Source organism: Pyrus communis, chromosome 17 (genome assembly GCF_041283825.1).
Source record: "Pyrus communis isolate YQ-2024b chromosome 17, ASM4128382v1, whole genome shotgun sequence".
Classification (NCBI taxonomy): Eukaryota; Viridiplantae; Streptophyta; class Magnoliopsida; order Rosales; family Rosaceae; genus Pyrus; species Pyrus communis.
Genome location: NC_142581.1, coordinates 11945078 through 12012979, shown reverse-complemented (window position 1 = coordinate 12012979; position 67902 = coordinate 11945078). Strand labels below are relative to the sequence as shown.

General features: G+C 39.8%; 5 protein-coding genes across 7 annotated transcripts; 3 read left to right on the top strand and 2 right to left on the bottom strand.

Annotated features, from left to right (window-relative positions):
* Window positions 1-23241: 23241 nt before the first annotated feature.
* Window positions 23242-41184, top strand: LOC137708290 (pectinesterase 3-like). Its single transcript, XM_088689340.1, has 2 exons — window positions 23242-24558; window positions 40258-41184. The coding sequence occupies exons 1-2, from the start codon at window positions 23481-23483 to the stop codon at window positions 40938-40940; spliced, it is 1761 nt and encodes a 586-aa protein (XP_088545466.1). The 5' UTR covers window positions 23242-23480; the 3' UTR covers window positions 40941-41184.
* On the bottom strand, window positions 29850-32208 carry LOC148689476 (uncharacterized). The gene is made up of 3 exons (XM_088689385.1): window positions 32169-32208; window positions 31275-32095; window positions 29850-31202 (listed from the first exon to the last, which is right to left on the bottom strand). Exons 1-3 carry the CDS (start codon window positions 32206-32208, stop codon window positions 29850-29852), a joined length of 2214 nt encoding a protein of 737 aa, XP_088545511.1.
* A 2145-nt stretch (window positions 41185-43329) lies between the features above and the next one.
* LOC137708608 (alanine aminotransferase 2, mitochondrial-like) lies at window positions 43330-48861 on the top strand. 3 transcript variants are annotated; one of them, XM_088689860.1, is made up of 15 exons: window positions 43330-43719; window positions 45160-45210; window positions 45302-45352; window positions 45451-45516; window positions 45600-45661; window positions 45801-45879; window positions 45985-46089; window positions 46189-46299; window positions 46543-46679; window positions 46813-46887; window positions 47011-47131; window positions 47227-47381; window positions 47783-47857; window positions 47956-48159; window positions 48511-48861. In XM_088689860.1, exons 1-9 carry the CDS (start codon window positions 43525-43527, stop codon window positions 46636-46638), a joined length of 816 nt encoding a protein of 271 aa, XP_088545986.1. In that variant the 5' UTR covers window positions 43330-43524; the 3' UTR covers window positions 46639-46679; window positions 46813-46887; window positions 47011-47131; window positions 47227-47381; window positions 47783-47857; window positions 47956-48159; window positions 48511-48861. The 3 variants fall into 3 exon arrangements, with proteins under 3 accessions (XP_088545986.1, XP_088545987.1, XP_088545988.1); XM_088689861.1 differs by having other exon boundaries at window positions 43486-43719; XM_088689862.1 differs by having other exon boundaries at window positions 43543-43741.
* A 5272-nt stretch (window positions 48862-54133) lies between these two features.
* Window positions 54134-55100, top strand: LOC148689475 (uncharacterized; the record flags this gene model as incomplete). The annotated part of the gene is made up of 1 exon (XM_088688480.1): window positions 54134-55100. A coding segment is annotated over exon 1 (963 nt), but the record flags the coding sequence as incomplete, so codon positions are not given.
* Window positions 55101-59512: 4412 nt separating this feature from the next.
* On the bottom strand, window positions 59513-63319 carry LOC137709065 (uncharacterized). Its single transcript, XM_088688804.1, has 5 exons — window positions 63167-63319; window positions 62507-63038; window positions 61656-62154; window positions 61392-61473; window positions 59513-60039 (listed from the first exon to the last, which is right to left on the bottom strand). Exons 1-5 carry the CDS (start codon window positions 63221-63223, stop codon window positions 59815-59817), a joined length of 1395 nt encoding a protein of 464 aa, XP_088544930.1. The 5' UTR covers window positions 63224-63319; the 3' UTR covers window positions 59513-59814.
* Between the last annotated feature and the right edge of the window lie 4583 nt (window positions 63320-67902).

The window sequence follows — 67902 nt, the reverse complement described above, 5'->3', positions numbered from 1 at the left end:
TTACAACCTTCAATAATAAAGACTACAAGTTGATAAATAAAACCTAGCTGCTATAACAAATAAGAAAATAGTCATCGACTTCTGCCTTTGTCCGTAGAATCGTTAACAATCCTTCTTGATTTTTTCTATCTATTTTTTCATCGTTCTTTTATCTTCTAACCATTTTAATCTCTTCTTTGTAGTCAATCTTTCACTCTGTCGTGAAGAACTTTCATGGTTGTGGTGCTTTATTGTTATGCCGAGTAGAGCCTTTTGTAACGATTAGCTTAATGCTTAACCTCATATCTTAAAGCGGCAATTGTTGTTTAGAATTGAGATTGTAGTTTTGCGGCTCTTGTGCTATGTGCGTTTGGCCTGTGAAGTGAGTTTGACGTACGTTTGTTTTAGGCTACTCATTGCAAGATCAGAGGGTGGTGCGGTCTATTCCCCTGTACAAGGTACCTTCTCTTGTATGCATAAGAGAGATTACATAGTAAATAATGAAACCCATTTTGTGTAAAATGAGCCTTTTAAAATTTTCAAACGTTATTGAAATCTTGATAACACATACATGTCATTCCGAAGATGGAAACTGATGTAATAATGCTATATACAATCGAAAACATGAGACCCAATTGAACATTTTAAAACCTTCTCTTAGAATAACTTTAGATTGATGATCATATGCATGCAAGTATAGAATCAATATCAACAAAAGTGTACGATCGAATTGGTACCTTTAGAATGCAGTTGAAATCTGACTTCAACGTTGTTCCACACCTTCACCAATCTCCAACAAGAAATTGTATCCGCACTTGGTATTGATTCTCCTCTTAGAGTTCAATGAAGAGCCATCTAACTTCCGATACCTCCGGAAGCTAAGATGATCAATTGAAAGTGGATGAAGCTACAAGCTAGCAGTAAGCTTTGTAAGAATAGTGAAGTGAAGAAAACCAATATACATGTGGAAGATGAATCAATGGTTAGATTGAGTGACACTTGTCAAGAGATAACATAGGTTGTTATAAGGTAGTTAGTCTTTGGCTTAAGGGAAAAGCATTGTAAAAACTATATAACAATCTTTGTAATTCAGTTGCTGAACAGTCAAGAAATACAACAAACTGATAGGAGCATATTTATGCGACTTTATTAGCCTATTTCCTTGCATTTACTCAGTTAGTTTCTATTTATTAGAGTGTTTTAAGCTATTTTCGTGTGTTTGTAGGCCCAAATGGCAAAGTTGGCAAGAAAAGGCAATTTGGAGCAATTTTGAGCAGTTTTGGGCTTGGAATGGATATCACATGCATGGAACAAGGTGGATGGACGTTTTTTTAAGATCAAAAGAGGCTAGGAATATGCTTAACATCTGGAAGAATTAAATCAAGACTTGGAAGATAAGGAATCAGCGTAAGAAGAAGGAAAGATTATCCAAACTACCTCATCTTATCCAAACTTTATCCAACCTTATCTTATCTTATCCTAACCTAATCTTATCCTACCTTAATTCCAACTGCAAAGAGGGCTCAATTTCACATTAAATCACCTAAATATCAAGTTCTAGAAGCCCTATCCTCAATCCTAAATCTCTGCCGCACCACCCTTTCTAGAAGCCTAGAAATCTGCCGTGTATCCTATTCCCTTTCCTCCTAGGATTGTGCTATCCTTATTCTTTACAAATTATGTCATGCAATCCTTTTCCCTTCAGAAATTGTGCCGCATCTAGCCCTATAAATACCACTTAGTGCCGCATAATTCTACCACCACACACCAGAGAGCCTTAGAGAGAAAATCAGAAATCTTACTTTGTGCCGCAACAAGGAAGTAAGGAGAAGAAAAGCTTGGTGCCGTGACCTGCAATCCAAAGCCTTTGTGATTGCTGGAGTGTTTCTAGGTGTATTATATCCTTAGTTTTAGTCCAATGTTTGTATTAATTTGGTTTTCAATTATGATGAACATGTGGAACTAATTTCTTTATAGTTAGAGGTGAATTCAAAGCCATGAACATATAAGTGATATGAATTGATTTCCTCCAGTTATTGTTTCGTAGAACATGAATGCGATTTACTTATATGTTTCATCGATAACTTATTCTTGTATGTTGATTAAGGAGGCCTACTTAGTTTGCGTGCATGAATTTGATGCTAAAATATAAGAGAATTTCATCTAATCGTTATGAACTTATATTTATAAGTAGTGGAGGTTGTTAGTCACGATCGTGTTAAATAAATCCATGGCAGGAGTATCATGCAGTTCATAATTACAAATGTCTTGTCAATGCTTATGATTTTCATAGAACTTAATGATCTTTGATATATATATATATATATTATGCAGTTCATATAGGGAACTTGATAAGAATAATTTGATTGCGGCGCTGAGTCCAATTTAATGAAATTAGGAAAATCTGAGAGTTAATTTGTGCAGTTCATGGTTAACTTGGGGCATTGTCATTCATGGTTTATAGGAATAATAACTGGAAATCGATTTGTATACACATGTGTCATGTGTGGAGAATGATCCTCTAGCTAACCTTTCACCCCTTAATTCACCTCAATTTCGTACCAAATTTAATTTGTTTATGCAATTTACTTAGTTTTAGTTAAATTCGTCAAAACAACCCCTAATTAGTATATTGAGTCTTTTTAGTTACATTTTCGTCCAAATCACTCCTTAGTGCTTGTTTTGGGTTATTTGAGTCAGTTTTGTGTTATTTGAGTTAGTTTAGCTTGTTTTGAGTTGTTTAAGTTTAGTTTTCTGTTTTCGAGTCTAGTTTAGTGATTTAGAGTTTAATTTGTGTAGATTAGCAGCCTTCCTAATCCCCGGCCTAGAACGATTCCTACTTTCACATACTACAACTATCAAAAAGAGGGTTTAATTTATGTGTTAGTTTATATCACATCACAAACTTCTTCTCTATCTAAGCCTAAATTCTCTCTCTCTTTCTCTTTTTCTGCTTCGCTGCGAACACTTCTAAATTCTTTATGCTCAAAGCTTTTCTACAATCTTTACATGGTATCCTCGCCGAAGGTGGATTCAAACGCTTCCGCATAGTCTCAACAACATACATTTCTTTTCTCAACCTTCTAATTTGTTGATTCTTTGTGATTTTTTGGGTTCATCAATTTCCCAATCTTGAAGATACTTGTTCGATTGAATAGTGCACGTTACGTGTTTGATAAAAGTCCAAAGTGAAGATTTTTCTTGCTACTAGAACAATGGTCACTGTGGCTTAATTGCAAATTGTACAATCACCCATTACAAATCTCATCACTACTGTACCGTCTTCTGTTACAATGAAATTGGATGACTCTAACTATCTTGTATAGAGCTTTCAAATAAGTCTTTTGCTAGAGAGTCATGGCATTCTTGGTTTTGTTGACGGGTCCAAGAAATGTCCACAGAGGTTTCTTGATGAGGCAAATCTTGAAGTAGTAGAAACAGATGCCTATCAAGTCTGGAAGATGCATGATCGAGCTTTCATGCCACTTCTCATAGCTACTTTGTCATCAACTGCGATTTCTTACATTCTTGGCAGCACTAGTTCTCATGCAATGTGGACAAGTCTTAAAGAGCGATTCTTTACGATCACAAAAGCTACAATCTTTCAAATAAAGACAGAGCTGCAAAACATTCAGAAAGGGTCAGATTCCACATCGGTTTATCTATAGAAAATTAAGGATGCAAGAGATCATCTTGTTACAGCAGACGTCTTATTTGAAGATGAAGACATAATCATTCTTGCTCTTAAAGGGTTATCGGCTGATTACAATACGTTTCGATGTATGGTTTGAGCAAGAGAAAATATGATTTCATTGAAAGATTTTAGATCACAGCTTCTTGCTAAGGAAGCTATAATTGGACAATCTTGTGAATCTTCTATATATTTTGGGTTTGCAATGGTTGCCAATAATCAGTCAACAAAAGGAAAAGCTCTTAGTCTTGAATAGATTTCATCTCAATCTCAGGACTTTGATATAGGCTCCTTAAGCCAATGATACACAAACAATGAAGGGTCCAGTTCCAATGGGTATAATTTTGGTCAAGGGTCATCTTCTCAGTATGGCTTTGGAAATTTTAATGGCAATTCATTTCATTCTAATGGATATAATGGGTCTAACTACAAAGGAAAAGGAAGAGGTAGGTTTCAGTATAATAATGGCCCATGTAGCTGCATATTGTTTTCAAATGCACAATACCTTATTCACTGGGAAAAATGCAATTATATAGTGTCAAATCTATTGGAAGTTTGGGCATTCAGCTACTCAGTGCTATCACCGAAATAATTTTGCATATCAAGGGAGACCACCCTCAGTTAACCTCACTACAATGCAAGCAAGTTATAATCCTTCTGCACCACCTGAACAGTTTTGGGTTGCAGATACTAGTGCCATATCTCACATGACCTCAGAGCTTGCAAATCTAAATCTACCTACCCCATATCAAGGCACTGATACTATAACCACTGCTAATGGTGCAGGTTTGACTATTTCTAGCATTGGTACATCAAAACTGCAAATAGCTTGTCATACTTTTACATTGACAAATGTGCTACATGTTCCTAAACTCTCACAACATCATCTATCTATATATTAACTCTTCAAAGATAACAAATGCAGATTCATATGTGATGATATTCCTTTTGGGTTCAGGACAAAATCACAAGGAGAAAACTCCTCAAATGACTGTGTAAAGCTGGTTATTATCCCATTCCTTTTCATTCTCCACAAAAGACAGTACCTGCATCAAACTCACATGCATGCTATCTAGCCAAACCTATTAATACAAGCTTATGGCATCATAGATTAGGACATTCATCAAATGCAATGACTTCTGCAATGCTACAACATGCAAAGGCTTCTGCATTCATAGACACTTCTCAATCTATTTGTACACCTTGTTTGGAAGGTAAATTTACAAAATTGTCTTTCTCTTTTCCTACAAATAAATCTGTAAGTCCATTAGAAGTGATTCATAGTGATGTATGGGGACCTGCTCCTATATTGTCATTTGAAGAATCTAGGTACTATGTTAGCTTCATTGATGAATGTACCAGATACACATGGATTTTTCCAATGAGTAATAAAGCTGAAGACTATGCAATATTTGTGAAATTTCATACATTTCTTAGTATTCAGTTTTCTGCAAATGTTAAAACATTTCAAAGTGATGGTGGTGGTGAATATACAAGTCACCAGATTCAAAGTTTTTTAGCATCCAAAGGAATTTTTCATCAAAAATCTTGCCCATATACCCTAGAACAAAATGGCTTAGTAGAGAGGAAACATAGGCACACTTTAGAACTGCAATTACATTAATGCAAACAGCTAAACTTCCATCCAAATTTTGGTTCTTTGCTTGTTCTACAACCATATATTTGATTAATAGAATGCCCTGTGTAACCCTAAAGATGCAATCAGCTTACAAGTTGTAGTTTGGCAAACTTCCAGTTCTTACACATCTAAAAGTCTTTGGGTGTGCATGCTACCCTTTATTGAAACCATATATCAGTTCTAAGCTACAACAAAAAACAACAACTTGTGTCTTTTTAGGGTATGCAGAAAACTATAAAGGTTTTTTATGTCTAGATGGGATTACAAATAAGATTTATATCTCTAGACATGTTCTTTTTGATGAAATATAATTTCCATATTCAAAATTGTCATCTATTACACATCACATCTCAACACCAACATATGTGACATCACTGCATTTATCTACACCTACCATCCGTTTCTCTGCATAATCAGGTCACATTAACCCCATCTCATATGCATTCATCTTCATCTCGAGCTTCAGAGTTCTTGACTCAAACAACATCTAATGCCACAGAATCTTTGACTGCATCTACAGCCTCAGAGTTATTGGAAACACAATCATGTAGTGCCTCAGATTCTATTCAAACACCCATGTTATATACTTCAGACACATATTCAATTCCACCAATCACAGAATCTTACCAGTATGCAATTACACAGTTCCTTATCTCTGGTGATCCTGATTTCCAACAGAACAACTTAATGTTATTCTACTTATCCATATGAATCTGCATCCAATGCAAACAAGGTCAAAGAGTGGAATTATCAAAAGAAAGGCCTATTATGCTTCAGTAGCTGCAAATTCAACACCAACAGAACCAAGAACATTCAAAGCAGCTGCAAAATCACCAGAATGGCAATCTGAACACATGGTTTCTTGTTCCTCTACCCAAGCATAAAAATCTTGTTGGTTGTAAGTGGGTGTACAGAATAAAAAGAAATGCAGATGGATCAATATTCAGATACAAGGCAAGGCTTGGTTTCAAGGGGTATAGTTAGGAAGAAGGTATAGACTATGGAGAAGGTCTACTTCTGGTTTTATTGTTTTTCTTGGCTTAAATCCAATTTCGTGGGCTTCAAAGAAACAACACACTGTCTCCAGGTTTTCCATAGAAGCTGAGTATTGAGCTATCGCTATCACTGATGCTGAGCTTGCCTGGGTAAGGCAGTTGTTCTGTGATCTACATATTCCATTAACATTGCCACTTATGATTCATTGTGACAATGTCTCAGCAATAACATTATCTACAAATCCAGTATTTCATGCCAAGTCAAAACATATTGAAAAAGATTATCATTTTGTTAGAGAAAGGGTTACAAGGGGAAATCTCCAGATCCAACATGTATGTTCCTCAGATCAGTCAGCTGATATATTAACCAAATGATTGTATGCACCACTGTTTCAATTGCATTGTGGCAATCTCATGCTCAGCTCACTAAAGCATGAGATTGAGGGGGGATGTAAGAATAGTGAAGTAAAGAAAACCAATATACATGTGGAAGATGAATCAATGGTTAGATTGAGTAACACTTGTCAAGATATAACATAGGTTGTTATAAGGTAGTTAGTCTTTGGCTTAAGGGAAAAGCTTTGTAAAAACTATATAACAATCTTTGTAATTCAGTTGTTGAACAGTCAAGAAATACAACAAACTTCTTTTCTCTCTAGTCTTCTTCTTCTTCTTCTTCTTCTTCTTCTTCTTCGCTGCAAACACTTCTAAATTCTTTCTGCTTAAAGCTTACTTCTTTTCTCTCTTGTCTTCTTCTTCTTCTTCTTCTTCTTCTTCTTCTTCTTCTTCGCTGCAAACACTTCTAAATTCTTTCTGCTTAAAGCTTACTTCTTTTCTCTCTAGTCTTCTTCTTCTTCTTCTTCTTCTTCTTCTTCTTCTTCTTCTTCTTCTTCTTCTTCTTCTTCTTCTTCTTCTTCTTCTTCTTCTTCTTCTTCTTCGCTGCAAACACTTCTAAATTCTTTCTGCTTAAAGCTTTTCTGCAATCTTTACAAGCTTCACCCATGAAAGAAGGGATCGGATAGAGGGAAGAAGGTGTGTTTGGTTCGGATTATGATATACATGCATGGTGATTTCAAGGTCCTTCCAATTTAATTTGGCACTTGCATTAGGACTTGCACTCAATTGGATTGCATGCATGAATCGAAGATCGAGAAACGGAGAATTGATTTCATTCTTCCATGAATTTCGGCTAAGGAATTTTTGAGCTTGGTGTGGTTTTATCTTGTTAGGTTAATGTGTATGTGGTGCATGTGTGTGTGTGTGTTGCATAGAAAATCCACATGAAGAGGCTTCATTTTTTAAACTTTGCACTCATTTGTGGGCCGGAGTGTGCGTTCTTGAAAATTTTGAAATCCCTTAACAATGTGACTGCTAAAATTCAGTTTTCCCCTTGAGTTGAACTTCAACTTTCCCCTTTAGATGTGAAAAAGAACATTTCAAATTTCCCTTTTGGGTTGAACTTCTTGATCACATAATCGTTGTAACACTTCTGATACATATCCAATGTCTACCTAATGGACTCACCACAATGTGGGTTATTAAGGCACACGTTTAGGATTGCTCTTTTAAATAAGCAAAGCATTATGTCATGTTCTATCTGTTCTTGCAACAGTTCTTCCAAAAAAGGCTTTTAGTAACAAACTTTGCAAGAAACTCACCACATGACATGATGTAAATGATCGAAAATCTTAGCGGAGATTTTTAATGGATATTGACACGTGGACTAATGAGAGTGGTTATAAATCTCATTGAAAATTAAGGTTTTCTACTTTTCAGAGTAAATAATTCATGACATTATTCTCCCCCTTGCCTGAACAATGGCAAAAACAAAATATAAATTTTCATCTAGCCATTTTTCAGGGCGATTTATCTAATGCTTTTTCTAGCTTTAATTTGTAACAAATCTAACCTAAACTCTATCAAACATGATATCACAGGCACTTGCAAGCCTCGAATTCAAAATCTTTTTTTGTTACCTTAGATCACTTGCGGAATTTTTTTGTTTTCAATAATAATATCTCTTGAGGTTGAGTAGTCTTTCAATTTAATTTCGCACTTGAGACTCATGAAATATTCAATCTAGTCATCTCATTACTGAAATGCATTCCCAGACATATATGCAAGCAGGGCATTGGCAGGTTCCCATATAGCCAAATATTGTTGCCACTTAATACTACGGTCTAATGGTATTCCTCTTCACTTGTAAATGAGAAATCTTAGGTTCGATTCTCGCCAAAGACGAATTTTGAGCCGTGTTATTGCTAGCTCATTGTGAGGCTTAGTTCACCCCCTCTCCTTTAATGTAGATAATATCATTTATTCAAAAAATAAATAAAAAATAGAAAAAGAAAAAATAAACACCAACATCATGCATATATAATTTTTGGGGACCATGTAGCCAAATATTTTGCCTTATGAGGCCCAATAGTTTTTATCATAGGCTGGACTTTGATGAACTTTCAGTTGTTTTTTATGGGTCAGAGGCCCAGAAAGTCCACAGGGATCTATTTGACTTTTGGTTCTTTGGTTGATGCTGGAACAGCCGCAAAGGCCTCTTGGAAGGTATATTTAGAGACCTCTCATTGCCAAGGCTTATCCTGGCAGATAATATAAGGATTGTGAAATCTTTGGATGTTGTGGTAAGAAATAAGATCATTTGCAGATAGACTCTTACTGATATATAACAATGGATTGAACTGATGAGCTCAAAACATTGGCTCTGGTCAGCTTTTTGTCCAATTGATTGTCCAATTCACTACTTGATGAGATAATAATTTACAAGAATCTCATTTGTCATGTTACTAAAATTGGGAAACTAATGGAATTGTAGAGTATCTTTTATTTTTGTCAAGTAGGAAGATATGGTTGATCTGTTCCCCTTCCTTTGAATCTTATGTTATACTTTTGCTCCCATGCATGGCTTCTCTACAAGTCTGTCCACTGCTACATATCAGAAATCTGCAGCAAACTAAAGGATTATTAGTGTGAGGTGTGGAGGTCGACATATACTGTGTGAAGTGAAATACGTGAGATTGTTGAGCTTCATATATAGAAAACGCAGACAGCTTCTAAACTAATAATATATGAGGAGTAATCTAATTCTTTATGAAAACATTGTACATGTAAAATCCCTTAATTTTCTGATGAGGCGACATTCCACGTCCTCACTCTTATTAGTAGCTAGGTAGAGATACTAATCAGCATGTCAAGTTGAAATAAATAGGATGGCTCATATTGTTTAACAAATGGGGAAAGAGTGCAGCAACTAAGATTATATATGGTAAGAGATTAATGAGCTGACTACGGGATTAACTTTCCTGTATAGTTCACTTTGTATAGTTTTTTTTTTTTTGTCAAACAATAGATTTATTAGATTAGATATTAGATGAAGTAGCCGATAGGGGCGAATCCACGTTATGGTGTAAGAGCAACACTCATTTTCACCAAGGCCACTTGTCACTTTGTATAGTAGTTAGGTTTTACTATTTTCTTTCTTGTTGTACATGCAATTGTAACTCTGTAACCCTATTTAAACCCGCAAATAGTAAAAGTTGACATTCTAGCTTGTGGTAGTGCATGCAACTTTTACTTCATGGCTCCTCTTCAAGTTTAGGAGACAATCAACTGTTGGAAGATCTACTTGTACTTCTGTCCATTGCTCTAAATATCACACGATTCATACATACTTTTACCTCAGATTGACTAATAGGGTTGCTTCCTATATTTATTAGCTCTTAATTCTGACGGAATAAGTTACCTATCACATGTTGTATAATTTACTCTCTATTTCTCTTTCACATGAGTACTTATATGATAAAATAAATTGAAGAAAATGAGGCAAATATAACATATATTATACTGGTACAGTGGCGCTCATTTGTCATTAGTTTAGGATTGAGTCCAGGTTATATTCGATGTATGCTAGTGCATGCATATTGGAAAGCCTTCCTACATATATATATAAAGCTGCCTCCATCAGCAAACCGAGTCCCTTTCTATCAATTTAGCCTTCTTCGTGTAGTCCTTCTGGCTTTGTTTTGTTTTGGGCCTTTTGGCTTCATTTTGTTTCTCTTTTCTTGCCTGTATGGACGATTGAAAATACAACTATGATTGTGACTGTGAAAACATATGTAAAAGCCACTACTCTTAGCTAGTTAGACATGAGAATGATTTGCATGACACGTGTCATTATTACGTGGCATTCTGCGCCAATAATACAGGATATATGTTAGCATTTTTCCAAATATCTTTGTGTTATTAGTACAAGATACCACCATGATAGTGAACCCAACTAGTGCCATACAAGTTGTCAGTTAGACACACTAGCTAAATGCTATATAGTTGCTAATGGACTCTCTAAATGACATGAGCTTTACCGTCATATTTTGGAATGTGTCAACAAGTCTGTCAATTTTGAATATCGTTACATAATGAAATATTAGACATGAATATGGGCATTACGGGTGCAATTGGTGGCTTCCATCACGTATTTAGTAAGATCCACTATCCTATCTGATAGGATTTTTACCACCTGCAAAAGTAGGGATAAAAACACTTAAAAATACTTGCAAGAGTACAAGGTTGTCGTAGTATAGCAGCTCAAGCAAAGTCATTTTCCACAGGGATTGAATGAATAATTTGTATTTAAAACTAACTCTTAATTAATTACTTAAAACAAAGTTTGGAAAATATTGATTTGAGATTTAAAATAATAAAAACGAATTAAATTAAAAACAATTAAATAAATCAACTAGAAACCAATTTAAAGAAAATCAATTTGTAAAAGGCCTAGGGTTCAGCTATCACCTTAACAATCCTACGTAATTCTTCCAATTACTTATGAATTACCCATGCATATTTTGAAGGTTAGGTTTTCCTAATATATATCATACTTGGAACCTTCAACATAAAACGTATATCTAACATGCAACCCATCCGAACATTCGGATCAAATATAAACATGAAAGACTCATTAAGTTTTATGAAAACCCTTTGAAAAACCACGCAACCCTTAAGACGTGGTGTTCATCCTAAGTGAAATTACAATTATTAATCACAAGAAGCCATCGCCAATTTCGGGAACCTTCCAACCAAAATTGCATCAAATTACTTTTCTAAATATCCTAATGGTCGCGAATCACTAAGACACTTAGATAATTTAAAACGGTGATTAATAATTCAAAACATGCATGCATAATATCATAAGTAAATTGAAAAGAAACTACATATTCTTGCTAAGGCTCATGGCCTCGCCCTAGCAAACAATACTAGCTACGAACAATCATAAAACAAAATATTATTAAGAACATGAAAATAGAACACCTTGAAAATAATCTTTAAAAGCTTTCTAAAATAGTGCGCGTGTTTTTCTCCTCTCCTTCCTTAACCGTAATGGCTAAATATCTTTATTTATACTACTACAAAATAAAACCCTAAAAAGGTCTTAGAATAAAACTAGGAAACATAATAAAATAATAAAACAGAAAATAAAAGGTTTCTTATTTGAACTAACATTCAAACTTCTCAGAAAATCAGACTTTTGACCAATCAAATAAACTCTGATATGGTCCCAAAATGTCTCTTTTGAAAGCTGGAGACGTCCCCTACAAATCGTCAGAAGGAATATTCCTTAAAATATGTCATCTTGACCTCTAAAATACCCAAAATGCCCAGAAATGTCAATCTGGGAAAAGTGTGCGCTGGGTCTTTATTTCATTGCCACGGCTAAACGGCTCGGTAGAAAAAATCTGAAACTTTGATAAAATTATCTTGAAAGACTCACAAACATCTTTCAATTAGAATCGCTTCAAAATTCATCCGTTTGATTACTTTATGATCAAGAGGAAGTCGATTGTTTTACATTGAAAATACATAACAAAGTATTAAAATTCTACCAAAATAACCAATAAACTATAACTAAAATTAGGGTATAATATAAATATAAAATCAACTCATCACTATCCCCACGCAAAATATAAAGGGAAGGAAACTTAGCTTTCTGATAACCTGGTTATGAATCACATATCAGTCCAATTGAAAACGACCACCAAATTTGATGACTGTTTTTTTTTTCCTTAAAAAAAGAAGGGACAACTGGTGACAAGTCACGGTTATCCACTCCTTCCGAGACCGGAAATACTCACAGAGACATTTCAGTCTTTCCTTAGCCACAGTTAAGCAGACTCACCAGCTTGAAGCCTCAAATCCGAAACCACTCTGTTTTTTGTATTTTGGGAGCCGAAATCTGCCATCTTACTACTGCGACGTGGTTTAAATTTGGTGAGTGTTAATTTCACATGATAAGCTATCACTCTTTGTGGTTCCACTTGGCAAAACAAGGGAACATATGTTCACATTGTTGCTTCCAATTGTTCTCCTCAAAATTTTGGCATGTTTAAACTTTAAAAAACTCTCTGCCTCCGTTGCATGGAATGCCAGACACCAACACGTGGACGATATGGATGAAAATAATTTTTAACTTGATAGAAATGTTCACTACTGTTGAAAATAATAGTAGGTAATGAATGCCCACATAGAAACTGAAGACATTGGGTAGATTTTCAATGCCCATAAAAATTAATCTTGACTTGGGAGATGAAGGAAGAACATATTGTCAAAGATGTGTGCTTGTAGTTGCTCTATAAATAGAGCACTCTGTATGCTTTCAAGGTAGAGAGAAACAGAGATGAAGGAAGAGAAAGAAAGAGAAGAAGAGGAGAGGAGAGAATAAATAGAGTTATCTTTGTACTCCTATTATTACAAATTATAATGAAAGCACCACTCCTGCCCGAGGACATACTCCAGTCACACTGACTGTAGAGGAACCTCGTAAATTTTGTGTCTTATTTTATTTATTCCACTGCACACACACCGTCGATTTTACAACACGTTATCAGCACGAGATGTCAGTGGAAAGCACAACGCCATAAATCTGGTGAAGCACTATCTACCTCTCACCTCCGTCATCTAAAAACTCACAGAATAAAAGGTATGTCCATTTTTCGTCTCTCCCACTGCGCCAGAAGCGCCCTACCGAATTCCGGTGATAATTGAAATTTACGACCTAAAGTCGTCACGAGATGAGAAAACTCGTACCTGACAACTGGTTTCCAGAGATCCAAAAGAATCTCATCAGACTTGGAAACCCAGATCACGTTGTTTTCGACGGATCTCGAGAACTCCTATGAATATTCGGTTGTCTGAGATGGTGATGGCAATAATGAATCCACACAAGCCTCCCTCTCTTGTGCCTCCGTCAACCCCACTGTCAACTATGTCTCTGTAGGGAGGTTCTTACTTAATGATGCCATGTTCCCTGGGTCATGCAAGAACAACGCCAGTCTCTAGTAGCCTTTTGGATTGAATTGAATTTGGGCAACCTCCACAACTACCCAACTGGCCTTGTGTTTCGAGAATGGCAGAGACAGAAAAGGAAGAAAAATAATAGAAAAGGGGGATTTATGGAATGGTAAGGCACATGTGAAGAAGAAACAAAAAAAAAAGGTGTTGATTGCACCCTAAGAAAAAAAAAATATAAAGGGATTTGAATGGTGCACGACACCATTTGGTCAAAATAATATAAAGGTTTCTGTTGGTGCATGGCACCATGCTGCAGAAAAATAATAAGGTTTGAATAAGTGCTGACAAAAGAAAGAAAAATAATAAATAAAAGGAGGTATGATACTTCTTGTTATTTATGTGAATTGGTGTTGGTTTAAAACCCTTTCACAAGTTCTATTTACTTTAAAGCAATTTATTTATCATGGACGGTTTTACCGCATACTGCTTTAAGTTTTGATTTATGTGAATGGTGCTGAATTAAAGCCCTTGTCACAAGCTGTATTTACTTAAATGCAATTTATTCATTATGGCTGGAATTACCACCTATTGCTTTAATTTATTTATTGTACTTCTTTTTGTTACGATGAGTACATACTGGACCTAAAGTTCCTTGATCAGATAAGAACCTGCAGTTTCTTGATCCTCATCATGTAAAAATGATTGGACCTGAAGTTCCATCATGCAAAAAGATCAGGCATGAAGTCCCTAGATCCTCAAGATCAGGACATGAAGTTCCTTCATGAGTACCTTAAGTTTGAAAAGCCAAAGTGCCTCAACTTAATTGCAATAAAAGTCATAAGAGTCTCAGTCTACAGACTATTAAATAAGGACCAGAAGTTCCTTATGTCTATACTAAAAAATGGTTTAGCAGAAGCATTTATTAAGTGGATGAAATAGATTACCCGTGCTCTGCTCATGAAAACAAAATTACCAGTTTTTACATGGGTACATGCTATTTTGCATGATGCATTATTAATTCAGTTGAGACATGTTGACAACCATCAATATTTCTCAGTATAACTTGTGTTTGTCACAAGCCAAACATTACACATTTACGAGTTTTTGGTTGTGTTATCTATGTGCATATTGCACTGCCACAACATACTGAAATGAAGCATCATTGCGGATTAGGCATTGATGTTGAACATCATCTATCATTCAATATTTAGAACCCTTGACTGGGGATATGTTTACCGCATGGTTTGCAGACTGTCATCTTGATAAGACAATTTTGCAACCATTAGGGGGAGAAAATAACATCGTTCCAGAAGAACGATGAGAAAATATCATTCCAGAAGAATGATGAGAAAAGACCGTTCTAGAAGAACGATAGGAATTTGTCTTATTTTGATTCACAAAGCAATCAATGTGAAAATGAAGTAAGAATAATTGAATGATGCAATGATGTGCCAATCAAATGCCAGATGCATTTAATAATGCAACAAAAGTGATAAAATCACATATACTTGTTGCAAATGTGCTTACAAGAATTAATATCCTTGTTGGACAAAATATAGTGAGGCAGTAAATGATTTATCTATTGCATGCCTGAAGCGTAGCAAACCCTCAGACTCAAAAGGTTCAGTTCTTCGAAAGAAAAAGAATATGACACTACTAAACTATTGCATTCCCAAAGCATAACTATTACATGCCGAAAGCATGACAATCTCTGCATGGATACACGTCCTAGAAAGGACAGTCCGCGGACATGAGAATGTTGATGTCTCATGCATGAAGCATGATAGACGTATAAGTTCCAATGACTCAACTCCCGGAAGTGGAGATTAAAATCCAAGCTCTATAATGCTCAAGAGGAGGTTATGATCCGCATTCTCTAAATTACGACTATCCTGGAAGAGATAGTGTAATGCCCTTAAAGAGGCAATGGATCTCCAAAAGGAAATGAAAAGTTTTTATGCATGCGCATGCACATGAGAATAAGGGATCTCGAATTGATGATAACCAATTGTAATTTTGGTTTTTACAAGTAGCTACTAAATTCATCAACGAGCTGTGTTGATATTGAGTTCCGTTCTTTTTCCATCAACAAAAATTATTGACCAAGAAGGGAGAAAGGCAATCCCATTACAATTGTGGAAGAACATGGAAAAATGAACCTATATACTTGAATACAATACAAATAGCCAAAGGATGTTGAACCTAGAAGGTTACATATGGGCATTTGTAATACCGTGAAATACACTCACATGATATGACACAAGGTTGTAAAGGAGTTCATATGAATGGAGAATTATATACAAAGGGTTATGAGTCGCCCACATCATATCTCCATAAGTAAATCCCTCAAGTATATATGGGAGCAAATTGCTCTGTATAAATTCTAAAGGAAAATGTGTCATAAAGTGTAGGAAATCCCTGAATGATTCAAATTGCTTGAAAAAAGCCCCCAAAGGCTAAAGCATAAAATATGTACTCAATACCAATGGATGATATAAATTGCCTTAGTGAGTACTTTCATTATGGTATTGTTGCAACATACTAAAATCTCTTGCAAGAGTTGATGATATTAAATTGGGACTCCTAAAGAGTCAAGAAAGATTATAAAGTGTTGAAAGAAATATTGTCTTGAATTGCAGAATCAAACAATATGCCAACATGAATCTTATACATGATGTTTATAACATTAAAGAATCATATGGATTGAAGAGTATGAGTTGAATACTCAAATGATTTAGACACTAAGAATGATCATTTATCTTCGCGAGGGTAAAGATAAATTGATATTTGGTCCAGAAATACCACATCTTAGTGAAGTATATGCTTTATTGTATTTAGCACAATACACTGAATGAAATAAAGCTTATATATTAATATCTCCGAGAAATTACATACACATGAGTTAAAACAAACAAATAGGAGGGAACCTTCACAAAGGTTGCTCATGTGAAGCCTCAATACTCGGAAGTACCCCAGAAAAGGGAGACACCATAGGTTGATTATTTGGAGTCTCAATACGTGGTGGAACTCCAGACAGCTAAGACAATGGATGTCTTTGGAATAAAGACTCGAACCCCTGATTGTCATTTTGAGTCCGACCTTCGGATTCCAGTAGCTAGTCGAGCTTTCTTTTCATGCTCGTAGAGTAATTATTTGCAACCATGTGTAACATTCTATTCTCATGCTTGAGCCCTCTAATCTCTTGTTTAAGACTTGCCACCTCAGCCATTAATGATTCAACTTGGTGAGTTCGAGCAAGTAGGCGCTGGCCCATATTAGATACAGAGCCCGCACATTGAACACTTAAAGCCAATGAGTCTTGAACGGCCGCCTCATCAAACCAGTTTGAAAGGATTCTGTTATCCTTTGGAGTGAGAAGATTCCTGGCTACCACTGTAGCGGTTATGTTATTCTTCATCACAGAGTCCCCAACCGTAAGAGGACCATAAGAAGATGAGAAGGACGGGCGCCATATGTTATCCTGACGCTGCTCGTCTGTATCTCTCCTGAGACTCAAATCTAAGCAAATGTTAAATGAGCAAGCCATTTTAAAAAATGATGAAGGAAGTCAGATAAAATCTCAGAAGTGCAAGAAAGGGAAATTTGTGCAGGTAACAATTTTCTGAGTGTTTCTGAACAAAATTGATATCTCTATAAAAAGAGAGGCAACAAGGCCATTTATTCAAAAATCAAAGAGACACCGATTTTCGAATTTCAAAAGCTGGATTTCCTTGCATGACGTCTGTCAACATTTCTCAAACGCAATCTCAGCTCTTGAATATCACGTGCAACTTTATCAAAGATCTCTAATAAAGTTGAAAACGCGTGAATCTACTTACACCACAGTTGCTGACAAGAGTAAAGGCACAACACTACTACCTGCTATTGGGAAATCCTTATATATGTCAACCTATGTCCTCCATGGCAAGGCAGTACTGAAAAATATCTAACTCTTCCTCATCTCCGAGAATGCATCTTTCACAAAGTATCTCGAAATACTCAGTTTTCTTCCTCTCCGAGAATACCTCTACAAACAAGTCACACCAGAGCAAGAGTATCTCATATCATGCAATCTCCCTATCATTTCCTTTGCCCTTGTTCTTACCTGCCAAGACAAGGACAAAGAAAGCAATATGTCGGAACCTCCACTCAAACTTTAGCTGCCACCAAGAAGTGATGGCCCATTCAAATGCAAGGTTTGCATTTAACTCATGCATCAGTGAGCAACGACTACAAGAGAAGATGCCACACATGCATGGGGAAAAACTAGGGAACATATCACTTCTGCAAGGGGAACAAATAAGGTAAGTGAAAATGATACATTGAAGCATGTGGAGACAAGCACAACAAACACATGTCAGTTCATCCCCGCCAAAGTCTAAGATCACTTGTCACATGAAGCTCCTCATGATCCAATTTCATTCAAGATAAGCCTAGACGGCCTTTGAAGAAATCACAAGTCCGGTTCATGATCAAGTATCCACCATCCTTGAATCAAATTCAGCTCCAGATAAAATAGGTAAATTCAGACCTTTGGAGGAAGTCTAGCAGAAGACCCTCCAACCCAGTTCAAGAACAAGCCTGTGGAAAGTTAACAACAAGTAAAACACCTTATTTGGCAACTATCACCGCTAAGAGACTAAAGCAGTAGGATCAATGATCAGCCTAAAGAATTTGAAATCAGGGCGAGATACTCATCAAGAGGGGGGGGAGCATTCAAAAATAGATCAAGATTTTAACGAGGCAACTAATGTTGATATGTGGGCATCCAAGGGGGAGTGTTGAAATAATAGTAGGTAATGAATGCCCACATAGAAACTGAAGACATTGGGTAGATTTTCAATGCCCATAAAAATTAATCTTGACTTGGGAGATGAAGGAAGAACATATTGTCAAAGATGTGTGCTTGGAGTTGCTCTATAAATAGAGCACTCCGTATGCTTTCAAGGTAGAGAGAAAAAGAGATGAGGGAAGAGAAAGAAAGAGAGAAAGAGGAGAGGAGAGAATAAATAGAGTTATCTTTGTACTCCTATTATTCCAAATTATAATGAAAGCACCATTGCTGCCCAAGGACGTACTCTAGTCACACTGACTGTAGAGGAACCTCGTAAATTTTGTGTCTTATTTTATTTATTTCACTACACACACACCGTCGATTTTACAACAACTACAAGTATTATAAGGGAATTCAAGTTCGAATTTATTGTGCTCGGTTGATGAACGAAAGGTACAAAGAAAGATGGATAGAAATGATCATTGATGAATACAATAAACCATGGGCAGTGCACCGGCTTCCCAATAGCAATTATGAAATTGTAGAATGCAGAATCTAACGAGTCCTTAGAAAATAACAGTTTTGTTGGTACTGTGGCTGAAAAGGTCTAAATACTATACAATGTACACCATTATGATAACCGTTTGTTTAAGTTTCATATGAAAATTTACAACTAGTATTACAATTCAATGATATTCTTTTCATTCTTTAAGTGACTTAACTCTTACCATAGATAATGAGTTCGATACCGAGTTATATTATTGGCTCATTGTCTCTTACAATATCGTTGTATAAAAAAGTTTCTTAAAATATTATTGTATATGCATGTTGTGGTACATAAGAATGGATTTGGATCCTCACCGGATCCCCTCCCTGGGGATCCTAGGGATCAACGAATACGGACCGTTGATCAAAAATCGTATGGCCACAATTTTTTCCTTTTTCATATTTTTCATGCAAAACGATGGTGCTTTACTTTTAAAAATATAAAAAACATTTAATTGGGACAACACGATTTTTTATCAACGGTCCGTATTTGTTAATCTCTAGAATCCCCAAGCAAGGGATCCAGCGAGGATTCGAATCCCATAAATGAACGAAGAATGATTTCAAATTAGGGTTTCATTCGTTTTGCTTGTAGCTTTGGAGCGTGGGAAACAATCAAGCAAAGTTAAAAGCGATTGATATTGGTTCGTGTTTCATATGGGGAAGTCGACGTATGGAGAATGGAGTACCTCAAACAAGTTGGAGGTGACGTCAACAAATAAACTAATTAAGTTATGTCCAAAACTACAATTGGAGGTGATTTTATATGCAATTCTATGGTATATTTGATCTTTGAAAAATAGCTGGATACAGTCGCTCTTCTAAACCGCGTACGGGAAATATTATCCTTATTAAACTCATCACTCCAAAGTAATCAAATAATTAAGCAAATGAGCAAATCAACCCTCTCAAAATTGAGGGAGAAATTCAATGTGATGTACCATTCAATACTTATGAAGTTGTACCTTTTTTTAAAGTATCTTTTCAACCTTTGTTTAGGTTTTCCTTTAACCCTTTTGTTCTAAGCCTTCACCTTAGAATTGCATCTTCTAATCGAAGCATTTGTAGATCTTTAGTTCACATGTCCAAACCACCTTAAGCGATTTTCTCACATCTTATCTTTTATGCAGATATTCTCGTTCTTAATCTTATCCTTCTTATGTGCACACAACAGCCAACAAAGCATTCTTATCTCTGCTACACTCATTTTTTCACATGTTGATTTTTGACTGCCTAACATTTTGTGTCATAAAGCATTGCTGGTCTTATTGCCGTTCTATTAAATTGTTAGTTGAGCTTTAGTGGCATACGGCGATCGCACAACATGCCCGATACACTTTTCCACTTCATCCTTACATCTTGTATTTTATGGTGGAGATCTCTATCTAATTCTTCGTTCTTTTGCAAGATAGATTCAAGACAACGCAAGTGTTAATCCAAGATAACAAAAGTGTTCACTCTTGGATACTTCCTGATCTCCAATCCCTACTCTGATCTCATTCGGAACCCCATTCTCATTGAACTTGCGCTCCATGTATTTTGTCTTTGACCTACTTAAGCGAAGACCTTTAAATTCCAACACTTCCATAAAAAATTAAGCTTCACATTTACTCTTGGAAAATAACAAAACTCTGAAATTTCTTGGAAGTAAAATTCCATGACCAATTTTCTCTTGGTTTATTTCACAAGCATTCAGTCCCCCAAAAGCTTAATCGAAGCGTACTGCAAATAAAAAAATTAAAAAAAATTAAAAAATTAAAAACCCATCTCTAACAGATGTTTACATAAACGAATTGTGATTAATCAAACCCAAACCCGTCAATCTCAACTTATTGCCAACACTGAGTAAATTACGTATATGATGGAGCAACTATGTTAATATGGCACTAATGTAGATAAAACCACCTTTCGTAACCTCATTGACAATAACACCAAATCTTATTTCACTAAATGAGGTTGGATATATGAATTCTAAAATAACACTATGTGACCAATAAATGTAATTAAACTCAATCGGTAATCAGTTGTGATTTGGAGAGAAAAAACTACAATTGGAGGTGATTTTATATGCAATTCTATGGTATATTTGACCTTTGAAAAATAGCTGGATACAGTCGCTCTTCTAAACCGCGTACGGGAAATATTATCCTTATTAGACTCATAACTCCAAAGTAATCAAATAATTAAGCAAATGAGCAAATCAACCCTCTCAAAATTGAGGGAGAAATTCAATGTGATGTACCATTCAATACTTATGAAGTTGTACCTTTTTTTAAAGTATCTTTTCAACCTTTGTTTAGGTCTTCCTTTAACCCTTTTGTTCTAAGCCTTCACCTCAGAGTTGCATCTTCTAATCGAAGTATTTGTAGGTCTTTAGTTCACATGTCCAAACCACTTTAAGCGATTTTCTCACATCTATCTTTTACGCAGATATTCTCGTTCTTAATCTTATCCTTCTTATGTGCACACAACAGCCAACAAAGCATTCTTATCTCTGCTACACTCATTTTTTCACATGTTGATTTTTGACTGCCCAACATTTTGTGTCATAAAGCATTGCTGGCCCTATTGCCGTTCTATTAAATTGTTAGTTGAGTTTTAGTGGCATACGGCGATCGCACAACACGCCCGATACACTTTTCCACTTCATCCATACATCTTGTATTTTATGGTTGAGATCTCCATCTAATTATTCGTTCTTTTGCAAGATAGATTCAAGATAACGAAAGTGTTGATCCAAGATAACAAAAGCGTTCACTCTTGGATACTTCCTGATCTCCAATCCCTACTCCGATCTCATTCGGAACCCCATTCTCATTGAACTTGCACTCCATGTATTTTGTCTTTGACCTACTTAAGCGAAGACTTTTAGATTCCAACACCTCCATAAAAAAATTAAGCTTCACATTTACTCTTGGAAAATAACAAAATTCTGAAATTTCTTGGAAGTAAAATTCCATGACCAATTTTCTCTTGGTTTATTTCACAAGCATTCAGTCCCCCAAAAGCTTAATCGAAGCATACTGCAAATAAAATAAAATAAATAAATAAATAAATAAAACTCACCTTTAACAAATGTTTACATAAACGAATTGTGAGTAATCAAACCCAAACCCGTTAAACTCAACTTATTGCCAACACTGAGTAAATTACGTATATGATGGCGCAACTATGTTAATATGGCACTAATGCAGATAAAACCACCTTTCATAACCTCATTGACAATAACACCAAATCTTATTCCACTAAATGAGGTTGGATATATGAATTCTAAAATAACACTATGTGACCAATAAATGTAATTAAACTCAATCGGTAATCAGTTGTGATTTGGAGAGAAATCACTCTGAAACAAGAATTAGTTATTTTAAAACCGGATATAGAATTGATGGATAATGGATTAGGTAACTGGTAAAAGAATTAAATTCTCCAATAGCAATTGTCACCCTTGGGCTAGGCCCCAAGTTATTATTATTATTATTTATATGGAAATCAAATAATGCATTACCGTCCAACAGAACAAATACCAATCGAGTTTAACTACAAATAAACAAACAAGTATTGAATTATTACAATGCTACATTTTCAACTCCTCTGCTAAAATTAACTATGCCTGTTCAGCGTGGTATACCATACAACTTTTACAAGTAATGCCAGGAAGACCATTTATTTAAGGAAATTTTAACGAAACACTTTTAATTTTGTTTATTTTTAACGAAAAACCATATTTTTACCTTTTTTTGGTACTATTCACTACACATTTATTTGTCATTTTTCATAAAAACTAAAGTTTTTTCTTTTCGTTAGTTTTCCTTTTATTTAAATCATAGACATGGTTGTACATGATTAGATTATTACTTAACTGTTGATTAACGTGTTTATTTCCTATTAGTAACTCATCACATGTTTTACAAATTTAGTCTGAAAAGGAAACCATAAATGATATCATGAGGGTCCTCAAACCAAATTGAGAGAGAACTGATTGAAAGACTAAACCTAAGAGGAGAGGGAAGGATTTGTATCAAGACCAAATAAATTAAAAAAAATGGAGTTTTAACATAAAGCTCGCAATACTGTTTACTTTAACGAAAAATCACATTTTTACACTAAAAAGTCAAACATGGTACTATTCACTTTGTCCTTTATTTTGTCCTTATCATTTAAACTCAAAGTTTTGAAACCTTTTTTTATTAGTTTTTCTTTTAAAAAATAAAAGACTCTAACCACCAAAATAAACGAATCATAAGTACCTCAAACATTAATAAACTCCTTAAACAAGAAGCATAAAAAGGAAATTCTCTCACTCTATCTTTGCCTCTTTCTTACATAAAAGGATAGTAGGCATGCATCTCACATTTGTCCAAACGTAGCTCCATATTTGATCAAAAAGAAAAAAAGTAGCTCCAAGTCTCACACTTCATATTTCTATCACACACCCAGCTAAATCCCTCCTTCTTTCACATTTGACACCCGAAACCTCAAAACTAAACCCAGCAAAATTATACAAACCCAGCAAGCCAAAAGCAGAAAAGCGGAGAAGAGTATCAGAGATTCAGAATGGACTCCATTAAGTCCTTCAAGGGCTACGGCAAAGTCGACGTGCTCGAAGAGCAGGCGTTCAAGCGCAAGAACCGGAAGCGTCTCATCATCCTCTCAGTCTCCACGGTTGTTCTGCTGGCGGTGATCATCGGCGCTGTGGCGGGAGTATTGATACACAAGCGGAACAACTCCTCGTCTTCTACACCCAACTCGACCCCCGGCACCGAGTTGACTCCGGCGGCGTCGCTGAAGGCTGTTTGTGACGTGACCCAGTACCCGACTTCGTGTTTCTCTAGTATATCGGCACTCGAGACCTCGAACACCACCGACCCAGAAGTGATTTTCAAGCTCTCTCTGCAGGTCGCCATTCACGCCGCCGCGAAGCTCCCCGGGCTTCCGGCGAAAATCGGCCGGAACATCGTCAACGACACCCGCCTGGAGAAAGTTCTGGCCGTCTGCGAGGGCCTGTTTGAGGACGTGGTCGACCGGCTCAATGACTCGCTGACCTCCATGGATGTGAATCAGGGCGAGAAGCTTCTGTCCGCCGCCAAAATCAACGACATCAAGACGTGGCTGAGCACCACATTGACAGATCAGGAGACTTGTTTGGACTCTCTGATGGATCTCAATTCGACCCTCGTTCAGGAATTCAAGGCGGCGATTCAGAATTCAACCGAATTTTCGAGCAATAGTTTGGCGATTGTGGCGAAAATTTTGAGTCTGCTGACGAATTTGAACGCTCCGGTTCACCGGAGGCTGCTCGGGGTCGGAGGATCCGAGATGGGTTTTCCCAGTTGGGTTAGTCCGGGGGATAGGAGGCTGCTGCAGGACCGCAATGCGACGGTGGCGCAGATAGTGGTGGCGAAGGACGGGACCGGAGATTTTAAGACGATTCAGGAGGCGGTGGATTCGGTGCTGAAGAAGAGCGAGAACAGGATTGTGATTCATGTAAAGCAAGGGGTTTATTATGAGAATGTGTTGATGGATAAGAGCAAGTGGAATGTGATGATGTTCGGAGATGGGAAGACGAAGACGGTTGTTTCCGGCAACTTGAGCTTTGCGGACGGCACCCCCACCTTCAACACCGCCACATTTGGTAGTAATTCTTAAACCACCACCACTTCAGTTTACTTAATCATGTGTTAATTAGTTTCCTATTTTGTCTTCTGTCATTGTTTTGGTTTGATTAATTTCATTCTTGTCTTGAGATTGAACAATCAGTGTTAGGATTTAGGAGAAACACCTAGTGAGATAGATGATGTATTTGTTGTGTGATACTGTTGATCCTAAAAATTACAAAACCTACGTGGCGCGCAGGCCGAGTAACTAATAAGCTAACTACGTCCTTCGGTCGAATGCGGGGCGTGCCAACTCGTCGGCCGAGCCTGGCCGAGGAGTAAAATCTGTTGATGTAGCTTTGAGCGCGTTGCTGACTTCTTTTAACTTGCGATTGCGACCGAGGAAGGAACACTCTCGGTCTCTGGGTTCTACAGCCTGAAGACAAGGCTGCTACTTCTGCGGAGTTCACAAATCGTCCGAGCCCGATTCGGTCACTGTGATTATATTCGTGAGAGTATAAGCACGTCGAATCGAGACCAAGGTGTATGGGCACAGGTACTCGAACGTGATATATGTCTTGATGGTAAACGTAGTTCGGCCGTCGGAATGCCGAACCCTGAAACTCACCTGTGAGTATCCAATCATAAAACCACTCGGCAACCAATACGCCGAGCAATGTAATTCGTAACACCTAACTATGCCGAGAAAGCTTAGTAAGGTGACCTCTGCCAACAAAGGTTCGAAAACCTTCCTCGACCGAGACTTGGATAGATAATCGGTCGGCCTCGACGCAGTGCTGTTTATCCAAACTGAAGATGCTTCTTGGTCGGCTGATTCTGCGGCAGCAGTGCTGTTTATCCAAACTGAAGGTGCTCGCCGGTTGCTTCCACAGTGCTGTTTATCCAAACTGAAGGTGTGTCGGCAGGAAAAAGAAAAGGAAAAATCTCAAGGTGATTGAGAGGTTTTGCGCAGGGCAATTGTATGCTGAGTTGAAGGTCCTCTGAATGTTGCATGATCTCGTGTATTTATAGTACCCCATTCCTTGAAACCTCCTCTGATTTGGATTGGGAGTCCTTGTCCCATTTCGATTCTGGTTCGAACAAACCTACTCCCACTGGGATTCTGAATCTTCCTCCCTTTGAGGCTTTATTTCTTGCTGGTCGAGAATCCTGGTCGCACCAGGATTTCCTCAATCCTTCCTATTTATCTGGACCTCTTGAGATAGGATTCGGCTGACCCTGCCAGCTGGCCCGGGTTTTATTATCCGGCCCATAGCATCTGTTATTACCTTGGGCCGAACACATATGACTGCTCGGCCTGCCCAAGATATTTTGGGCCCAAACATTGCCCCCTCGCTTCTGAGGTCGCCGACTGTCACCTCTTGGTCGGGCCTCGACCTTGAAGAAGCGAAGACATTTATTGCTTTTTTAACTTTACTCCCTTAATGATCATTGTTCCTGCATATTTATGAGACATGATTGCACTTTCCTCGTCGCCCCCAACGCGTGGCCACGTGTCGATTCTCCGCCGTTCTTAAAAGCTTCACTCATGGGCCTCGAAACCGTGCACTAATTGAACCGTCTCATCCTTATTAAATGCATTGAACCTGTCGCCACACGCCATCGTGCGTCCTGGATTTTCGACTCCTCGATCCCATTTTCGCAGGTTCCCAAAATATCCGAAATGATTGCAGACTTTCCCGGTTACATTTCCCCCCAATCTGAACCAGCGCTTTTGAATTCCAGACGTTTGATATTCATTCTGAAAAGCCTATAAATACCCACATTTCTGCCATTCGCCTCTTACGCCCTCAGAAACTCCAGAATCTCTAATTTCTCATCTTTGTTTGCTCAAATCAAACCTTCCAGACCTGCAATTTTTCAGTTCTTCCTTCTGCAAATGGCCTCCTTTATTTCGAAGCTTTCCGATGAGATCAATAAGTGCAAGTCATTCATCGATCGCAGCGCCGTCAAGACGCTGCGATTTCAAGAGGATATGGCCACCACCCACCAGATTCTGGGTCCCCTCTTCAAAGACGCAGTGCCGTCGTCTGTCACCAACTTGCTCAAGGAGCAATGTCTAACCCCCCTTCTTCAAGGGTTTGACTGGTCGAAATGGTGCTTGGCCCGTCCTCAAGGAGCTTGGCCCTCGACCACCACGGCCTGGGCCGCCTGGGTCGACCGAATGAGCTCCTTCTTCTCCAAGGAGTGGAAGGCTCTCGGCATCTACGATGCCATTATTCTGTCAACCATGGAAATTGCCATGGATAAGGAGCTGCTCATGGCGGCCCTGAGTTTATGGTGTTCGGCCACCAACACCATGGTCCTGCCTTTCGGCCCTCTCGGCCCCACCATCCTCGACGTCTCGGCCATCCTTGGGACTTCCTCGATCGGCCTTCCTATTGACGCCGCCCTTTCCGGATACCCTTCTCCTCTCGACCTGAAGGCACTATTCGACGAAAGGGCTGTCGAGACGCTAAGCCGGGGTGATCGGGAGCCCTCAAGGGAAGAAGTTCAAAAGCTCCACAAGAACTTCTTCAACTATAACACTCTCATTCTTCATTTCGCCGGCCGAGGCGAGGAAAGCCTTAGGAAGGGAGAGCACGAGGCCTTCCTCTTCTACTGGTACAACAAATTCATTTGTTGTACTCGGTCGAACAAATGCCTGGTGGAGAACATGCCGGTGGCCCAGGCACTGGCTAATGGTCGCTTGCTGGCGCTCAGTCCAGCCATCCTCGCCAATCTCTACCGTTGCCTGGCCGAGGCGACCATTGGCAAGATCGACCCACATCAGAACGGACCCCTCTGGGTGTTCCAACTCTGGTTGCAGGTTTACTTCTCTACTCTTCGACCGGAGGTCCCTGCCTTCCAGCGAACAGCCGCCCTCGGTCTTCAACTGGCATCTCGACCGGCACCACCTCACCGGGCCGACGAGGTTTTCAAACACTTCCTCAGCCTAGATGTCCTCTCGGATGACGAGTTCCTGGTGTGCCGGCGCCAGGAGTACCCTTCCTCGCTCAAGCTTCCTACGGCCGCGTGGGCCGCGTCCGAGGATGCGGACATTCGTCAGCGCTGGGGGTCGTTTGTTTTGGCTCGCGACCTTCCACTGGGTTGCGATGCCCGCCGAGCTGGCTGGGAGGTCTACCACCCCCATTTTGTCGCCCGGCAGCTCGGCTATATTCAAGGCAGCCCCGTCCCCCTGCTCGCTTCTCGGTCACTCCTAAGTCGGGGGCGTCTTACCGGTTCCTCTGAGAGGGAGTGCAAGACGTCCGACCAGGAGTTCCAAGAGAAGTGCAGGAAATTCAGGATTCGGCCGGCGGTCCCTGAATCTCTGGGAACTGATACCTTCGGGGACTGGTGGGAGGAGTATACCGGCAACTTCTTCGGCGCCCCGGCCGAAGATCTGGCGAAGAAGATCTTCGGCGACCGCCCTAGGTCAACATCCTCGACACAGCCTAAGGAGTCGACCCAAGGTAGTCTTTCCGTTCTTCTTTCCTCCTCTATTTTACAACTTGATCCTCGTTGCTAATTACTTCGCTTTTCAGGGGTTCGCGTGCCGAGGACGGTGGAGGTGGTCGCCGCGGTGGCAAAGGCGAAGAAAGCGCCTATGAAGAGGACCCTTGTCACCGAGCGGTCGATCTCTGCCAAACGCCCCCACCAAGGGGCCGAGCCGGCGGAAGAGGCCCCTCGTCCTTCTAAGCGCGTCAAGAAATTGGCGAAGAAGGGCGACCGGGAGATTCATGTCGTCCCCAGTGACACTACTGGGACGCCCGCTCCTGCCGGCTCTCCATCTGTGCCGGCTGCCCAGGCACCTCCGACCTCGAATCCTCCAGCCGTCTCCCAGGCCGATCCAATCGTCGCACCCGCATCCGCTCATACTTCAGAGCCGGTCGTGGCGCCCGAAATGGGGAAATCGGCTGCTCCTGCCGAAACACCCCCGACTCCAACGGTCGTTTTGGAGGTATAATTCTGCTTCTACTCTTGTTCCTTCAGGTTTCTTGGTCGTAAAATAATCTCTTTTTGTCCAGGATGTCGAGAGCGAGAGCGAAGAGGTCCCCCTAGAACGCCGTCGCCGACCAGTCAGCTCTCCTCCCGTCTGTCCTTCTCCGGTTGTCGAGGCGGCCGCTCGACCGACTCCTCCAGTGGCGGATCGTGGCAAGAGACCCATGGCCGACCCTGAGGCCACGGCCGAGTCGCCGATTCATCCGCAGGATGCAGATCTCCCCATTCCTCCGCAGGAAGTCTCTTCGGCCTTTGTAAGTCTTTCTTCTTTTGTGTTGATTCTCTTTTGATACATGTTTTTAAGACCATTAAATGTCAGGTGCCCGAACATTCATTTCACCGGCAATTTTATGCGCCGAGGGGCGTTGTTTATATTTCCTGGCCGCCATCGTGGCCATCAAATGTAGATGACCTCCATCGGCCGCGTGAATTGCGTAGCGGTCTGAGGCACTGGGCTCGGCCATTAAGTTCCCTGGGTTCGAGCAATGACCCAGAGGGCATGGCCGAAGTCTCCTCTCGGCAGGTCTAAAACATTCTCCTTTTTCCTTTATGCACTACATCACGTCTTTACTGTTCTTCACCAAATTTTCCTCTTATGTGCAGCCGTCGTGGGAAATGGAGCTTGACGCTCTACTCCAGAGCACGACCGGTGAGGCCGGCTCCTCTGCTGCTCTGGCCGAATCGGTGGGAGCCACGCCCGCCGAAGTCTTCGTGAAGCTGCACGAAGTCTTGTCTCTGACTGCTTCTCAAGCTCTCCGGTGCAAAGGCCTTGACTCCGTTGGAGAGTGTCTCAATGACCTCGCCAGCGGTGGTCATCTGAGCCCGGAGGGTATCTCTTTCCTTACCGACCTCTTGGAGCGAACTCGGCAACACTTTCTTGTCTTCGAGCGAGCCTTGCAGGCCGATGACGACTTGAAGGTGGCCAAGGTCACGCATGAGGCCGGCCGAGTGGAGATGGAGGCACTCAAGGCGAAGAAAGGCAAGCTGTCCGAGTTCGATCGCCAGATCTCTGACCTCCAACGTCAGATTTCTGACCTTCAACGGCAAAGGTCGGCCGCTGCTTCTGAGCTTGAGAAGGACTTTGAGGCCAACAAGACTCGGCTAACGGCCTTCGCTGCCGGTGCACGGCGTATCCAGCAACTGCAATGCAACAAGAAGACCCGGCAGGCTGAGATAATTTTGAGCGAAGCCAAGTGGCTAGAGCTAAAAGCTGCCCTCGAGACCTTCCTCCCTTCGACCCCTTAGGAATTTAATCATTGTATTTGTTCTCTTGTAATGAATCCTTTGTTATCAATACAATGGTTATTTTGCTATCAGTATAATGGTCTTACTCTTGCATTTCCCATGTAATTGGGTAGTACTTCTTTAAAAACTTTCCATTAATCGGCAATTTATGAACTGAACCCGTCCGATCTCTTAGATGATATGCCCCCTTGCCGAGTACTTTGTGAACGATGAATGGCCCTTCCCAATTCGGCGACCACTTACCAAACCTGGGATCTTTAATCCCGACGGGCAACACAGTTTGCCAAACCAATTCTCCTTCGCCAAACGTTTTTTGCCTTACACGCTGATTATACGCTCGCTCGGCAATTTTCTTTTGTGCTATTAACAAGTTAACTGCATCGATTCGACTTTCTTCTAAGTCTTCTAACTCTTGTCGCATCGCTTGACTATATTCAATACTGTACAAATCACTCTGCTCGATTATTCGCAACGAACTTATACTCAATTCGACCGGTAACACGGCGTCGTGTCCATAAGTTAACGCGTAAGGAGTGGTTCCAGTGGCCGACCGGGGTGAAGTTCGGTATGCCCATAATGCTTCACTTAATTTCAAATGCCACAAACCAGGCTTCTCTTTTACCATTTTTTCAAGGATGCCGATCAACACTTTGTTGCTTGCCTCGGCCTGTCCGTTTGCCTGTGGGTAGTAAGGCGTAGATTGCTCGAGTCGGATATTCAATCTTGCCGCGTATTCCCTAAACCTATCGGCCGTAAAAATAGTGCCATTATCAGTTATGATCGTTTCTGGCACGCCGAATCTGGTCACAATATTCTCCTCTACGAAGTTGCATACCTCTTTAGCCGTTAATTCGGCGTATGACCTTGCCTCGACCCACTTAGTGAAATAGTCAGTTGCTACAATTATCCATGCGTGTTTCGCTGCCCCCGATGATGGCGTAATTTTGCCAATTACATCCATTGCCCAACCCCTGAACGGCCATGGCTTAGTAACCGAGTGTAGCAATTCGGCCGGGGCTCTCTGAACGGGTCCATGAATCTGGCATGATACGCATCTCCGCGCATATTCGATGCAATCCTTTAATATATTGGGCCAAAAATAACCATGTCGTCGGAGCAACCAACGCATCTTTCGTCCAGATTGGTGCGCTCCGCAAATTCCTTCATGTACCTCGGCCATTACTTGGGCAGCCTCGTGTGGGCCGAGGCACAATAGTAGTAAACCATCTTCGCCCTTGCGATATAATTCATTTTGATACGACACGTAATTCGTCGCGAGCACCTTCGTTCTTCGGTCGTGTTTCCCATTGGGGTTATTGAGGTACCGTAACATCGTCTTTCTCCAATCATCCGGTTCTACTTCGACGGCGCATACTTCTATGGGATCTCCTCGTTCTAACAGGGATGGGAGCGACATCACCCTTGTACGTATTACGTGCGTGCGTTGGAGAGTTTGCTGATTAATCAAAACGGGGTACGAGCGTTGACCCGTGTTTGCAATTTCCATAATTTGACTTAGTTTGCCCCCCATGAGTTGTGCTCCGGAGGCGATCTGGGCGAGTTCGTCGGCGTCAGTATTGTGGATACGTGAAATGTGTTCAAATGTGATTTGGTCGAACGACTCGGCCAGGTAAGTGGCGACCATGTGATAGGGAGCTAAAGTACAACTCATGCAACGAAACACGCCGTTCAGTTGGTTAATCACAAGTTCGGAATCACCAAGGACGAGAACGCGGGGGGCCCGTAGATCGTGTAAAACATGGAGGCCGATAATGAGGGCTTCATACTCGGCCTGATTATTGGTGCAGCTGAAATCTAACTTGAGAGAAAAACACCATCGGCAGTGGTCAGGCGACTGAATTGCGATGCCGACACCTGCCGAGGTCGAAGTACTGGAACCATCAAAATGCATAGTCCAATGGTTATCGCGTGTGGTGACGAAACCGATGTCGACCTCGCCCCCCTCAAAACCATAAGGGGATGGGTGTTGTGCCAGGAAGTCGGCGAGGGCTTGACCCTTGACGGCCTTTTGGGGTACATACTGAAGGCTGAACTCGGATAAGGCGAGTGTCCATTTCCCAATGCGGCCTTTGACCATAGGCCGAGTCAGCATGTAACGAATTACGTCGGTTTGTGCGATGACTTGCGTAACTGTGGGGAGCATGTAATGCCGAAGCTTGGATGCGGCGAAAAACAACGCTAAGCAAAGTTTTTCGACAGGGGAATAATTAAGTTCTGGTGAATTCAGGTGGCGGCTAAGGTAAAAGATAGCTTGTTCGCGGCCGACGTTGTTATCTTGTGCGAGTAGGCACCCAATGGATTCAACAGCTGCCGAAATGTACAATTTGAGGGGTTTGTTGCGACAAGGTGGAACGAGCACTGGTGGGGTGGAAAGGGCCACCTTGATCTGCGTAAATGCAGCTTGATGCTCTTCGCGCCATTCAAATCGGTCGGTCTCCTTCAGTTTAAGGAGCGTAGAGAATGCCTTCATTTTACCGGCCGAATTGGCGATGAAACGCCGGAGGAAATTTATCTGCCCGAGTAACGACTGGAGCTGTTTCTTTGTCGTCGGAGGTGGGGCGCTGATGATGGCGCGGGCTTTATTTTCATCGACCTCGATGCCACGATGGTGTACCAAAAATCCTAGGAAATTACCGGCCGAAACACCGAAAGCACACTTGGCCGGGTTCATCTTGAGGTTGTTTTTGCGCATGCGAAGGAACGCTTGCCTTAGGTCGTCCAGGTGTGTTTGACGACGTTTGGATTTTACGACCACATCATCGATATAAACTTCGACGATTGTACCGATTAAGTCGTGGAAGATCATATTCATGGCTCGTTGGTATGTGGCGCCGGCATTCTTGAGGCCGAAAGGCATGACTACCCATTCGTAAGTACCAAGTGCCCCCGGGCAACGGAAAGCCGTCTTGTGGACGTCAGCTTCGGCGATGAAAATCTGGTTGTAACCCGCATGACCGTCCATAAAAGATAGCAGTTCATGATTAGCTGCGGCATCAATTAATAAATCTGAAATCGGCATCGTATATTCATCCTTGGGAGTAGCCAGATTTAGATTACGGAAATCGATGCAAATGCGAAGGGCACCGTTTTTCTTTAAAACGGGGACGATATTGGCCAACCATTCGACATACCGAGCGGTCCTAATAAACCCGGCTTTCAGAAGCCGAACTAATTCTTCCTTAATGCCGAGTTGTACTTCGTTTGAAAATCGGCGAGGAGGTTGTCGAAAAGGCTTACACCCCTCCTTGATGCGTAGCTCATGTTCTACAAGGTTTCGGTCGAGGCCAGGCATTTCATGATAACTCCACGCAAAGCAATCTTTAAACTCATGGAGTAGCTTACGGAGTTCGACCTTCATGGACGGTGGGAGTAACGCACTAATAAATAATGTTCGAGGATCCTCGGCCGTGCCTACGTTAACTTCCTCTAACGGGTCCTTGACTTGAGGTCGATGGTCTTCGAGTTCGGCCGGCGCAGCCTGAACTTTATCGAACGATAGAACGGGGCCGTTATCTGCTTCGGCCAGAAATTCGATCAAATTGATGCCAGAATGTGGTTGCTTGGTAATGGCGTACCAATGGGCCAGCAGACGTTCCATTGTAGACGAAACCGCGGCCTGACGCCGTTCTTGCGTGGTGTGCTCAATCATCGGCACTGATGACCAAGTTCGCCAAGCCAAGTCTCGCCGAATCCTGTTGGACAGTCTCGGCGCCGACCTCAATCACTTTTTGTACCGAAATTCTCGTCGGCCGCCCATCCTCGTTAAGGCCTTGGAGGGTGATGTAGCCGACGTGATCATCATAATAGCGAGCCTGAATCATGTTGGTTTCAAATGGTTGGTTATCGGCTGGGTGGACTACGATCGATTTGCCATCCCAAAAGATGAGGACTTGGTATAGTGAGGAAGGAATGCAACTGGTTTGGTGGATCCAGTCGCGGCCAAGTAATGCGTTATAATCGGTCTTGGAATCAATGATAAAGAATGCCGTCATGTGTTGACGGCCGGCAATGCTAACTTCCAACGGGAGCACCCCTTTGGTCTGAGATTTGTCACCAACAAAGCTGCTCATAGTGATTCCTGATGGAATGAGTTCATTATCAGAACGACGTAAAGCCTTCATGACGGATATCGGCATAATGTTGACTGTGGCTCCACAGTCAACAAACACTTTAGAAATGGGAAATCCTTCGATGTGAGCCGTGACGTACAACGGCTTCAGGTGTTGGAGATTAACCGAGGGGGAGCGGGGAAATAGCTCGGCCAAAACGGCTTTAAGGTTGTCCCCGCTCTGGTTTTCTCTATCGTCGTCGTTTGCGACGAAGTCTACTTGTGTTGCTTCCTTGGCAACTACGTCCCCGTCCAAGAAACTTGACTGGTGGGTACTCGGTTGGAATTCAGCCGGTAGGACGTGGACCATACTGATCTCCATATGTTCGAGGACCGAAGGGCCCATGGGGTCATGGTCGTCGTCTTCCGGAGAACTATCCTCTGTAGCAGTCGTCGGAAAATCTTCGATCAAACTTTTGAGTTCCTCGGTAAAAGCCGGTATCCGAGACGTGGGAACCAAATCGAGTGCGGGTGAGCCATTTCCTTCGGCGATGTGTACTGCCGAAGATTTTCGTTGGTCCTTTGTTACACGGGCTCGTTCTTCATATGCAATACGGGCGTTTCTTGTGTCTAAATAGGTATCCAATCGTGCTATCCGTTTTTCCTCGTCGGCCGTGAGGCCGAAGAGCGATACAGCCGAGAAGACTTCGAAATGATATCGTAAGTGCTGAAGGTCTTCGAGCGAAAAGGGTAATTCGACGGCGTCGATATCTGTATAAGGATCGACCTCAAAACCAAGGACCCGAGCCTCCCGGATATGTTGAAACCTAGCTTTAATGGCTGGATCAGAAGTTTTCTGGATAATTTGCTCGGCATCAGGGCAAGTTAGCGCCAAGTCGAGGGCTTCCTGACATGCCTTGGGGAGTCCGTACAAGTCATTTGCGGAGTACTTCTTATGAAATTCTCGCATGTATTCCATGGATGCACCGAGGAACGGAGGGTGTAAGTTGCGCCGTATTTTGATAAGCGGCTCGCGCGGTGGTAACGGAGAAAGTTTCCTTTTGGCCTCTTTTGTAAAGTACTCTAGACGAGCTCTCGTTTCCCCAGGCCGGAGAAGGATCTTAATACGTTTCTCAGCCTCCTCAATGGTGGTTTCGAAATCAGCCTCCGCTACTTTCTTCCCTTCGGCTAACTCGGTCATGATAGTCGGGGTTGGCCGTTCGCTACTATCTTCCACGGCCTGTTTTGGTTGCCATTGATTGGCTGGGCTGGCCTGCGCTCCTCGTCGCCGAGCCATGCAATCTATCTGTTGACGACGACGTTTTTGGGATTTGGACAGTGCCGTATACAAACCAGTCGGAGAATTGTAACTGTACCAGCGTTGATCCGATGTCCTTGGTGGTTTGAAAGTTTTGCGATTGGCCGGTGAGGCCGAACTATTAGCATTGCGCGAGTAATAATCCTCATTGTAGAAAGGTGCGTCGAAATCCAGACGCCGCCTGACCGAGGTCTGGTCTTTCGGCCGTACTTGTGGGCCGAGTCGATCAAACACTTGATGCCGTGGACTTAACCCTGTCGACGATGTTGTAGGGGCCGCAGGTGGTGTTGAAGATATCTTCCTTCCAGGCTCCACTGGTGTTTTACAATGGTCACATAACACCTTCGATCCACAAGTTCCGTCGGATTTTGACCTTGTCATCGGCTCATCGGCGGGTTGCGCCGATTGTTCCGTTGGTGGTGCATTTGAAAAGATATCAAGCTTTAGTCTTGTTTGACCATTTGGTCGACGGATATGCTGCACCGGGACATATTCGGCCTTCCCTTTGTTTTTGGGAAGGTGAGCATCCACCATACCAATCGTTGTTGAAGGGAAAGGATTAACGTCGACCGCCATCTTTTCCGGAAATTTCAACTTTCCTTTTTCAATCCAGCTTTGAATTGTGTCCCGGAACACAACACAATTATTGGTTGCATGCTTATTAGAATTATGATATTTGCAGTATATCTTTCCTTTTAATTCATCGGCCTTAGGGATAGTATGCCCCGGCCGAAGCTTGATGATTTTTGCTGCCAATAATTGATCGAAAATTGCGTCAGCTTTGGTGATATCAAAAGTGTATACTTTTGATGACTTAGCCGTTTCCTCGGCGGTCAAACGTGTTTTGGCGTCTTTGGTATTTACTTGTGCCAAAGCCTTGCAAACATAGGGTTTGTCTATTATTATCTCGGCTGCATCCACGCTAGCGTACTGAGGGTCTTCACTTTCGGCCGATGCATAGCTCACCGTGGGGTTCTTATACAACGTCCCCCGGGATGGTGACTTTGATATCTTCTCTTCTCGGAGCAGATACTCATATTGTTCGACGTGTTGAGCAAGTTCGTACATATCTCGAATATTTGCCCCCAGAAACTTCTTTTTGTATTCCACGTCTAATCCGTTGAGGGCGATCCTGACGAATTCGACTTCGGGGAGTGGCACTCGGCACCAATTCCTGGCCGATTTAAACCTTGTTAGGTATTCCATTGGAGATTCATCAGATGCTTGAGCCATCCTGGCCAAGGAGGATACGGACATCTCCATCCCTGGCCGATAAAATTGTTCATGGAACTTTTCGACCAACTCTTCCCAACTCTGCACGGAGTTGGGTGGAAGATTAATGTACCAGGCGAAAGCTGAGCCTGTCAGTGAAAAGTTAAACAGTCGTAGTTTGTAAAAATCACTATTGACGTCCCCACACTGCGCTGTGAACCGAGCCACATGTTCTAGTGAGGATAATGATGATTCCCCGGCGAAGAGGCTGAAATCGGGGATCTTAAATCCTCGTGGGTATTCAAACCTTTCCACATAAGCCGGGTACGGGTGAATGAATTTTGGAAACTTCGGCCCTTTTTTTAGGGCCGAATCAATCATTCTCTGGACTTCGGTCACGTTTATGGAGGCGACTTCTTCTCCCTGGCTTGGTCCCTCGGCTCTATTCCCTGGTCCTCTTCTTTCTAAGGGGACTGGTTGTGGCCGAGCGGACCCTCTCTCGGCTGGTATGGGCACATTCGTCGGGAGCTGCCGCGGTTGGCCGACCTGGCCATCTTCGAAAGCTTTACTGACTAGTAGTTCAAGCATTCTGGTCTGTGTATCGCTATTACTACGTATTGCGTCTAGCAAATCATTCATCTTCTGACCAATCGACTGCTCGACCTGACGATATTGTTCATCCAGTCGTCTCCGAAGGAATGTCCTAGTTGGTGGATCGGAACCTTCTCCACCATCGTCATCACAATCTTCTACAATCCCTTCCATGAACATTCCAGCTGTTTGATTCGGGACTGTGGGGTTGTAAGGTTGTCCGCCGAGACAGACTTCACTCTCCCTGCGTGTTATACTAGTGGCCTCGGGCGGCGCAATTATGATCGGATTTTTTGTAGAATGCAAATCCTGCCCAAGGCCTTGCACTGGCAAGTCAGTTGTTGACTTTCCCATGGTTGTTTTCTGCTTCGTAGACTGTGTCTCAATGGTCATGAACTCCGAAGGTTTAGCACAATGGTCCCACTGGGCGTGCCAAAATGTTGATCCTAAAAATTACAAAACCTACGTGGCGCGCAGGCCGAGTAACTAATAAGCTAACTACGTCCTTCGGTCGAATGCGGGGCGTGCCAACTCGTCGGCCGAGCCTGGCCGAGGAGTAAAATCTGTTGATGTAGCTTTGAGCGCGTTGCTGACTTCTTTTAACTTGCGATTGCGACCGAGGAAGGAACACTCTCGGTCTCTGGGTTCTACAGCCTGAAGACAAGGCTGCTACTTCTGCGGAGTTCACAAATCGTCCGAGCCCGATTCGGTCACTGTGATTATATTCGTGAGAGTATAAGCACGTCGAATCGAGACCAAGGTGTATGGGCACAGGTACTCGAACGTGATATATGTCTTGATGGTAAACGTAGTTCGGCCGTCGGAATGCCGAACCCTGAAACTCACCTGTGAGTATCCAATCATAAAACCACTCGGCAACCAATACGCCGAGCAATGTAATTCGTAACACCTAACTATGCCGAGAAAGCTTAGTAAGGTGACCTCTGCCAACAAAGGTTCGAAAACCTTCCTCGACCGAGACTTGGATAGATAATCGGTCGGCCTCGACGCAGTGCTGTTTATCCAAACTGAAGATGCTTCTTGGTCGGCTGATTCTGCGGCAGCAGTGCTGTTTATCCAAACTGAAGGTGCTCGTCGGTTGCTTCCACAGTGCTGTTTATCCAAACTGAAGGTGTGTCGGCAGGAAAAAGAAAAGGAAAAATCTCAAGGTGATTGAGAGGTTTTGCGCAGGGCAATTGTATGCTGAGTTGAAGGTCCTCTGAATGTTGCATGATCTCGTGTATTTATAGTACCCCATTCCTTGAAACCTCCTCTGATTTGGATTGGGAGTCCTTGTCCCATTTCGATTCTGGTTCGAACAAACCTACTCCCACTGGGATTCTGAATCTTCCTCCCTTTGAGGCTTTATTTCTTGCTGGTCGAGAATCCTGGTCGCACCAGGATTTCCTCAATCCTTCCTATTTATCTGGACCTCTTGAGATAGGATTCGGCTGACCCTGCCAGCTGGCCCGGGTTTTATTATCCGGCCCATAGCATCTGTTATTACCTTGGGCCGAACACATATGACTGCTCGGCCTGCCCAAGATATTTTGGGCCCAAACAGATACTATATCCGAAACACTAGGCGCAAATGTGGGTTAGCTCAATTGATCAAGGGCCTCTGGCCGCATATGGAAACGTTCGGTTAATAGGCTGTCCTCCAAGCATCAAGGTATTCTAACATGGCTAGCTTAAGTGAAGGAAATTCCAGTATTCTATGGAAAGGATTCGCTGTCATTGTGGTTTCTTGGATCTCTATACATGGTCTTATTCCAGAAGACCACAGTGGCGGTGAATCCGTTCTAAGAAGTCCTTCTCCCCCATGTGAGGAATGGGAAACGTGAAACGTTGAGGTTGGAGCTAGGAAGGAGACCATACACATTGAGACCATGTTGCCTTTCTATTTGATGACATTGATAATGATAGGGCTAAATTAGGATCCGGTCACTTGGTTTATGCATCTTCATGTTAACTATGATGTCTAGTCCTACTCTTTCAACAGTCGATATTCTTTTGTTCTTTTTTACATATTTTTAGGCTTATTTTTAGCTACACTCCATAGAACTTGATTTCGATCTCACTTTGCCCCCTGCAACTCAAAAGTTGCCACTTTGCTCCCTAGAACTCGATTTCGATCTCACTTTGCCCTCTGAAACTCAAAAGTAGCCATTCTTTGCTCCTTGAAACTTGATTTCGGTCTCACTTTGCCCCCTGAAACTCAAAAGTGGCTACTTTATTCTCTTAAACTCAATATTTACTCAACTTACACTTATTCCTACGTATTTTGCTAAATAACTCAAAAGTGGCAAGTTTTGAGTTTCAGGAAGCAAAGTGGAATCAAAATCAAGTTCCGATGAGTAAAGTGGCAACTTTTGAGTTTCAGGGGGTAAAGTGGGATAAAAATTGAGTTTCATGGATTAAGGTGGCGACTTCTAAGTTTCTGGGAGCAAAGTAAGATTGAAATTGATTCCATCTAGTGTAGCTAAAAATAAGCCAATTTTTTTTTTTTCATGAAAAGGTCAAAGCTTGGATTAAATACAATTAAATTGGACTGGATATCTATCTTGGTGATGCGGGAGGACGGTCGATGCCCACCACCATGTGCTTGTCTGGTTTTATGATTAAAGATATTGCTTCTTGTTCATGTGGTGGGCCCATTTGTTGCATATTTAATTTGCTTTGCAAGTTAGCAACTTTGCGCAGGCCGAAATGCAAGTGTTGCCTCTCTATCCTGCATGACATCACGTGGTGGATCAGCTGACTTTTTCTCGTTGATTGCCTGGAATTATGTTGTGTTGATGAACATTTGTGCATGTCATGCAATTTGTTATCTCCTTCTGTTCTAGAAAATTAGGAATTTTGGTTAATTTAACCGTTGAACATGCGGTATGCGTTGAAGAGTTCAAGGGTGTTTAGCGGATGGATCCCAGCCACTTAAGGGCAATGCATACTATATATTGCTGTCTAGCAGCAGGACCCTAAACTCTAAAACGTTAAACAATTGTTCGCGTTGGCCTGCACCAGAGATAAGGAAACACAACTCCCCATTGGTTTTTGTGCAAGTATGCATTTTAAGATTAGAGAAAGTAACCCTAAATTTTGTCAAGCAATTAGGATGATTGTTTGTGCTCTTGCATTCACATTCTCTCAGAAAATGTGTTGGGATTTCATGTTTTCAGACTGAGAGACGTGATAGAGAATTCATATTTTGATTCAAACTGTTTTGTGTTTTAGCTTTCTGGCGTGCATGTAAACTCATTTTGTTTGGATTCTTACTGTGATTACATTTTGGATTGCTAGCTGTCGCGGGAAAAGGCTTCATTGTGAAAGATATGGGATTCATCAACACTGCAGGAGCAATAAAGCACCAGGCAGTGGCATTCCGCTCTGGTTCGGACCTCTCTGTGTACTACAGATGCTCGTTTGATGCCTTCCAGGACACCCTCTATGCGCATTCCAACCGACAATTCTATCGGGAATGTGACATCACCGGCACCATAGACTTCATTTTCGGCAATGCAGCTGTAGTTTTCCAGGACTGCAACATCCAGCCCAGGCAACCTATGGAAAACCAATTCAACACCATCACAGCTCAAGGCAAAAAGGACCCGAATCAGAACACCGGCATTTCAATCCAAAATTGCAGATTCTCTGCGCTAGACAGTAATCTCACTGCTCAAACATATCTGGGCAGGCCTTGGAAGGATTACTCCACCACAGTCATCTTGCAGTCTGAGATTGGATCATTCTTGAACCCATCGGGCTGGAAAGAATGGGTTACAAATGTTGACCCACCCAACACCATATTCTATGCAGAGTACCAAAACAGTGGCCCTGGATCACGTGTAGATCAAAGGGTTAAGTGGGCGGGTTACAAGCCTACTCTTACCGATAGCGAGGTGGTCAAGTTCACAGTAACGTCATTGATCCAAGGCGATGAGTGGTTACCGTCGACTGATGTAACATTTCAGTCTTCCTTGTGATCCAAAAAATCGAGAGTTGTTAAAAATTCAAGCGTTGAGAAATTAATCTCTTGAAGAATATGTTTGGTATAATTTACTGTTCCTTTTTCTATCATTACAGTTGATAGCCACACATCTGTTACACTTTTTGTATGCGCCCTTCCTTTCTTAACATTCTTTGCCATTCTCCCCTGGAAAGTCATGTAGTTACATTCTTTTTTTGGTACACTTGAAAATATATGAAAAATTCTGATCAAGATTTCAAGATTTAGTTGCAAATAGTGTTGAAGAAATACTCTCTCTCTCTCTCTCTCTCTCTCTCTCTCTCTCTCTCTCTTCAATACCAGAGGTGGGGTGTTTTGTGCGGGCGATCCGACGATCATGATCATGCAGTCTGGTCGTACTCTCCCATGAATCTCTTCAGGTGAGGAGTTAAGAGTATAAAGGAGAATGGGAGGGTGAGAGAGGAGGATGCGTTGGCGGAGTTAGAACATTCTTTAACACAGAGATGCATAAACGTTTAATGAATTTATTTAACTTAAGAGGGCACTGATTGTAATGGCATATTTTCTTCTTTTTCTTGGTGAATAAGTTTGGGTATGTAATTGTTTGGTGCAAAAGTTGTCTTGTCCTTATGGCCTCAACAATTCTCTTATCACTGAAATATTGACAAAATGAAAAACAATAAATAGCCAGGGTATTAGTTACAACCTCTTACTCAACTTGAAATTCAAGACAAATTTGAAATTTGATGTGTAAATGGAAAGCCTTTGGAAATACAGGTATATAGCATGGTTCATAATAAATCTTTATAATAAGATTTTGAAAACGAAGAAGTTTATAAATGAGTGGCTAAAAATCACTTTGGTGCTTATCTACAAGAATAACAGTTACATACAAAATTGCATGATTTTTTTGGATATTAAGTTAATGAGTCATACAATGAAGCGTTGAAAGAGAGTAATTGAGCGTAGACTGAGGCAAGAGACACGAGTCTTAAAGAAACGATTCGAGTTCATGGCAGGACGCTCGACTATAGAGACAATTTATGTCTTACAACCATCAATGGAACAATATAGAGATACACATGGTCTTCATGCATTTGGAAAAAGCGCATGACATTGTCCCTAGAGAAATTCTTTGGAGGATTCTAAAGAAGAAAGGAGTATGAATAGAAGACATCCAAGAATAAAGGATATATATGATGAAGGAAAGATTGCAGTAAGAGCTCATGAAGGACAAACTGAAAACTTTTTCCATAACCATAGGATTACAACAAGGCTCAGCTAAGTCCTTGCCTTTTGCATTGGTAATGGACAAGTTAATGTGACAGATTCAAGATGATATCCTTTAGTGTATACTTTTCACAAATGATATCATGATGATAGATGAAAAGCAGGATAAAGTAAATGCCAAGCTTAACCTTTTGCGAGAAGTGTTGGAATCTAAAGGTCTTTGCCTAAGTAGACCAAAGACAGAGTACATGGAATACAAGTTCAATGGGAATGTAGGTAAAATGAGATATGGGTGAAGATTGGTGATCAAAAAGTGAATGCTTTCGTTATCTTGGATTTATCTTGCAAAGAATGAAGAATTAGATAGAGATCTCAGCTATAAAATACAAGATGGATGGATGAAGTGGAAGAGTGCATCGTATGTGTTATGTGATCGTTGTATGCTACTAAAGCTCGAGAAATTTTTTATAGGCTAGTAATGCTTTATGTCATGTAATGTTGGGGCGGTCAGAAAACAACACATGCAAAAAATGAGTGTAGCAGAAATAAGAATGTTTCGTTGTATTTATGGGCACATGAGGAAGGATAGGTTTAAGAATGAAGATATCCGAGGTAAAGCAGAAGTGACCGCAATTGAAGATAAGATGAAAAAAAATTTGTCAAGGTGATTTGGACACATGAATCGAAGACCTACAAATGCTCCGGTTAGAAGATATGACTACGAGGCAAAAAAGGATGGAGAAAAACCCATAAATATTTGAAAATAGACTTATGGAGTACTTAAAGCTAAAGGAAACTTGGCACAAAACCATGTGTAATATTGTTTTAAGATTCAAACAGCCGACCTCATTTAGTGAGATAAGTTTTGGTGGTTGTTGTTGTAATACAAAGTTTGATATTTTAGTAAAAAACTTGATGTTCGGAGCTTTCTAATGGTATTTTGTTTCTGTCATTTAGTATTATGATCTAATTTTACATTCTAGTGTATGTATAAAAAAAAATACTAATTATTTTTATTAAGATAATGTTACAGAGACCACCTATTTAAATCATATTTCGTAAACCATATGACAAAGTGTTTTTTTTTTTTTTGAACAAACAATATTATCTATACTTAAGAGATAAATGACTACGCTAAACTCTCAATAAGATAGCAATAATGTGGTTAAAATTTACAATCACTTAAAAAATCCACGTACAAAACAGAGGGTCATATTCCGTGGGAGATGGGCATCAAACAGTGAAACTCGTGGATTCAGCAAACAATCGACACACACGGTATTACCTTTTGGAAGAAGGTGCCCAAAATCCCATAGATTTAGCTTCCCTTTGCATCACTGCTTTTTTGTTTCCTCTATAAAAACTCGAAAATGCGGAAATTCGCAAGCGGCAGAGTAAGAAACATTCTCATCCGTTCCATTCAGCAACAGCAGATTGGTCCAACAAGCTCCTCTTCCTCTGTGTTCTCTTCTTCTCGGTCACGCTTCCTGTCTTCCTCCGCCGCTCCAGCTGTAGATTTCCATCCTTCTCTTCCTCCCATGGCTCTTCAGAACATCAATCCCAAGGTTCAACTCGGTTTATTTTCTGGTTTGTGATTTTTTCTGAGTTGGGTTTTTGTGATTTGTTTGTTATTTTGACTCTTGGGGTTTATGATCTCGTATAATTTTAATTAAGATTAATCTCAGTTTACTATTTTTAAATTTTATGTTTTTCAACATTTAATACAAAACTTTTTTTTCGTTTAAGAGTCATACTTAAAATGTTAATTTTGGGACAGTCTCGTACATCTATTTATCTGGCTGCTAAGTCTTTCGTTAACCGATGACGTATCGTCCATATGGATAATAACTGGACACCACTTGTCAATAAAGGTTCCATATGGATATTAAAAATAAATTAATTAATTAAACATTAAACATTAAAAGTTAAAAAAAAAAAAAAAAGTCTTCTTCCTCAAACCCCCGACCCCGCTCCTTCTCTACTCTGTAGAGGATGGTCTGGTGGAGAGATGGTTCCATATGGATATTAAAAATAAATTAATTAATTAAACATTAAACATTAAAAGTTAAAAAAAAAAAAAAAGTCTTCTTCCTCAAACCCCCGACCCCGCTCCTTCTCTAGTCTGTAGAGGATGGTCTGGTGGAGAGGAGAGAAGGGAGGGAGAATGGAGGAGGGTTAAGGATTTGAGGGAGAATGACCTTTTTTTTTTTAATTTTTTTAATTTTTAACATCCACATGGAACTTTTATTGACACGTGGGGTCACCACGTCATCAGTTAACGGGAGACTTAATAACCAAATTAACAGATGTATGAGACTGTCCCAAAATTAACATTTTATGTATGACTTTGGGATGAAAAAAACTTCATGTAATAAATGTTGAAAACCATGAAATTTGATAGTAGTAAATTAAGATTAATCTTTTAATCTATGTAGTTTCCTTCGTCTTTAGATTTCATGTTTTTCTCTTAAAAATTAATAATAATAATAATAACTAATAGTTATAAGATTGATGGATCATGAATCGTGGATGTACGGTATATTGGGAATTTTTAATTTCTAATTTTCTATTTTATTTCAGCCAAGACATTGTTGCATCACTGGCTCTCTTATTCTTGACCTCAGTTTTTTTTAATACAACGATATATCTTATACTAAGAAAACGAGGGAGTTCTTATGACTTGACAACCTAATTTGATATCGAATTTACTATCCACGAGATTCGAACCTAATACCTCGTGAAGATGAATACCACCCGACCATACTACTAAGTAGCCTCATTTTTGTTTTATATTTTAACTTTTGACAAAGTAAATTTAACTCGTCGCTCTGAAGAGATTAACTCGATTTGTTTTCATTTTTCAAGAGGGTAATAATTAGATTAATTGGTTATTTAATCTAGTTTTTAGTTTCTCACAGTCAAATACTTAAATTTGTTTCCTGATTCCTTAGTACTGGTGAACATATTCTACTCCATTTATCACTACTCACTGCTAATTTTTACAGGTTTTGAAATGTGAATATGCTGTCCGAGGTGAAATGGTCACCCTTGCCCAGGTACATACATGACCATAAATTTATGACTGAATCTAAGTGAAGTAATTCTTTCCCTTATCTTAATTTCCCTTGTAATGCCCTCCTGTCACAGAGGTTACAAGAAGAATTAAAGGCGAATCCCGGCTCTCATCCCTTTGATGAGGTGTGTTTACTTTCTCCTTTGACGAGTTACAGTATTGAATCTATATATTTTAGGACATTCTCTCACTTGGGTACTCACTGTGAACATATGTTATACAGATTCTTTACTGCAATATCGGAAATCCTCAGTCTCTTGGTCAGCAACCGATAACATTTTTCCGAGAGGTTGGTTTAGCGGACTACATGGTTGATAACATTAATGTTGAAACGTCTCATGTAATCCTTAATCGTTACAATCTTTGTTTCAGGTTCTTGCATTATGTGACCATCCAGCCATGTTGGACAAAAGCCAAACACAGGGTTTGTTCAGGTATCGGAAAATTGTAACGTATAAGAATATTTTTAGGCATCCTACAATCCTATTCAATTTAATAGTAAGAATTCATAGAGAAGGCTTCCTAGAAGTTAAAATCTTATCTTTCTGTTGATATCTTTGTTATCCGTTGCAGTGCCGATGCAATAGAGCGGGCATGGCAGATTCTGGATCAAATTCCTGGAAGAGCAACTGGTGCTTATAGTCATAGTCAGGTAAGATCGTTGGTTTTACATCACATAAATTTGTAAAACTTGGATGAAACTCATAAGCAAAATGTCATATAATGCATTCACCCTTTTGGCCTACTTTGACATCAGGGTATCAAGGGTTTACGTGATACAATTGCTGCTGGAATTGAAGCTCGTGATGGATATCCTGCTCATCCGAATGATATTTTCTTAACCGATGGTGCAAGCCCTGCGGTATCTCCTGAGTTCCCTTCTGTTCAACTTTAGTAGCGTCATGGTGTTCCTCAATATATCAAGTTCCACTTCATAACCATCTCCTTTCTCTCTTTCCAGATCCATATGATGATGCAATTGCTGATAAGTTCAGAGAATGATGGGATTCTTTGTCCCATTCCTCAATACCCTTTGTACTCTGCTTCAATTGCCCTCCACGGTGGCACACTGGTATGTCATGTTATTCATTTGATAAATGTCAATAAATAGAAATTGTTTTGCATTTATACTCTATTACTGAAAGACTAACTTGTTATTGGCTAAAACTCGAGCTTTAATTGAACTAATTAGTGAATTGCCTGATCATTAGGAAATTGATGTTACATGACTGCCAGAAACTAGAAGTTGGAGAATGTTATCTATATGTATCATTTATCATTGTAAGAATTCAAATCTGTGGCTTGGTTTATGCAGGTTCCCTACTTTCTTGATGAGCCATCGGGGTGGGGATTGGAAACTTCTGAGTTGAAGAAGCAATTGGAGATGCGAAGTCCAAGGGTATCAATGTAAGGGCCTTGGTTGTGATAAATCCAGGCAACCCAACAGGACAGGTGAGATATGAGTTGCTTTTAATCAGAAAAGTCCTTGTCATAAGTTGATTTTCTTAAGGGGTGCTATTGGAAGAGAATCTTGTGCTTAATTCTGGAATGTCATTGGTTAAGTTTTATGTTATCTTGTCTGCAGGTTCTTGCCGAGGACAACCAGCGGCAGATTGTGGACTTCTGCAAGCAAGAAGGTGTTGTTTTGCTGGCAGATGAGGTAGATGGATTTTTGTTTGGAAGATTTACTTTAATTACTTTGTGACATAGTTGAAGAACTGTAAATGTGGTTAGAAACTTCTATAGCTACTTCCTGGTCTCATGTTTCGATGAATTTATACAGGTTTATCAAGAAAATGTTTATGTACCTGATAAGGAGTTTCATTCATTCAAGAAGGTATCCCGGTCTATGGGATATGGCGAGCAGGATATTTCTCTGGTATCATTTCAGTCAGTCTCTAAAGGTAATTTGGTGGATCATTATGTTCATCATGAAGGCAAGGAGCTCGTTGAAATTAATGAACCTGGAACAGTTTGTCATTTTTTTTCTCTTATGTAGGGTTCTACGGGGAGTGTGGAAAAAGAGGTGGTTACATGGAAGTCACTGGAATCAGTCCTGAAGTAAGGGAACAAGTATACAAAATGGCATCCGTAAATCTTTGTTCTAATATCTCTGGTCAAATTCTTGCAAGCCTTGTCATGAGTCCACCAAAGGTTAGTTTGTAATAATCTTGTATTTAACTTTTCTCAAAGAAATTATTTCGGGTTTAGGATTGAGAATTGAGGATTTAGCATCGTAGTTAGGTTCAAATATTGGAATGTCCGAAATGGGAAAAGGCATACTAGTTTAAAACCATTTGGCAGACACTTCATTCTGGGGCATTTTGAGGCTTACTGATTATTTAACAAATTTCCAAACATTCCAAATCAGAAATTTTTGGACCATGTTCTTCTGTTAAGTGTGCCATTGGGGCTTTGGAGGAGTACAATTTTTCTCGCCCTTTCACTTAAATTTGTTACACATGGCATGGGGATCTGGAAATTCAGTTGATGTTAAACTTGGTAAATCAAGTAAGTTTGTTTTCTAATGGGTGAAACTTCTTGGTTGAATTCAGGTTGGAGATGAATCCTATGAAATGTATTTGGCCGAGAAGGATGGAATTCTGTCATCCCTAGCAAGGCGTGCGAAGGTTAGTAGTATGAAACAGTAAATACAATAGGATGACATTAGTTTCCGAAGTTCGTTAAATTTTTTGCACAGCACGACTGAGGTTCTTTTGAAATGCAGGCATTAGAAGAAGCATGGAATAGCTTAGAGGGTGTGACATGCAACAGAGCAGAAGGAGCACTGTATCTCTTTCCCTGCATAAAATTGCCTCAAAAGGCAATTAAAGCAGCGGAGGCTGCAACGACAGCCCCAGATGCATTCTATTGTCGCCGCCTTCTCAATGCCACAGGCATTGTGGTCGTTCCTGGTTCTGGTTTTGGGCAGGTTAGTTTATTTATTCTTGTCTGTTACTTAGCGTGGTAGGAATGGCTGCTCACCTAAATTGAAAATATTATGCAACCTATCAAGTGGTAATACCATATTATCCTTGCCTTCTATATTTTCTAAGTAACAATGACAAGTAAACCTCATGGCAGAACAGTGAAATATTTGAATTTTGAGTGTTTTAAGGGATACAAAATTATGGTCCATAAGGTGTTGGTGATTGAATAGGACCGCGTTTAATTCAACAAAACTATAAGAAGTTGACAAACCCATCATTTTGTTGATTAAGATTAAACGACTGTCATGTTGAGCAGTTTTAACTGAAGAGTTTTTTCCTTTGCACTGTGACAGGTTCTGGGCACCTGGCATTTCAGATGCACCATATTGCCTCAAGAGGATAAAATTCCAGCCATTGTCACCCGTCTGACAGACTTCCACAAGTCGTTCATGGACGAGTTCCGCGACTAGAAAACCCGAGTGGTTTGATCTTTCAGGTTAAGCGCCATAGGCTTTTCGTTCAATAGAGATGAACATTTGTGTCAAGACCTTGTAATCTTTTGTTCTTGTAGTGGATAAACATGTTCAGTACAGTCGAACTGGATGTTATGAGAATAATACCTTATCCGTACTAGGCTTTTACTGGTTTGAATGGCATATCATGATTTTACAGATCTTCAATAAAATACAGAACTTTTTCACTAATGGCACACTGAACAACAATTTTTCTTACATGGTATGTATCGTTTAAGTGGTCTGCAATATCTATGTATTATATATAAAGAGAATGAAAATGATGAATAGTGATTTGGTGTCGCCATGTTTCAACAAAAATATTTGGACAGAAATGCCCCCAAAACAAAAAACTTCAAAGGCTGGGGCATTTTCGTCATTTTAACAGTATTTCTTTAATAATTTACTTTTTGGCGCTTTTTTTTTTAAATTAGTACCTCATAATAAGCTATCAATAATGTGATTCAATTTCTTTATTTTTAAACATGTTCAAAACATCTTAAGAGGCATATAATGCAGGTTATAAAAAAGGTTTTTCGCACGCGGATAACAATGTGATTAAATAAGTTATCAAATGATTGTTTTTTTTAACAAACGATATTATCTACACTAAGGGGGAGGAGGTGGGCTTAACCTCGCAATGGGCTAGCAATAATGTGATTCAATTAGTTATTTATTAAATATTATTTTCTGTATTTTTAAACAATTTAAAAAATTTTAAGAGGCGTGTAATGCCGGTTATAAAAAAGGTCTTTCACACATGGATAATAATGTGATTAAATTAATTGTCAAATAATTTTTTTTAAAATAAACAATATTATCACAATAGGTTAACAATAATATGATTCAATCAATTGTTTATTAAATATTATTTTCTCTATTCTTGACGTAAATTCTATAGAGACCGATTTTATTATGTGAATTCAGCTACTTTAATTGGCTTGTGAGGGATTTCTTCCAGCATGATCTAAAATTATTCATTTACATCAAATATTTGACTTTCCTTTTGTCAATTTACGCATATAAATACATTTAAAATATACAAGTCATAAATAGCATCCCATGATTCAAAAAATGTCTTCTGCACGCGCGTGAGCGCGTGCATGAAGGCTAGTTATATATAAAGAGAACACAAAAGGTGAATAGTTTTTTGATGTCATAATGCTTTACCAAAAAGTATTGGACAAAAATGCCCCCAAAACAAAAAACTTCAAAGGCATCCCAAAATAATGCAAGGGCATTTTCATCATTTTAATACTATTTTTTTTTAATAATTAATGATTTTGTCGTTTTTTTTATTTATTATTTTTTGTTTTAATTAGTACCTCACAATAGACTACAATAATGTAATTCGATTTATCTATTTTTAAACACGTTCAAAACATCTTAAGAGGCGTGTAATGCCGGTTATAAATTCGCACGCGGATAATAATGTGATTAAATTAGTTATCAAATGATTTTTTTTTTTTTAACAAACGATATTATTTATACTAAGGGAAAAGTGGTAGGCGTAGTCTCATAATGGATTAGCAATAATGTGATTCAATTAGTTGTTTATTAAATATTATTCTCTCTATTTTAAACATGTTCAAAACATCTTAAGAGACATGTAATGCCGGTTATAAAAAAAGTCTTTTGCATGCAAATAATAATATGATTAAATTAGTTGTCAAACGATTTTTTTTTTTTTTTAACAAATGATATTATTTATACTAAGGGGGAGAGGTGAGCTTTGCCCCACAATGGGCTAACAATAATGTGATTCAATTAATTGTTTATTAAATGTTATTTTCTCTATTCTTAATGTAAATTCTATAGAAACTGATTTTATTATATGAATTCAGCTGCTTTAATTGGTTTATGAGGGGTTTATTCTAGCATGATCTAAGATTATTCATTTACTTCAAATATTTGACTTTTCTTCTAACATGATTTAAAACCTGTAAGTTGCGCGTAATATGCCGTGATTCAAAAAATGCCTTATGCACGCGCATGAACGCGTGCATGAGGCTGGTTGATAACTAAATATTGGATATATGAATCTAATGAATCCTTCGAACGGGTAGTCTTTGCATATAACTGGTACTATTGAGTGGCAATGTAGCCGAAACCCCACTAAACAAACAACCACTAAAATTAAACTAACATGGTTTAAGAAATTTGGAAGACCAGGAAACATGGCACCTTGCTTTCAAAGCCAAGGCCCAAAGAGAATGTCATCACTCTTTCTATTTCGCTCATACATCTCCATTAGATATTTTCTTCAGAGTCGGGGCAAACAACGTCGTTGGTGACGGGTCCTTTTCATCTTCATGATTAAACAGTTATACACTGAGGTAGCAATCGAAGGGGGTAATTAAAATATCACATCTTTAAGTAGTCAAAATTTAAAGTTATTGGTCCTTATAGTTGATGGTCATGCCTTACTGGCTTTTTATGAGGGTTTTGCACGTGGACAGAAGAAAAAAAAACTTATATAGAACGGGTTCATCGTCACATGATGTCTTTTATTTAATAATGCATTGTCATGTATAAATTTTTCTCTACGTTATAATGTATTATTGGTTTGGCACACTAAATGATGATGAACTCGTTCTATGTTAGGTGTTCTTCACTAATGGCTAAACCCTATGACTCAGTAGAATTTATACAAATCAAAGAATACACGTTGCCACCATTATATACAGGTTTAGGATTCAGGGACACATTTTTGTGGAGCTCACTCCGTAATAAGTTCCAATGATTCAACCGTTTATCTTTTATGTCTTACCTCAAATATTATGTCTACTAAAAATACCCAAAATCGAAAACTATATGACCGTTGGAATAAATTTGGTGTTTTTTAGAACCATGTTTGTTCATGTCCTTCACTATAAATAAATGTCTTAGTGATTTTGAATTTATCTAATTTTTTTAAGGATGATTTATGAATGATGCATTAAATTATATACAGTTCGAATTGTTTAAAATTACAAAATGAGCTTCTACAAAATGAGAGTCAAAATATGTGTCAAAAGCATGTGTTTTTGGATTCTAACCCATATATATATATGACTTTTGAGAGAAGCTCTTCTGTTGTATATTGGTGTTAATATATGAGTCATACTCAATTATGAAGACCAAGTAGTGGTCCAACGAAGGAAAGGGATCCTCTTTGGATCCCTTTCTCTTAATCCACCAAATCCAGGGATTTGGACTGTTGAAAAGTTGATCCAACGGTAAAGTTATTATAACTTTTAAAGTGGGTTCCTATTTGTAGCCGTTGGATTAAATTTCAACAGCCTGGATCTCCAAACTTGATGGATTGGGAGGAAGAGATTCGGAGAGGATCCATTTCCTCCAACAAATACCACCAATACAACTTTAAGAGAATGAGTCATCACCATTGTGATACAATGTTATAGGTAAGTTTATCTCCGCAAAACATAGAATTACTAAACTTGCTAACCAATATTAGACTCAAAAACTTTAAGATCTCGTTTGGTGGGCTGGATGGAACAGATTGTGATCAATTAAAATAGAGTCCAATTCATTATTTGTTGTGTCAAAATATGAGATGAACAGAACTGGACAAGAAGAATTATAACTTCAAAATAAAGTGAGTTATCTAACTGATCCTTATAAATAAATTACAAATACTGTCTTACAAGTCCCAATCGCCAACCTTTTGCTGCAACTGCAAGAGTGACCAGAAAAGCAATCACATTTGAAGTAGTTAGGTCATTTAAGACAAACTGGTGCAGCTTTTATCATCAAAAGATGTCAAACCTTTGGTCTCCTTGCGCACATAAAGAAATCAAATTATTATTGTGCCAAAATGCCATTTGCTAGTGGTAAAAGTATATATATCCTGTTCTTTCTTCTCGTGCACGGCTGCATGCATGTAGATAGGTTACAGGTTGGTCCCAGAGGTTCCAAGTTCCAAAAATGGCAGGAGGAAGATATTGTGGTGTTCTTAGATTCCGGAGGTAATAAGCCAACAAGCCAAATAACAAAGAAACAGCACGGAGACAACACTGCTTTCCACAATTCGCCTTTGCAGGCTTCAGATGTTTTCCGAGTCCACTCTAACCTTCTGCTCTCATGTGATCTTTATTTAAAGTATACTCAAAAAAGGGGAAAAATTGTAATTGGGACTCCGGTGCAAAAAGTATATATATAAGACCTCGAAGTAAATATATGGTTTCAATAACTCGAGCTACAAGTTCTTTCTAAGGGCATGTTTACCTAAGAGGAATGAAGTGAGAGGAATGAGAATTGTACTCATTCCAAGTGATTACCTGGAATCAAATTGTATGCGGGGCCCATCGAAATAGGGAATCAAATCCCTAATTTACCTGGAATCAAATTACCAACCAATAGGTGGTATTTGGATTCCGGAAGAAAGCCTCGAGCCGGAATCAGTTTTTTTACCCAATATACCCTTATCTGCTCTCCTTCCAGCCTTTTCAACAATGTCGTCTTGGTAGCAAAGCACCCAGTGCCTTCAGGTTTCAAATCAAAAGCCAGTGAAGAAGCAGACATAAGAGAGAGAAAGAGACAGAGGATCAATGTGGAGCAGATTGGTCCTCTGTTTCCGTCTCTCTCTTAGGTGTTATTATTTTGCAGGGGTAGATTTGTCAATCAAAGGAAGGCGGAAATTTGCATCCACAACCAATATAATAAATAAATATTTGGAATTAGTTAGTTATTTGAAGAAGAGAAAGAATAATTGGAGGAGAAGAAGGAGAATCATAAGCGAAGAAGAATGAGGGAAGAAAGATGGGGATTTTTAGAGGGCGAGGAGAGGAGGGGGAGGGCCTGCATTAATTCGTTGTTTAATTGAAGGCGTTCATATATATGGTGGGGGATTTTTATATGGTAAGTAGATGTTTTTTTAGGATACATAATTGTATTAGTGTCATATATACAAAATAATTGTATTATTAAAGGCTTTTTATATGGTAATTGAAGGCTTTTTTATGATAAATAATTGTATTAGTTTTATATATACAAAATAACTGTATTATTAATTAGTTAAATAAAATTTAAATATGTTTTGTACAAGAGTATTTTAGTAATCAAACTATTTTTTATTCTGATTCATATGAACTGGTAAACAACTATTGACAGTATGGACAGTATGGAATACTGTCAGTATGGAAGGGAATATTGCACGTGAAAAGGAATGTTGTATATTCCTTGACAGCTAGACACCACATGGTTTTCTGCTTATCTTTCTCTAGTTGCTGCATCATGGACAGCAAGCACAACACACTGTATTGCATTTGTTTATTGCATGCGTATGTGTGCATGCGTGTATGTAAAATGTGTATAAAACACTGCTGCCGTTGCAGCAGTTTAATAAGAAAAATACAACAAGTTGAAACCAAAATTACGAGATGGTATCAGAGCAGGAACCATAGGGTCCTGCCTCTGTTGTTTATCCTTCTAGCCTGTTCTTCTTCCTCTGTTCATCATTTGTTGTGATGGCAGAAGATATCCCATCTAGTTCTGAGGCTACAAGTTCCTCAACCCTAACACCAGCCAACATGATACACGGGGAGAGCAACCCACGACTGTGCTCCGTGTTGTTGAATGAGTTCAACTACTTGCCATGGTCACGAGCTATATCTCTTGCTCTAGGAGGAAGATCGAAACTAGGGTACGTAAATGGAATCATCAAGCCTCCAGATTCTTCCTCAGCTAACTTTGATGCATGGCACTCAAATGACCAGCTTGTTATGTCCTGGATACTTAACTCGATGGAGCCCAAGTTGTCCGAGATCTTCAGCTACTCAGATTCTTCACACATCTTATGGGAATCGATCAAGGAAATGTACGGCAATCAACACAATGCTGCCCGTGTGTTTGAACTGAAGAAAAGCCTCGCTGGACTTAAGCAAGGTAATCAAACTTTCATTCAGCATCTTGGAAGCATGAAATATATGTGGAATGAACTTGATCTATACCGTCCACACACCACTGAATCCGCTGCACTCTTGAAAATGGCTGATGAAGATAAAGTGTTCCAACTATTGGCAAGCTTGGGAGTTGAGTATGAAGACTTGCGTAGCCACTTACTAATGACTCCTGAGCTACCATCGTTCGTCAACGTGTGTCATGCAGTCCAAAGAGAGGAAACTCGAAGGAAAGTAATGCATGTTGAGCCTCGGTCTAGCCCAGAAGCTAGGGCTTTCACCAGTAACCACAACTTCACTAGTGAAAGGTTTTTTAATGGAAAGAAAACTGACTGGAAATGCACATACTGCAACACCAAGGGGCACGTACGGGAAAAATGCTGGATTTTACACCCTGAGTTAAAACCTAAGTTTAACAAGGAAGGAAAAATGATCAGGGATGGGAAAGGGTTTACGCCTAAAGCCTTCCAATCTAAAGAGATGTCAAACTTCACCTCAAGCCCTTTCTCCCTGATCAATGAGTTTGCTGCCTTTCTCCAAAAGAAGAGTGATATCGCTGAGGGTAACAATGTCACCACGGAAAATTCCACAGAAATGCTTGGAAAATTTGCTGGTTTTTTGGCAAATTCAAACACCACTACATCCGGCAATATCCCAGGTATCATTTGTGCACTTTCCACGGCTCTCAATCTCACACACGATTTTTGGATTGTAGACTCAGGTGCCACTGACCATATAACCAACAACCAAGCTTGTTTACATGAGTTTCAAAAATTACCTAATCCTACTCATGTGTCTGTAGCGAATGGGAAAGGGGAACCAGTCCTAGGAAAAGGAAAAATTAAATTGATGGGGAGTGATGTAGAGTCTACGGCACTATATGTACCCCCATTTCCATTTCAGCTTCTGTCCATAGGAAACATCACACATACTTTGAACTGTCTTGCTATTTTTTCTCCTCACACAGTTGTGTTTCAGGATCGAGTCACTCAGAAGAAGATTGGTGAGGGTTTTTTCTTAAATGGTCTGTACTACATCTCAAAGGAGTTCAATCAAATTAAGGAACCCATTGCCACCCTAAGCCATGTCCAGAAGCATCAACTTTGGCACCAACGCCTCGCTCATCCCTCCGAACCAGTAATGTCTAAATTATTTCCAAATTATTGTACCAACACACATAAGTGTGAGATCTGTCAAATGTCAAAAGCCACTAGGCTACCTTTTGTACCCTCTAAATCTAGAACCAGTAAACTCTTTGAAGTTGTACACTCAGATATTTGGGGACCTACCCGTGTTGAGTCATTTGATGGGTACAAGTATTTTGTTACATTCATAGATGACTACTCTAGGGTTACCTGGTTATATCTCTTAAAGTCTAAAAGTGAATTTTTTACAGCTTTTCAAGACTTTCATAAGCTAATAACCAACCAATTCTCCTCAAAAATATATACCTTACGGTTAGATAATGGCACCGAGTATACCTCCAATAATCTGTCAAACTACTTGAGCAGTCATGGTATCTTGCATCAAACTAGTTGTGTGGGTACACCACAACAAAATGGTGTTGCCGAACGCAAGAATAGGGATTTATTGGAGAAAACTAGGTCTCTTATGTTTCAGATGCAAGTTCCCAAGAGATTCTGGTCCCAAGCACTCCTCACTGCAGCCTATATCATTAACAGACTTCCCACTCGTGTCCTGAATTCCAAATCACCTTTTGAAGTTATGAAGGGAAGAACTGCTGATTTAACTCATTTCAGGATTTTTGGATGCACTTGTTATGTTCACGTTCAAGCAAATCATCGTGATAAACTCGAACCTCGAGCTATCAAGTGTGTGTTTATGGGGTACTCGAGTTCTCAAAAGGGATACAAATGTTATAACCCACACACTGGGAAGCTGGTTGTTTCTAGGGATGTACGGTTTGATGAAGTAGTTCCTTTCTTCAACAATCACTCCCCGAATAGTTCTCAGGGGGAGAGTCTAATGGATATTTTTCCACTACCAACTCTTGCTGAAATCCATACAGACACCCCCCCATACCACCCTATAAGTGATTCCCCAGTTAATGAGATGGTCAGTGAAGATATACCTCGTGCCCCAGCACCAGTTGTTGCCACACAACCAATTGTAGCAGCACCAAAAAGGAACCCAATTCGCGATCGCAATCCTCCTCTACGGCTGCAAGAGTACATCACTTACAGTGCAAGGCATCCCATTTCTGAAGCTCTTACTTATCACAAACTGTCAGCATCTCATGCATCCTTCCTAAGTCAGGTGACAAATAAAGTTGAGCCTAAAAACTTTCAAGAAGCAGTATGTATGCCCGTGTGGAGAGAAGCCATGCATAATGAGCTCAAAGCACTGAACGAAAATCAAACCTGGAGTGTGGTAGACCTTCCCAAAGGGAAGAAAGCCGTAGGGAGTAGATGGATTTACAAGACCAAATTCAATTCCAATGGTACCATTGAAAGACACAAGGCACGATTGGTTGCACGGGGGTTCACTCAAACCTACGGTATTGATTACAAGGAGACTTTTGCTCCCGTCGCCAAAATGAACACAGTAAGGGTGTTGTTATCAGTAGCAGTCAACCACGACTGGCCCTTGTTTCAAATGGATGTTAAAAACGCATTTCTTCACGGTGAGCTTCAAGAAGAGGTGTACATGAAGCTACCTCCAGGACACCCTCAAGAACAAGAACCTACCAAAGTCTGCAAGCTTCATAAAGCTATATATGGACTTAAACAGTCTCCTCGAGCTTGGTACGCCAAACTGAGCTCTGTTCTTGAAGTGGCAGGGTTCAAAAGGAGTCATGCTGATTCCTCTCTCTTTGTTCGAAGTGGTGTCCAAGGGAAGCTCATAGTTCTTATATATGTTGACGACCTTATCATCATGGGGGACAACATGGATGAACTCGAGGCTCTTAAAAGGTCGCTTCACCAACAGTTTGCCATTAAAGACTTGGGAACCTTGAAATATTTTCTGGGAATTGAGATGGCTACCTCTTCCAAGGGTCTATTCTTGAATCAAAGGAGGTATGTTCTTGACCTTCTTAAAGAAGCACATATGGTCAACTGCAAACCTGCTCGCACCCCACTTGCTAGCAAACTTCAATTGGATGCTCCAGGTTAACCCCTATCAAATCCTAATGTGTATCAACGCATGGTTGGGAAACTCATTTACCTCACTATCACAAGGCCTGATATTGCTTACTCCGTTAGCCTTATCAGTCAGTTTATGCATTCTCCTACATTGGTTCATTGGGAAATTGTCAAGAGAATCCTCCGATATCTCAAGGGTTCGATCGGCAGAGGCATACTCATGCAGAAAAATGAGTCTAATAACATTCTGGCCTATACCGATGCTGACTGGGCTGGTAATTCCCTTGATCGAAAATCCACCACAGGTTTTTGTACCTTTGTAGGTGGAAACCTTGTCACCTGGAAAAGTAAAAAACAAACAGTGGTTGCACGGTCCAGTGCTGAAGCTGAATATCGGGCCATGGCAGCAACAGCTTCTGAACTCATCTGGTTGAAGAGTCTCCTTCTTGATCTTGGCTTCACCAGCAAGGAACCCATGTCCTTATTCTGTGACAACCAGGTTGCAATGCATATTGCATCCAATCCTGTCTTCCATGAACGGACTAAACACATTGAAGTTGACTGCCACTTCATCCGCACTCAAGTTCAATCCAAAGTCATCGAAACTGTGTACACTAGAAGTCATGATCAACTTGCGGACCTTTTCACGAAAGCTCTCGATTTTACACAGTTTCAACGGTTATTGTTCAAGCTTGGATCAATCAACCCCCTTGATCCAGCTTGAGGGGGAGTATTGACAGTATGGACAGTATGGAATACTGTCAGTATGGAAGGGAATATTGCATGTGAAAAGGAATGTTGTATATTCCTTGACAGCTAGACACCACATGGTTTTCTGCTTATCTTTGTCTAGTTGCTGCATCATGGACAGCAAGCACAACACACTGTATTGCATTTGTTTATTGCATGCGTATGTGTGCATGCGTGTATGTAAAATGTGTATAAAACACTGCTGCCGTTGCAGCAGTTTAATAAGAAAAATACAACAAGTTGAAACCAAAATTACGAGAACAACTAATATAGAATATGCATCATTTGTACTTCGATTCTAAACAACTTCAACATAAATCTAATTCTGATTCCACCTCATTCTGATTCCTCCTCAATTCAATTCCTCTCAATCTGATTACGAATTAGTAAACGAGCCATAAATGTCAAGTCATTAATAAGAAGAAGAAAATGTGTTTCAGTTTGGCCTTAATTTGTTTTTGGGGTCATTACCGTCATTTGATAACTACTTGTAGACACATGTAAGGTTACTCCTTCTACTAATGTGGAATTCACTCATGTGTGGGGAATTTTCTAGTCTAACACGTAGACAATACTAACGAGATGGTGTGGAAAGTGTGTGGCCATTGGGCTTCACATGTGGTACAACTGGCTCTAAAACAATGAAGAAAGTTGTGGTTTCACCGTAAAATCAATTGACAATATAAGGAGTACCCAAATTACTTATAAGCACATGCAAGATTGCTACTTCTATCAACAATCTTTACTTGGACCAAAAAGCACAAATTCTTTATACAAGCGATATTGAAAAGTAAAAAAATTAGACTCAATACTTCATTTGTAAAGATAAATGCTCTTAACTAAATATTGGATTAATGAAATGTCATTTACAGGTTATCCTTCAACACTTGATTAAGACATTGTTCATTGGTAGTGATTAGGGGTGCAAGTTTGAATTTTCAATTCCGCCGTAAAATTTCTAATCCGAATTAAAAATAGTGTTTCCATCCGATCTAAACTTTTTGGAATGGAAAATGGAAACCCAATTAGTGATCCAATTGTACCGAAAATAACCCCAAGTAGTGATTGTTACACTTACGCCTATATGCATTTCACATCCATCAATCCTCCTTTATTTATTCAATCCTCACACAAAGTACAGGAGGAAGAGCAGGAATACGAAAATCGCTTCCCTTGTTCGTAAGTTAATTGTAGATTCTAATTCAGATTCGATTTCCCCTTCTAACGAAAAAAAAAAATGACCTAGTGTTGCAGCCACTACTGCTCTTTTTTGGACTTACAATGGAGCCTCATTCTTAAAATATGTAGTTCTGATTTATCTGTGAGACTAAGTAGTAGTACAAATTAAGAATATATATTTTTTGCATTTTTTTCTTTGATGACCTCGATTGTTACTTAATGTTACTGCAAGGGAAGCAGCCACAAGAAATGTGGCCAGAAAAATGTGGGTTGTGCCTATTTGTGATCATTTTGTGTGCATTGTTGGTGGCCTTGTGGATTTGTTCAGAGTGCTGCTGCCTCGCTGTTGCTCTCCACTCCTCAGCTTTTCTATGCACTACTGCCATCCTCTTCATCAGCTTCTCCTCCAGGTTTGAACTCATCTTCTGTATTTTCACCTATAATCCAATACAAAAAATGCATCAGCCAGTTAACTACAATGAAGTTCAAGTGAAGAGGGAGAAATTTGCAGACGTGAGTTTGACTACAATGTGTAGAGTTGATGAGCTCCCACTATGCAGGCGAGTTAAAAGCAGAATATTAATTGTATAAAAAAGAGAAAATGTGAAATGTTAGGATGACCGCTACACTGCTATGTGTTGTTACTAAATTGGACATGATTCGTAGGTCAAGGACACAAAGAGTATGGTATTAACAAATAAAAATCCAAGTTATAACAATAATGAATTGATGATGCTACAAAATAGTGTGACTGTAATACTGAATACTGAATAGTGCCATCTTCACTAATCTATAACGAATATAGGAAAGAACAAAAAACCAAGCTTCCAACCCAATTAAAGTAAATACTCTCCAATTCCCTATGGATTTGTAAATGCTGCTACTTCCACATGGGAATGCTACTTGCCAGTATTAAAATGTGGGGGTGATGACTTCTAGCTTTCTTCTTTGCTTTAAAGGTTTGGCATGCATAGAAACTACATAGTATATAAAGCAAAACGCACTTCAATGGAAGTGGACCAGAGTCCAGTGTAAAATACAAAAGAAGAGTAGTATCCAAGAGCGACGGGTGGCTCGAGAAGTAGGATGCCAACAAAACAATAACCTTAATCCAACCAGAACCAATATAGTAATGCACTTCCTACCATTGTAGTTTGACAATGCAACCACTTAGTAATATGTTTGATAACCAAATAGCAAAAGTGCACTATAACTTGAAATGCCAGCTCATGGATCCATCATATGGAATCTACAACAGTTGGAAAATTATTATAGTAAATACACACAAATAGAAAATATTATAAGTTTTTAATCAAAAATAGAATTAAAGGATCACTAAATCGAGAAGGGAAATGATTTTAGCATACTTTATTTGTGGTCTTTGTATTGAGTAAATTAAGGAAGAATTAAGGGATAAAATTAAACCAGGTGTATAAACAGAAAATAAGGGTGCGAAAATCATTTACCATCCAAGAATAAACCGTATTTAAACCTGGGTTTGTGTGCCCCTTTATTGACGTGACGTCATAGTGTTATTCGGTTTTTTTTTATTCCTTATTAAACGTTTATAACCAGCTCAACTTGTGTATATTTTCCAATTATTTCCCTATTCTAATAGAAAATCATACAGAAAAACAGCAAAGGGAGGCAACATCAGTATTCAAGTTCACATCTCATGTTTGTAATGCTTGCATTTGAATTGCCGTGCAAAAGCAACAAATGGTTAAAGAACAAAAACCTGCTAGAGTAAGATTCCACCAAGGATATAATAACAGAATGACAAAAGTACCTCAAGCTTTCTTGACTGAGCTTCCGCTTTTGCACTTTGGAGGTTGACCCAAGCTTGGATTTTTGCTTCTTCTCTCTGATACCTGTACATTAAAAACCCATTCATTTTTTTATTACAAACGATATTACTATTCTAAGTTTGAGTAAAAGACGGGGAGAGGGTTTAAACCCTAGATGGAGTGCATCGAAAATGAAGGCCTTACCCACCACCTGCAAAACTACTCTTAAAACTCAAAAGAAATGTGGTTTAACATCCAGTTATTACCTAAGGCAGCATTTGTTATTTTCTTCCCCTTCCCATGCAGCAGCTCTAATTTCAGAAATTCTTTCTCCCCGCGGATTGCTTGTTTCAAAATGTCTCAAGCTTTTCGATATTTCCACTTCCTCTTCTTCCCTTGAGCTCCAGTTCGATTGAACTGAATCGTACTGTGTCCCGAGGCACTCCTGCAGCTGGGCAATGTCAATGGTGTTGTTGGTGCTACTAGAGTGCCCCAATGCCAATGGCCCTGACCTATTTGCAGGTGTGTTGTGGCGCGCGGGAGATGAGCACTTGAACAGCGTAGGGCACCTCGAAGTTGTGGAGCTTCCAAGAGGAGTCATCTCTGTGCCGACATCTCGATGGTGTACATGATGAGCCTCTTCTGTGCCGCTGCCTGCATCTTTTATGGCATCACAGGCCGAGTTTTTGAATAGAAAACCTTCTTTAGTTGGCTCTAAGTACCTGGAATTGGGTAAAATTGGTTCTACGTCGTTGACAAACTTATCTGCACAAACAAAACAAAACCCAAATTTCAGTTTTGTAATACAAATTAACTCAGTTCATAGAAATTTGGTTACGATCAAATTAAGCAATTTCAATGTAACAGTAACTATTTCAGCTAGAAGATTTAAAGACTCCAATTCTCTTTGCATAAGCAGATGCTTAGTAAACTTAGAACAATTCTTGTGTGTTTTCCAGAAATTGAAAAATTGAAGGTAAAAACTAGATTCTACGCCGCCAACCCCCCCCCGGGCGGGGCAGGGGCGGGAAGATGAAGGTGGATCAACAAGGGGGGCATGTGATGCAAACACCAACAGGTGAGAAGCTTCCACAAAAGTTGAAGTAAAATATTTAACCTTTTAGAAGCACATCAGCTGAGGTTGAGACCCCATTGAAAGCTCTGGCAGATTGATAATTGTTCAGAGAAACACATCTTTGGAAGCTTGAGACCACCTTTGAGACCTTATCCTCTGTGACCCTTGATTTTTCAGCAAAAACCTCACATTGTTTTGGGTTAAAAATATTTGTGGAATCTGATTGTGGCTTGATGGTGTGAGCAGGAGATTCTTGGCAGGAAGTGCTTATGAGCCACTTCTCAGCATCATCCCACTTTGAAGGAAAGCTCTTTCTCGAAAAGTTGCCAACTGAGAAGCAGAAAACTGGCCTTCCAGGAGTGGGAGGAGCTTCTACTGCTCTCCTCTGTGTCACAGAGCTCACTCCTCCCTCCCTCCGCTGTGCTGACGTGACATTTCTTGGGACCGGGAGTGACTTGACAAAATCAGAGGTTTCCTTGAGGTTGAGCTTGCAGAGAGGATCTGGAAATGTGTCAGCAAATGGATTGTTACTGGTTTTTCCATAGAAGCTTGGGTTGCTCTCCAATGGCGGTTCCTGAATCACAAACACCAAAAACAACAGGAAACAAAAAAGGAAAACAAGGAAGAGTAATTAAAACTCATATGGGCAAATGTAAAAACAAAATAAAGGTAAAAGGAAAAAACCAAATGTGGGATATTTACCCCACTGGATGAGATAAAAGATGGAGGTTGAAAGCATCTGGGGCTTGTGAGATCCATGGAGAGAGAGAGAGAGGCTTTGTGGATGTGGATGTGGATGGGATGCTTCTCTTTGTGGAGTCAATACTTTTTGGTATCTTGAACAAGAGCTGTGTCTATCTCCTCCACCATTTGGGTAAATTATAAAACACTTTTTCATAAGAAAATGACTCGGTGAACAGAAAATTTGAAGCAGAGTAGAAAAGCATTGACTGCTCCCAAGTTGCAAAAATTTTTTGGCACTGTGAATGAAGTTGAGGTTTTATCATAAAATTAATTGACAATAAGATGAGTAGTTTAATCTCTTATAAGCTCTTGCAAGATCATTCCTTCTTTCAATGTGAGACTCATTCTCAACACACTCTTACGTGTGGCGAATTTTCAAGTCTAACACGTTGATAGCACAATGGGATGACGTGGAGCACATGTGACCGTTTGGCTTCACACGTAGGACAACCTACTATGATACCTTCTTAACAAACTGGGGTATCCCAATTAACACGAAGGCTAGCCAGAGGGCTCATTTTTTACCTCTGATCCTCCAAGATATTAATATTTTAATGAACAGTACATGACCATATTTATCTCCATCTCCAATCGAGAACCAAAGGACCATAAGACTCGTTTTATATTTATCTCCGTATCCCTTAAGTTGGATAATGCTCGAACATAACAAGACACGTTCTTTTTCTCTCATACCAGTTAAAAGTACTGTTACAAAATTGAGTCACATGGGAGTTGGCAGGAAGCAAAAGCTTTGACGCTCTGCCTTCAAAATTTAGACTTACTGTATAACTACAGTGACAGGGCGTCGCACTTGAGCAGAGGCAAGACTAGGAACTAGAAAGTGGACGAAAGAGTGTACCTGTACCTCGTAAAAAGAAGAGGGACTGCTTTGAGAGTAGTCCCAAGCGTGTGAGAGAGAGAGATTACTTGTTTGTTTTATATTGGGAAGCTTCTTTTGGGGTTGATCGATCCCCTTCTCTAGGTTGTGTCCTTTTACAGCTTTTACAATTTACAGGCTTTGTAATTTGGATGGACTCTATGGATTATGGTGTATGTCTCATTCTTGGTAACTAGATTGCTCTATATCCCATCTCTATGTTTGTCTGTCTGTATTGCTCTTGGCCTATAACCCAATTGTTTGAGAGATGTAAAGAAAAGGTGACAAAAACAAGTGGTGGTGGTGCGTATCAAGAACTTGTATTGGGTACATTGGAAGTAGTTTTGGGTAGTTACAACTTACATGAAGTTGAACACCAAGAACACATGCTATACTTTCAAGAAGTTGAACTTCAAGATTGGCTCATGTTATGGTCCAGAATTCTTAACCCTTGGATCTTTAGTTAAGGAATAATGTCTAAACAGCTTAAAGTTCCGTACCATGACATTCGTTTACTGCACTTTTATCTATCTTTGAAATTACATATTTTGTAATATAAGACACCCTGCAGTGCGCAGACTCACCCTTAGTTTAAAATAGATCTAGACTCTGGTTTTAATTTAGGATAAAGCTAAGGAGACTAAATTTTATAAACTAAATGATAGGAAAGTTGATGAATTGGATTATTATTTAAGTGTTGACTAATGTACTTATTTCTTATTGATAATACATCACTTAATTTGCAAATTTAGTCTACTTGCACTTTTACCCATCATTTCCATAATATGGCTTCGTCACTGTCCGGGTGTAGGTCAACACGCCTTGACTTCGGTGTTTATTTGGATATTCAGGTCAAGATTGTGGAGCCAAAAATAATCAAGAGGCGACACATGGAGTTTTGTGCAAAATGACAAAATTACCCTTGAGGAGCACCGGAATTCCTACGCGCAAGTAGTGAACAAACATCCCACAATCAATCAAAATTGCCCAAATAGGCATTTATTTTTAAACCTATTTCATCCATCCTCATCAAATCCTCTCCACAAGGTAACCCCCGAAACATTTCTTTTAAATTATGTTAATTGGCTAATTAATGGATTTATTACCTAATTAATCTATTAATGGCCAATTAAACCACCAATTACACCCAAAAAAATACACAAAGGGCCGGTCACCTTCTCTCCCAAAGGGACCGGCCATGCACTATATATTCAACCTCATTTCCTCTAAAAACCTAGGTCTTGACTCTTGCTAAACACTCAAAAATTCCCCAAACATTTTTCTCTCAAAATTCTAACTTTGGCATCGGATTTTCTTCTGCCAAAGCCACCCCTTCCCCCCATTCATCGTGGGAGCATGAGGCTCTTGGCCTTGACCAAAGGTGTTATTTGTTTTGTAGGTGCAATTTTGTCCAAGATCAAGGAGGAAGAAATTTGCATCCACAAATTGGTGTTTTCATTGAGAGTTGAGTCTCACACTCATAGAAGACTCTTGCATTCAAGGTTTTCTATTTTCTTGTCCATTTGTAGATTTTTCGTACATTCTTATTTTTAGAATTTTTTATTTGCAAAAATTCTTTGATAAAAAACGTAAAAGAGAAGTATAATGGCTAGAAATTTAGAAAATTCAACAAGTGAAAATTCCAATATTCAAAAGATGGGACCGCGGCGATTCACAAGGCTAAACGTGACAATAAGTGGAGCGGCACCAGAACCACGAGTTTCCACCATGGGAACCACCACGATAGCCACCATGGTAGCCATCCGCAGCGAGGTCCATGGTGTCACCACCACAGCCCGAGCTGTGCCATCCAAGGCTCACGGCACCAAGGCCATGGTGCAAGCCATGTGACTCCAATCCCAACGCGAGCTCAACGCGTTGTTAAGCCGAGCCTAAGCCTCACGCGAACTCTCGTGGCCCAGCCTACTCCCGCCAAGCAGCCCACTCTCTTGGCCTAGCCTGCTTCCACCGAGCAACCCACTCTCGTGGCTGATGTGAGAATTACTTGACACTCAAATTAAACCCTCGTTTGACAATTGTAGTAGAATGGATAAGTGAGGGATCGTTCTAGACCGGGGATTAGGAGGGCTTGCTAAAACCTTCTAAATTGACTTGAAAACATAAAAACACAATATAAAACACTATTTAATGCTCGAAGAAAGCAAAACTAAAAAATAAGAAAGATTAAGACTAAGACTTCAACGAAATAGGGGGGAATTGGATTTGGACGAATTTAAACTAAAATGAATACTTGGAAACAAAACAAATTGTAAATATGGATTTGACGGAAATGAATGGATGGGAAGCTAGCTAAGGGTTCTTTCTCTACACATGATATTTATGCATATGAATCAATTTCCAGTTATTCCTTCATTGAATTATGAACGACAATGCCCCAAATTAACCGTGACATCACTAGTTAACCCTTAGATTTTCCTTATATTATTGGATTGGATGGCATCATTCGACAACCCAAAACATTCTCAAAAGTTCCCTACATGTCATCATAATAGAGATACAATCGAAGATCATTAAGAATAATGAAAACCATAAGCATTGACAAAGCATTTGTAACTATGACATCATGTTACTCATGCTAAGAATTAAACTTAACGCGATCGTGACAAGCGACCTTCACTACTTTCAAGTATAAGTTAGTAATGATTATGTGAAACCTTCTTAAACTTTAGCCACATATTCATGCATGCTAATTAAGTGTCGACCCTCAATCAACAAACACAAATAAGTTAATCATCAAATAGTTAAGCCAATTGCATTCACGAATCAAGAGTTCATAACCGGAATTCATCAATTCATATCACATAAATAAACATGGTATTGAAATCACCCCTAGCCAAAAAGGGTTTAGTTCCTCATAACTTTGAAATCAAAGAAACACCTAAACATTCCAACAACTCAAACTTGAATTGTATGAACGTTTAGGCACTCTTCTCTTCCATTCCTCATATTACAAAACAAAGAGAATTGAATTTAAACATTGAAATCAAAGAAACGCATAAACATTCCAACAACTCAAACGTGAATTGTATGAACGTTTAGGCCCTCTTCTCTTCGTCTTCGTTTGAGCACAAGGACTAAGGGATGTTGTTGGTGTGTTGAATGGATTGGGGAATTATGGAAATGGAAGAAATGGAGGAGAAAGGGAAGGGAATGGTGCAGAAAATGGAGAGACTCACGGCTAGGGAGAAGATGGAAGTGTTTGTGGTGTGTTGTGTATGAAAATTGAGATGCTAATAAATAATGCATGTAGGGTTAGGAAATAAAATCATAACTTAAAGGGAGATGATTAAAGGGTGTTGAAAGGTTTTGCATGGCTTTGAAGTGATTGTGGATTGGGCTAGGGTTTAAGTACATGAAATGGACCCAAATTGCTCCCCCTTGCATGGCAAGGAATGGTGTTTGTGTTAAGCCCAAGGCAAGGTGAATGTAATTGGGTTAGGGCCATTGTTTTGTGTCCTCAAGTGCATACAAGGCCTTCAATTTCATCCAACACTTGGGCTCCAAGCATAAGCTATCCATCCTTAGCCCAATTAGTGCTCCAAAACACTCCACAATGCATCATTTCGTCAAACACGTCTTATTATCCTGAAAACACACAAAAGAAGCATAAAGGACTAAACTAACTAAAGAAACATAACGTAAATGCACGAGAACAAGCCATTTAAGTCGCATGAATATGCTCCTATCAAATACCCCCACACTTAGCTTTTGCTAGTCCTCGAGCAAAACAGAATAAAAACAAATAAACAAAACGACACTAAACACGTAAAACACAACCTAAACCTTCCAACAACCG

What these genes read in the sequence shown, in the direction of transcription:
- LOC137708608 (XM_088689860.1), top strand. Translation starts at nt 43,525, where the DNA reads ATGCGGAAATTCGCAAGCGGCAGAGTAAGAAACATTCTCATCCGTTCC. An exon ending in CGATAACATTTTTCCGAGAG is followed by an intron (nt 45,517 to 45,599) that starts GTTGGTTTAGCG and finishes TCTTTGTTTCAG; the next exon opens with GTTCTTGCATTATGTGACCA. An exon ending in CCGATGGTGCAAGCCCTGCG is followed by an intron (nt 46,090 to 46,188) that starts GTATCTCCTGAG and finishes CTCTCTTTCCAG; the next exon opens with ATCCATATGATGATGCAATT.
- LOC137709065 (XM_088688804.1), bottom strand. Translation starts at nt 63,223, where the DNA reads ATGGATCTCACAAGCCCCAGATGCTTTCAACCTCCATCTTTTATCTCA. An exon ending in AATAACAAATGCTGCCTTAG is followed by an intron (nt 61,474 to 61,655) that starts GTAATAACTGGA and finishes TTTAATGTACAG; the next exon opens with GTATCAGAGAGAAGAAGCAA. An exon ending in CTCAGTCAAGAAAGCTTGAG is followed by an intron (nt 60,040 to 61,391) that starts GTACTTTTGTCA and finishes ATTGGATTATAG; the next exon opens with GTGAAAATACAGAAGATGAG.
- LOC148689476 (XM_088689385.1), bottom strand. Translation starts at nt 32,208, where the DNA reads ATGGCGCGAAGAGCATCAAGCTGCATTTACGCAGATCAAG. An exon ending in CTGCATTTACGCAGATCAAG is followed by an intron (nt 32,096 to 32,168) that starts GTGGCCCTTTCC and finishes ACATTTCGGCAG; the next exon opens with CTGTTGAATCCATTGGGTGC. An exon ending in GGGGCAAACTAAGTCAAATT is followed by an intron (nt 31,203 to 31,274) that starts ATGGAAATTGCA and finishes CAACGCACGCAC; the next exon opens with GTAATACGTACAAGGGTGAT.
- LOC137708290 (XM_088689340.1), top strand. Translation starts at nt 23,481, where the DNA reads ATGGACTCCATTAAGTCCTTCAAGGGCTACGGCAAAGTCGACGTGCTC. An exon ending in CTTCAACACCGCCACATTTG is followed by an intron (nt 24,559 to 40,257) that starts GTAGTAATTCTT and finishes TTGGATTGCTAG; the next exon opens with CTGTCGCGGGAAAAGGCTTC.